This window comes from Choloepus didactylus, chromosome 25, assembly GCF_015220235.1.
Source record: "Choloepus didactylus isolate mChoDid1 chromosome 25, mChoDid1.pri, whole genome shotgun sequence".
Taxonomy (NCBI): domain Eukaryota; kingdom Metazoa; phylum Chordata; class Mammalia; order Pilosa; family Megalonychidae; genus Choloepus; species Choloepus didactylus.
Window position 1 is genome coordinate 943,418 of NC_051331.1, and position 72,089 is coordinate 1,015,506.

Sequence of the window (72,089 nt, forward strand, 5' to 3'; positions counted from 1 at the left end):
TCACTATAGAGTTATGGCAGAGAGAGAGGGGAAGTTGGAGTCAAGAGAGAGAATGAAGATTATTGCTAATAGAAATATAGTTTATGATACACAATGCATTAATACATATTCATATTATCAATTGATTTGTTATTTTATTAATATAACTATTCAAACTACATTTGAAATTATTATGTTTATGTGTGTGTGCATGTGTATGTTCTCTATAAGTGATATGTAATGTGTCTGGATTTACACAGAATGTAATGTGTCTGGATTTAGACAGAAATTAGAAATTACCTTAATTATATATTTTTTCTTTCAAATTCTCTAAGGATTAAATGAGCATTTTTTGTTCTCTACCCCATATTTATGTTTCTATTTACTCTTTTTATTCATCTGCCACATGGATCTGTTATTAACTTTCCTGATGAATAATGACATATGGCTTTCATCTCCTTCCAACTGTAGTTTTATATTAAGTTCCTCATTCTCTTCTTAATGTAGGGAATCTCAATATGACAAAACTCTAGTGTGTTTCATGTCGTGAATATAAATCTTTGTCTCGGCCAAAAATGAATGAAACCATGTCTTCCTTTTATTTATACAGGGAAATGCATCCATATGGACCCCACTCCTTCATAAATGTTCATCCTATCACTGCCTAGGGTTACCATTTACCATTCTAAGAAACAGACATGGGGATATAATTGATTGAATTCTATTTCACCAGATATTGCCTTGCAGACCTATAAATATAAACTAAGATGTCAGTGTTACTATCAGATTTGGAAACATGGAGTATTCAATTGAAAAATTTGACAGAAGTCATCATGTTTATATTGAGGGGCTTCACAGATAATATTGAGTTAAACATCTCCCTGTTTTTCCTATTTCTATCAATCTATCTTTTTACTCTGATAGGAAATTTGGGACTGGTTTTATTGTTCATTGGGGATTCCCAGCTCCACAAGCCCATGTACTATTTTCTGAGTGTGTTGTCATTCTTGGATGCCTGCTATTCTTCAGTTGGCACTCCCAAAATGTTGATAAATATACTGGCAGAGAATAAAGCCATTTCATTTCTTGGATGTGCAACACAAATGTTTCTGGCTGTTACTTTTGGGACAACAGAATGTTTTCTCTTGGCTGCAATGGCCTATGATCATTATGTACCAATCTACAATCCCCTTCTGTATTCAGTTAGCATATCATCCCAAGTTTATGTGCCACTCATCATTGCTTCCTATGTTGGTGGCATTTTGCATGCTACATTGCAAACAGTGGCCACTTTCAGCCTATCTTTCTGTGCACCCAATGAAATTAAATGTGTCTTTTGTGATATTCCTCCACTCCTCACTATTTCTTGTTCTGACATTCACATCAACCAGCTTCTAGTCTTCTATGTTGTTGGCTTTATTGAGATAACTACTATGTTGATAGTACTAATATCTTACAGTTTTATTCTTTTGGCCATTCTGAGGATTCATTCTACTGAAGGGAGGCAAAAAGTCTTTTCCACCTGTGGCTCTCACCTAACTGGAGTGTCAATTTACCATGGGACCATCGTTTTCATATATGTGAGGCCAAGTTCCAGCTATGCTTTGGACCATGATATGATAGTGTCTATATTTTACACTATTGTGATTCCCATGCTGAATTCTGTTATCTACAGTTTGAGGAACAAAGATGTAAAAGAGGCAATGAAAAAACTGAGAAAAATTGGTTCATCAATAAAGTACACTTTTGGCATTGAGTCAAACTGAAAAGAATGCTTGGGAGTCAGTCCATATCTTTATGGCCAGAAACTAGGGAAAAACAATGGTTTATTTTTTGCTAATATTCTATAGAATGTTTCCAAATAAATAATTAGTTACACCTCCTGTACAACATTCTATAAATGTAGATAAAATATGTCATTTATATGCCTATGACACAGTCAAATTAAACATTCAATGATGCACATATGTTGCTGTTTGTAGTCATTGTGTAACTTGATTTTCACTTGTTATAATTAGAGTTGGTGTATTCAGGTTTTGATGGCTTCATGTTATTTACTCTTCTGAAATCCCTGGAAGGACTTCTGTGTGTTGGACTCACTTGCTCCATGTGCTCTTCCACATCCAGATCCACCCAGGTCTCTAGACACACCTTTTGCACTCTTTGGTCCAACAACATAGAATTTTACTCTATTGTTAAATTCTTTCCTTTCTACTTTCCAATTTCAAGTATTGGTTAGATCTATTCTTAATCTCCAAAAAGTATACTGAGAATACATGATAATATTTGTATAGAGAAAACATAAGGATCAGGAAAGACAAACATAATTATAGCTTATGAAGAACCTACAACTGACTACAGGATGTAGATGCTCCACAATCTGAAAAGGTAGTCCTTATTTGAGGATTCCCAGGATGCTGGGATATTGGGCTCAGTCTCTGTCTCTTCATTTACCCTTTATTACCATTTATTCATAATAATAATAATTATTATTATTATTCCTCAACATTGCTCCTAATGAGCAAGGCACAAAGTGGAAAGATTCTCCTTTCAAGGCATCCTTGCTTCTTCCATATTTATTCTGCTGTATTTTCTTTGGTTCCAAGTTTTGTTCATTAGATGTAGAAACTCCCCTGGAGCCAGCACCAGATCGGAGTACACAAAGGGGATGTATTAAATTTCCCTTGAGTTACAATTTAAGAACTTGATATGACTAATTGCTGAAGATTGAGTGTTGACTAACTTGGGAGGTAAAAGTCACCTAGAGACCCAGGTCCCTAGGGGTCCCCCACAATAACTTAAGTTTTACTTCAATGACTCCCAACAGGTTCCACAGAAAAATTCCTTTGTGTCTCTCCCAGGAGGAAGAGAAAAGTAGCCATGTAAAATATTCCCAAAGCATTATTTTCTTCTTAATGAACACCCGCTCTTAAACAATACTATTTTACCAGAGTCTAACTTACCTGGGGGAAGACAGACACCCAACTTCAGGTGCCTCTGGTCCTCCTGTATCACTAGGGGGTGAAAAAAAGTTGATAAGCATTCATGAAGGTCACAGTCCAGGGACACAGGCTCACTAGAAGACTTAGGATTATAGAACATTTACCTCCCCTCACATCTTACTAACACCTTAATAGGGTTATTGTATATAAGAAGGAGTGACATTCTTGACCAAAAGGGGGATGTGAAAGGAAATGAAATAAGCTTCAGTGGCAGAGAGATTCCAAAATGAGCCGAGAGATCACTCTGGTGGACACTCTTACGCACACTTTAGACAACCCTTTTTAGGTTCTAAAGAATTGGGGTAGCTGGTGGTGGATACCTGGAACTATTAAACTACAACCCAGAACCCATGAATCTCGAAGACAGTTGTATAAAAATGTAGCTTATGAGGGGTGACAGTGGGATTGGGAAAGCCATAAGGACCACACTCCACTTTGTCTAGTTTATGGATGGATGAGTAGAAAAATAGGGGAAGGAAACAAACAGACAAAGTTACCCAGTGTTCTTTTTTACTTCAATTGCTCTTTTTCACTCTAATTATTATTCTTGTTATTTTTGTGTGTGTGCTAATGAAGGTGTCAGGGATTGATTTAGGTGATGATTGTACAACTATGTAATGGTACTGTAAACAATTGAAAGTACGATTTGTTTTGTATGACTGCGTGGTATGTTAATATATCTCAATAAAATGATGATAAAAAAAAAAAAAAAAAAGAAGGAGTGACAATTGTTAAGAATTGAGAGGCTCAGACTGAATTTAAAAAGGAATCACTAAAGAAAACCAAAGACACCATAAGAGATAAAACAAGGACTCCAGGAAAATTTAATCACTGAAACTCACAGCCAAGGAAACAATAAACACAGTCTAATTTTGAGCAAGTTGAACATAAGAGCTCACTCTAAAAGTCTGTTTACCTCAGTTTCCATTATCAGAAACATCATGTTTGGCTTTCAACATTATGTCACAGGCAAGCTAAAAGGAAAAGAACAAACAAACAAACAAACAAAGTCTGAAGATCAAGGAAACATCAGAACCAGACTCAAAGTTGGCAGACATGTTGGAATTATCAGAGGAATAATTTAAAATAACTGTGATTAATATGCTAACAGCTCTAAAGGAAAAAAATGGACAACATGCAGAAACTGTGGGATAGGAGGTAACATGAGCAAGACTGTGAAGTAAGACACACCTAGCACACAGGACCCTGAGACATAATGAAAAATCTTGTCATTAAAATTCTGGCAGAATTTTTCAGAATTAACTTTCCCCAAACTCTGGAAGACAATCAAGGCTAGACAATGACTCAACAAGTAACCAATGCTATTTTCTGAAATCAGGAAAAAAAATTAAGAAACTTAGGACAGACCCAAGGCAAGTTTGTTCATCCCAGGCCCTCCTTCCCCTCCCTCAGTTCTGCACAGTTGTTCCCATGACCCACAGTGGTGGCCCAGTCACATTCAAGTGAGGGACCCTGGGGCCTGATTATTGCTGCACCTTAATGACGATATTAGGTGTTTTTGTACATCAGCCCCTACCAGCTCTGTGGAAGACTCACTCAGATGATGTCTGGGTCCTTTAGCCTGGGATTTACTTGAGACTGAGAAATGGCATAGAAAACTACATACCAATTTCCTTATGAGTATATATGCAAAATCATCAACAATTTCTAGCAAATTGAATCCGGCAGCACATTAAAAGGATTACACACCATGGCCAACTGAGAATTATTCAAGGAATATAAGGGCAGTTAACATAAGAAAAAAATCAATGTAATACACCATATGAATATATAAAGAAAAATTACATTATCATATGAATTGTTGTAGACTAGGAACTTCACAAAATCCACAATTTCATAACAAAATAACTTGGTAAAATAGGGACAGAAGGGTACTTCCTCAAAATGATAAAAGGCACATACAAAAAGTCCACAGCTCTCATTACATTTAGTAGTGAAAGATTGAAAGCCTCCCCTGAGGTCAAGAACAAGACAGACATGTCTGCTTTCCCCACTGCTACAAGAATGAAGTTCTTATACACACTATAATACTGTATGGATGAACATGAGTGAAATAAATCAGACACAAAAAACAAATGTCGTATAATCTCACTTTTATGAAATATGTAGAACAAGTAAATTAAAAGAGACAGTAGATGACAAGTTACCAGGGGCTGGGTTGTGAGGGAAATGGAGAGTTATTGCTTAATCAATGTTTGAGGTAATAAAAAATTTTGGGTTGAATGACCGGTGCAGGTGCCTTCAGCTCAGGAGGAGGAGGAGAGGCCGGATCCAGCCAGATGGTGTGTAGACTCATGTTTTCCTCCATGCGGACTTGAATACAAAGAATAAGATGCAAAACGAAATAGCACTCGCTACTTCCAGACCCACCCCCACCCCCTACCCAACAATTTGCACCAGCTCCAACAATACGGTGCTTTCCGCCAACATGAGCGCTAGGAAGAAGGTACACCGGGCAATGTTTCTGAGAAGTGGCAGCAGCAGTGGCATCGCCTCTGCCCTCATCTCAGCACTGATGTTGGGAGTCAGGCCACATTTGCCAAGGAGCCAGTGCACCCTGCAGCATCTTCCACATCTGGACCACAGCTTCCGCCTCCACAAAGCCTGAACTTCCTTTCGCAGGCTCAGCTGCAGGCACAGCCCTTTGCTCCACGTGAAACGCAGATGGAAAAGAAAAGTGGCTTCCGATAATTAGCATTACTCCGACCCAGATCACTGACAGCATCAGCCTGAACAACAGTATAGTAAAGGACACTGAGAGCTACGATCATCTGGATGAATCTTACACAGAGGATGTCTTTCTCTGAGATCCTTGACTTATCACTTTCCCGGGCTACTGACTTAGGGGAACCTGGATGCAGGGTCTCAGAGGAGATTGTGAATAATTTCCAGGAAGCCTAGACATCTGGGGTCCTCTTTCCCAACTACTGACCCTTGCCCCCCATCTCATCTGCCTCACTTTCCAGCACAGAATGTTGTGATCAGTGGCAATGCACACCCCCACCACCCACATCACCACCACCAGAGTCATGGGCACCACCTCTACCATGGGCACCACCATCCCAACCACAATGGATTGGCTGGTTCATCCATTCCTGAAGGGTCACACTCCAGCCCAGTGTCCAGAAAATTCTCTACAAGTGGAAGCTCAGAAACTGTTATGCCAGCTGCACCAACTTCTGCTGTATCATCATGTGGCTCACCTGCATCTGTAATGATTCCTGGCAGTCAAGGTATATATTGTGTTCCTGGCACTAACAGGGTGAATAATGTTACCCTTCCTGCCCTGGATGATTTTAATCCTCATGTGGCCAGAAGCATGCTTGGGAATGCTAACATAAATACAAACAATATTCCTAGTTCTGCTAGAGTGTGTGCCCAGAGCTAGCATTAATGTGAATATCTTGAGTGCCATGTGCAATGGGACTCCTCCTCCCCTCCTGGTAATGGCCCTAACACAGCTGCCAAGAAGACTGTGGGACCACTTACAAGCCAGCAACCAACCAACCTACATTTAAAATGCTACATGACAAAAAACAATGCCTAAAGAAATTTTAAGAATTTGGCATAGTTAGTCTCTCTCTGTAATCTTCAGTTTTCTAGCTGCTGAAAATTGTGAAGTAAATCTCTGTTTATCAAAGTGTTTTCATTGAGCCAGTTGAATACTTTGAAAACTGAACAGTACTAGTTAATAAGATGACTTTCCCAGTGGGGGGGTTCTGCCTATTTCCTGGATAGTAGTTATATGTGTATGTTTCTATGCATGTACTCTACACAGTTGTAAGGTGTCACTGTGTTTAACCATTGCACATGCCAGCTTTCAATAAAGCATATAAAAGGTTTTCGTTTTTTAAGTATAGTCTGGAGAAGCTTAGAGAGACATTTTGAAGATGGCCATTGAAAGCGGACACTGACATTTTGGAGAACGCCATTTTGAAACACAGCCTGGGAGCAAACACCACCCATGTGCCTTCCCAGGTAACAGAGGTTTTCCAGATGCCAATGACCTTTCTCCAGTGAAGGTACCCTATTGTTGATGTCTTACCTTGGACACTTTATGGCCTTAAGACTGTAACTTTGTAACCAAATAAACCCCCTTTATAAAAGCCAATCCATTTCTGTTTTTTATTATTTTTGTTTTTTTTTTTTTTTTGCAAAATGGCAGAATTAGCAAACCAGAACAGATGGGTTGTTGAGCCCCACAGGCATCTGACACTTATGGAGAACTTACTTTGTACCAGGCTGTGAGGTACAGTGGTGAACAGGATGAATCAATATCCCTACCCTGGTGCAGCCCCTCACAAAGTGAAATTCAGGATTGTTTTATGACCCAGCAATTCCATTCCTAGCTATGTACCCCAAATAATTAAGAAGAGAGACTCAAACAAACACTTGTACACCAATGTTCATAGCAGCATTATTCATAATAGTCAAAAAGTGGAAACAACACAATTGTCCATCAACAGATAAATGGGGAAACAAAATGTGGTCTATCCATACAAGAAAATATCATTAAGCCATAAAAAGGAATGAAGTTCTGATGAATGCAACAACAAGGATGGACCTTGAAGATATCATATTGAATGAAATAAGCCAGACACAAATGGACAGATACTATATAATCTCACTTCTATGAAATATCTTGAGTGAGCAAATTCACAGAGAAAGAAAGTAGATTAGACGTTACAAGGGGATGGTGTAGGGGGAGTGGGGAGTTATTGCTTAATAGGTACAAAGTTTTTGTTTTGTCAGTGGGTAGTGGTGAAAGTTATACCACATTATGAAAGCAATTAAGGCCACTGAATTGTACCCTTAAAAATGTTTAAAATGGAAAAGTGTAGGCTACTGCATGTAACTACAATGAAAACAAAATTTAAAAATCCCTGCTCAAAAAAAAGAGAGAAAAAGTATAGTCTTTATTTTTTAGTAATAAGCATTTCAGATTTGTTACCAAGTATTCAATTTCATGGTTCCCAAGTGATGAACACTTTTGGTCCAATATGAACAGGTGTTGCAATTTAACCCTGAAATAGGCCTGTTCCATGAAATGGAATTAACTTTGAAAATAAAATATATATACTAGGTTTTCAAATATTCCCTTTGTCATGTTGAAGAAGTTTCCTTCTATTCCTATTCTTTGAAGTGATGCAATGCACTACATAAATTAAGATGATTATTTGATTTCACCCTTTGATTTATTGAGGTGATGCATTACATTAGTTGATTTTCCTACACTTGCCAAAAAAAAAAAAGTTTGGGTAATGGATTAATGTGATGGTGGCACACTAATTAATACAATTAATACTACAGAATTTTAAACTTGAAAGTGGTTAAAATGGGAAATTTTGAGTTGGATAAGTGCTACTATAATAAAAGGTCAAAAAAAAAAAACACACACAGAGGTATAATGTCAGCAGAGTGATGGAGATGCTAAGAAAGAATCAAGAGGAAATAAAAAATATCACAAAACACTGTAACAGAAATAAGAATACCTTTGGTGGGATCATCAGATGATTGGACATTGTCAAGGAAAGTATCAGTGAGTTTGAAGATATGTAGAAGAAAGTTCCCAAAGTGAGAATCAAAGAGAAAAAAAAAAGATTTGAGATGAAACAGAACATCCAAGAAATGTGGGGAAGTAACAAAAGTTTTATAGATGTGTAACGGTGAAGATGAGAAGGAGAAAGAAATGACCAGAGGAAATATTAGTATTAATGGCCAAGAATTTTTGAAAATTATTGACAGAGACTGAGCCATAAATCCTGCAAAATCAAATATCAAGAAGGAGCTATAGATATATATATATAAATATATATGTAAATCTATACCTAGGAATATATTATAACTGAAGGAAATCAAAGACACAGAGAAAATCTTGAAAATAGCCAGAATAAAAAACAGCTTTTGAATAGAGGGAAAATGTTGAGCATTGTATCAGACTTCCCCCCAAACCATGCAGGCAAGCAGAGAATGGAATGGAATATTTTAAGGAATTGAAAGAACAGAATTACTAAGAATTTTATGTTCAGCAAAATTCTCTTTCAAAAGTGAAGGAGAAATAAAGACTTTCCCAGACAAATGAAAATTGAGGAAATTTATCACCAACTAGACTTGCTTTTCAAGAAATTTTAATAGAAGTGCTTCATACAGATTGAAAATTATATAGACAAAAATTCAGGTCTATGTATAGGAAGGAAGAACATGGGAGAAGGAATAAATGAAAGTAAAATATTAAATTTTTCTTATATTTAACTGATCTAACAGATAAAAGTTTGTTTGAAATAATAATGGTAGCAATGCCATTGATTGTTATAGCTTAAGTATAAATGAAATGTTTGACAGCAGTATAATAAGCAATGGGAGGAGGGAATTGGGACCACAAGCACTACCTCTGAAGAATTATAGTGCTATTTGAAAATGGACTTGTATTTATTGTAAATGTATATTACCAATATTAAGGCCACTCTTTTAGTTTCCTCAGTGCTAAAACAAATACCATATATTGGGTTTGTTTAACAACAGGAATTTCTTGGCTCACAATTTCAGAGGCTACAAGGCTTGCTTCATCCTGAGGTCAGTGTCTTCTAGCTCGCTAGCAATCTTTGGGTATCCTTGGCTTTTACATCACACCACAAAGCACAAGAAGGCATCCTCTCCTTTTTCTTCCAAGTTCGGTTGACTTCCAGCTGCTGACTGCTCCCTGTGGCTTCTCTCTCCATCTGGCTTTCACTTTCCTTATAAGGACTCCAGTTACCTGGATTAAAGCCCAACCTGATTCTTTCAGCCACAGCTTAACTCTCTTGAAGAAATTTTATTCACAAATGTGTCCTCATCCATGGGACCAGGGTTGAGACATGAACATGCCTTTTGTGAAGTCAGGATTCAACACCAAACAGCAACAGCCAAAAAATAAAAAAATAAAAAAATAAGTATAATTGATATGCTGAGAGAAGAGAGAAAATGAAGTCATGTGAAATGCTCAGTTAAAACCAGAGAAGAAAGAAAAAGAGCAGGAGACAAAAAATTGATCAAGAACAGGGCCAAGGAATAGAAAATGGCTGCAAATATGATAGATAGTAATCCAACTATATCAATAGGCATTTTAAATGAGAACAGAATGGTCTGAAGGCACTAATTAAAATATAGAGACTATCACTATAGGCTGTCTATAAAAATATTTTAAATTTAAAAACACTGGTAAGTTAAAAGTAAAAGGATGTCAAAAGATACACCACACTAAAATTAATCAAGAAATGGAATAGCTTTATTAATTTCAGGTAAAGCAGATTTCAGAATAAAGAAAATTATGGAGGATAAAGTGGGGCATTGTGTAATGACAACAGGATCAGTTCTCCAAGAGCATGTAATAATCCTGAATGTATATACACCTATCAACAGAAGGTCAGAATATGGGAGGCAAAAGCAGAACTGCATGGAGAAACTGATGAATACACTATTACAGTTGAGATTTCATTACTCTTCTATCAATTATTGACAGATCCAAGAGGCAGAAAATCATTAAGGATATAGTGCAACTTAACTATCAACTGGATGTAGTTGGTGTTTATACAATACTTCATCCTAAACAAGCAGACAACACACACTTCTCAAGCTCATACGGAACATGTGCCGTGATAGACCACATCATGGGCCATAAAGCACACCTTAACAAAGTGAAAAGAAAAAAAATTTATCCAAAGTACCACAATGGAATCAACCAAGTAATAATAGAAAGCCAACTAGAAAATCTCAAATATTGGGCAAAAATCAAGAACTCCTTCAACAAGTGAATATACTGTGATAAATTGATACAATGGTGTATTTATTATTCAGCTATAAAAAGAAATGAACTATCAAGCTACAATAAGTCAAAAAGGAACCTTCATGTGTACTGCAGAGGGAAACATTATGAAGAGGAAAAGTAAAGACAGAGTAAAAGTGTAAGTGGTTGTCAGGGACCCAGGTGTAACAGGGTGGGGTGAATGGCTGGTGCCCAGGGAATCCTTAGATCAATGAGACTGACTATTCTGTATGATATTGTTAAGGTTGATATGAGATATTTAGCATCTTTAGAAACCAATAGAATTGTACAATTGAACACTGACATAACTGCACTTTAGTTAATAATAATGTATCAATGTAGTTTCACCAACTGTAACAAATGTACCACACTGATTTAAAATATTAATAATATGAGGAACTGTTGGAGGATAGAGGGGATATATGAAAACACTGCATAATTTTTGTAAAATATTCCTTGACCAAAATTCTGCTTTTAAAAATAGTCTATAAAAAAGGTTTAAATTAAAGAAAAAGTCTAGAATCATGACACTGACCATAATGCAGACAACACTTTGTCATATAATGAAATCAAGTTATTTACCTTACTATTATGAATTTTTGAGGTGGCTTTTCTAGAAAAAGGAATGAACTATTTCAAAACTGTTTCTAAATAGGCATCTAATAAAATTTACTATTCTTGCAGCATTCCAGTATCATTTTGGCTGCTTCTACAGTTCAAATCAAGGTTTCAAAATTGTCATGGTGAAGTTTCAGTGAATCTCTTCCTCGATTTACTGGCTTAGTTGCTCTTCCAAATTGACAAAAGGAAACTTTCATTGGGAAAAAACAGGTGAGCTTTAGGAACAAGGATGTACTCACTTATGCCCAAAAATATCTGGTCAATAATTGATTTGACAAATAAGACAAATATGGATGTCCAGTTAACATGTTGGAAATTCCACTACCCCCCACAACCTTTTTTATTTCCTAAAAGTAGAAACAAAATGATGAGAATAAGGAGAATAAGTTGTACTCCTCTATTTGCTATTTGTTCAGATAAATATGGAATAATGTATTTAACTCTCAAGTTAACAAGTCTTCAATCCTCATACCTCAGCTCAGTTTTGTTTTCCTCAAAGAAGAATTACATGACTTCCAGTTCACACAGTTAATATTTGTTGTGATATTTAATTACTTTGTAGATCTACCACTATACAGATGATGTAACTTGCATAAAGGCAGACATTATATCTATTTGCCCTCACAACTGTATCACTAGTGCAAAACATAGTTTCTGGAAGATGTAGTTTACTTAGAGAATACTTATTGAATGTATAGTACCACAAAGAAAGAGTAAAAGTAAATAGCAGCAATTATTGTCATGTCTAGGTTCATGTGTCAACTTGACCATGTGATGGTGCCCAGGTGTCTGGTTGAGCAAGGGCACCATTACTGCAAGGACATTTGTAGCTGGTTAATAAGCCAGAAGGCTGGTTTATTAAATCATCAGTCAAGTGACTGCATCTGTGGCTGATTATATCAATGAAGGGAGTGTCTTTGGCAATGAGAGAACTCAATCAGCTGGATTTAATACAATCAGTTGAAGAATTGTAAGGGAGAAGAGAGAGAACTTTCACTTCCTCTTCAGCCAGCCAGTCTCTCCTGGGAAGTTCACTGAAGACCTTCATTGGCATTGCCAGCTTGCTGTCTGCCCTATGAAATTTGGAATTTTGTATCCTCCCAGTTGTGTGAGACACTTTTATAAAATCATATTTACTGATATCTCCTGATGGTTCTGTTTCCCCAGAGAACCCTATACTAATACAGTTGCTATTAGCTTATTAGGTACTGGACAATTATATAAATTTGTACGTACATTAACTCAGGTAATCCCTATAGCAACCATTGAAAAGAGAAAAGACACATTACCAATATAAGGAATGAAAGAAGGGGTATTACAATAGTCCCTGCAACCATAAAAGGGAAGTAAGAAAATATTATAAAAAAAATTTGTTGATAAATTTGATTCTTTAGATGAAATGTATAATTTATTATTTTTCTGCAGAGAAAATATTTGCTAGTTTCCACCAACTAGCTCCAACAATAATCAACATTCTGCCAATTACATTTAGTTTGTTTTTTTAACTTTTTAAATTCAATTTTATTGAGATATATTCACATACCATAGAATTATCCGAAGTGTACAATCGGTTGTTCACAGTACCATCATATAGTTGTTCATTTATACCTGAATCTATTTTTGAAAATTTTCCTTGTACCAGAAAAAGTGAAAATAAAAATAAAAGTAAAAAAGAACACACAAATCATCCCCAACTCCCATGCTATTTTTCATTTAGCTTTTGTCCCCATTTTTCTACTCATCCATCCATACACTGGATAAAGGGGGTGTGATCCATAAGGCTTTCACAATCACACTGTCACCTCTTGTGAGCTACATTGTTATAAAGTCATCTTCAAGAGTCAAGGCTACTAGGTTGCAATTTAATAGCTTCAGGTATTTACTTTGTAACTATTGCAATGCATTAAAACCTAAAAAAGGGCTATATATAGTGCATAAGAATGCCTACCAGAGTGACTTCTTGATTTCATTTGGAATCTCTCAGCCACTGAAACTTTATTTTGTTTCATTTTTCGTCCCCTTTTTGTTCAAGAAGATGCTCTCAATCTCAAGATGTCAGTTCCAGATTCATCCCTGGGAGTCATATCTCACATCGCCAGGGATATTTACAACCCTGGGAATCATTTTCCATGTAGAGGGGATGGCAGTGAGTTCACCTGCTGAGTTGGATTAGCTAGAGAAAAAGGGCCACATCTGAGCAACAAAGAGGCACTCAGGGGGAGACTCTTAGGCACAATTACAAGCAGATTTATCCTCTCCTTTGCAGTAACAAGCTTCATAAGGGCAAGTCTGAGTTAGAGGGCTTGGCACATCAAACCTCAAAGTTCGTAAGAACATCAGCAACAATCCAGGTGAGGAAGCCCAACACCTCTGCATTTTCCCCCAGCTCATCAAGGGGGTCCTGAAGATATATTTTTATTCTCTGTCCAAATTAATTTGGGATGTGTCACTATTTCACACTAACCTATGAAAACCTACCAGGTCTCACTTCCTATTAAAAGTTCCATGTAATTATGGTGTTTGAACAAACTGTATGAGTTAAATAATTTAGGAAATGTAGATCTTTCACCAACTAAACATCTCTTCCCTTGGTCTCCCATGGAATTTGAAGTTTGAAAATGCAGTCAGTATTGTTCTTTACCGTTCATCCTGATTTGCCCTAGTCCTAACTACATCTGCTTCATTCATATCTCTAGTTGAAGTCTGGACTCTTTTTCAGCTTTTTTAAACACTTGCTATGTGTGCTAATACTGACATTCATATCTGCCAAATTCTAGCTGACTTTCAGGTGTCACACAGATACCCAAACTTCCAGGAATCAATTTATACACAAAGAGATCAGCATCTTGGAATCTGGAGACAGCCATTACAATTCAGGAATAGATGTGACTGCTGTAAGAGCTTACAATCTAGGGACCATTACAATAAGCATTCCCCTGATAAGCTGTGCTCTAAGGTTCAATTCTGAGTTAACACATTGTAGTTTGTCCATATTGGTGAGTCATTACAGTGTTTGACTCTTTTTCAGGGTAGTTCAATCAAAATGCTGCCTACAGCTTCCATTCAACTCATTGCATCTCTCACAGCTGCTCTCCTGGCAGTTGCTCAATATTTCTCTGTGTGCACACACAACAGTTCTCCATTCTGTTCCTCAGTCGATGTACCCATAGGACACCTCCATCCATTGCAAATCATGCACACTCTCTTCAAAAACATCAGTGTGCAAATGTCCATTCATATCCCTGCTCTCAGATCCTCCAAGTAAATGACCCCTAATAAAGTTTCAAGACCTTCTGGAACCCACATACTTAGCTCTGTGTGGCACCACCCCACTGTCCTCCAAAAAAGCTACAACATTCTGCTTCCTAACCAACAGTAAATAGGTACCTCCCTCTCTCCATGTTTCCTCCAGCACCTTTATCCTTATTCATATTTTTCCATACAATTTTATAAAGCTCTATTCATATACCATATAATTATCCACAGTGTACAATCAGTCATTTCTGGTATCATCATATGATTGTGTATTTATCACCACAGTCACCACTTGAACATACTGATTACTACAAAATAATACTTTGTTAATGAATAATGAAAAAGATAGTATAAAGAAAAATAAAATGTCATACAATGCAATATAATACTAGGGTCATAAAACAATACCTCTATCAAGAATCTCATATCCCTCCCTTATACCCCCCTCTCATACACATTTAGCTTTGGTATATTCCCTTTGTTGCATTTAATGTAATCATACCACAATGTTACTGTTGACCATAGACTCCAGTTTGCTTTGATAATATTTTTCCCCAATACCAACCCTGTTTCAACACTCTGCATGGTTGGTATTCATTTGTTCTCCCACATGCAAAGCAGGTTTATATTTGTACATTTAGTCACAATCATTGACTACTCTGATTTTACTAAGTTAAAGAGTCCCAGTCTTATCTTCTTTCTTTAATTCAGGTGTCATTCATGCCCCTAGCCACCTCTTTCAGATTTACTCATGGACATCTTTTCTCAGTGTACTTACAATGTTGTGCTACCATCACACAATATTAGGCTATCTATTTCTGGATTTATACAGTCAATCCTGCTGAACACTCTGTATTCCTTCAGCATCAAATGCCCAATCTCTACCCTCTATTTCCCGGTAGTCTGTGTTATCAGCTTTTAACTCTCAAAGTTTGCTCATTAATGTTTGTTCATATTAGTGAGACCATGTAGTATTTGTCCTTTTGTTTCTGGCTAACTTCGCTCAACATAGTGTCATCAACGTTCATTCACATTACTATATGTTCTGTGTCTTCTGTCTTACAGCTGCATAATATTCCTTCATGTGTATGTACCACAGTTTGTTTATCCACTCATCCATGGATGGACATTTGGGCTGTTTCCATCTCTTGACTATTGTGAATAATGCAGTGATAAGCGTCAGTTTACAAATGTCCATTGATGTCTTAACTTTCAGTTCCTCTGAGTATATAACTAGTAATGGAAGAGCTGAGTCATTTGTTAAATCTATACTTAGCTTCCTGAGGAACTGCCACACTGTCTTCCAGAGTGGTTACTCCATTCTACATTCCCAACACCAGTGAACAAGTGTGCCTCTTTCTCCACATCCTCTCCAGCACCTGTAATTTTCTGTGTTTTGGATAATGGCCATTTTGGTAGGTGTGAGATGATAGAGCATTGTGGTTTTGAATTGTATTTCCCTAATAGCCAGTGATGTTTATCATTTTTTCAAATGTTTTTGAGCCATTTGTATTTACTCTTCAGAAATGTGTCTGCCCATATGTTTTGCCCATTTTCTAATTGAGTTGTTTGTCTTTCTGTTATTGAGTTTGGGATTGCTTTATATATTTGAGATATTAAACCCTTATCTGATACATATTTTCCAAATATTGTTTCTCATTGTGTAGGCTGCCTTTTTACCTTTCTGACAAATTCCTTTGATGCACAAAAGTGTTTAATCTTGAGGAGATCCCATTTGTCTATTTGTTCTTTGGTTGCTCGTGCTTTGGGTGTAAGTTCTAGGAAATCACCTCCTGTCACAGGATCTTTAAGAAGTTGCCCTACATTTTCTTCAAAAAGTCTTGTGGTCTTATTGTTAATGTTTAGGTCTTTGATCCATTTTGTGTTAATTTTTGTGTAAGATGTGATATAGGGATTATCTTTCATTCTTTAGAAAGTGGATATCCAGTTCTCCAAACACCATTTATTGAAGAGGCTTATCAAAAATGAGTTGTCTGTAGATGTGAGAGTCTATTTCTGGACACTCAATTTGATTCATTGGTTGGTATATATATCCCTATGCCAGTACCATGCTGTTTTGAGCTCTGTAGTTTTGTACTACGCTTCAAAGTCAGGTAGTGTGAGACCTCCCACTTTGTTCCTCTTTCTCAAGATATTTGTGGCTATTCAGGGCACTTTGCCCTTCCAAATAAATTTGATTATTGTTTTTTCTATTTCTGCAAATATGCTGTGATTTTAATTGTATTTCATTGAATCTGTAAATCAGTTTAGGTACAATTGATACCTCAATTATACTTAATCTTCCAATCCATGACAATGTATGTTCTTCCATTTATTTTGCATCCTGCTCAATTTCTTTTAGCAATTTCTTTCAGTTTTCTTTGTATTGGTCTTTTGTTGCCTTCATTAAGTTTATTCATAAACACTTGACTCTTTGGTTGCTATTGTAAATGGATTTTTTTCTCCATATCTGACTTTGTTGCACATTACTTGTGTATAAGAACATGACAGATTTTTACATGTTGATCTTGTAACCTGCCACTTTGTTGTATTCATTGATTAGTTCTAATAGTTTGCTGTAGATTTTTCTGAATTTCTTACATATAGATTCATGTCATCTGCAAAGAGTGAAAGTTTTACTCCTCCCTTTACAATTTGGAAGCATTTCATTTCTTATTCTTGCCTAATTGCTCTAGCTAGCACTTCCAGCACAATGTTGAATAACAAAGGTGACATTGGTCATCCCTCTCTTGTTCCTGATTTTAGAGGGAAAGCTGTCATTCTCTCCCCATTGAGTGTGATGTTAGCTATGGGTTTTTCATATATTGCCTTTATCATATTGAGAAAATTCCCTTCTATTCCTTTGAAGTGTTTTCATCAAGAAAGGATGTTGAATTTTATCAAATGCCTTTTCTGCATCGATCAAGATGATCACAGAGTTCTTTTGCTTTGATTTATTGATGTGGTGTATTACATTAATTGATTTTCTTGTGTTGAAACAACCTTGCATACCTGGAATAAACCACACTTAATCATGGTGTATAATTCTGTAATGGGCTACTTAGAATAGTTATTTTTTAAAGAGAAAAGCATTAAAAAAAGAAAAAAAAAAAAAAAAAGGAAAAGAAGGGCCCAGTGTAGACTATTTAATGAAAAGCATTTTAATTCTGTCCTTGCAGTTCTGATGGCCTACTGAACTACAAAAAGACAAGAAGTTGGAGAGCAATTGAGGAGCAAACAAGAAACCAGAAAAAAACTTTTCAGAGAAGGGCCCCTGGCTTTGCATATGTGCCTGATTCTGTTTTACACTAGCCCTTATCCATATTATATTCACCCCCCACTCCAATAGTCTCTGTTTTTGTTTTTGTTTTTTGCTGTTTTTGCTAGCCCTATCTCTTCTCTGCCTGGCTGACTGCTCCCAGATTCTCCAGTGTCTGATCTCAGTTTATCTCTGGTTGGAGTTTTCATTCAGCAGTCTGAGTTTGTTAATCAGTCCTTCAACTGCAGTTCTCCCTCCTGGTTCCCAGCACTGAAGGCCCATTCTCCCTCAGGAAACCAGCCACAAAACAGTCTATTGTGCCTGGCAGGGAGGGTTGTGGACCCCCTGACCATAAGAACTTGCAGATTTTGCTGATGTTAGCTACTCCACATGCTTGTGACTGTTGTATGATGCATGTCCAAATTCAGATTCCTCCGCAGGTGTCTGTTCCACACAGTTCCTGGCTATCTATCAGGTACCCCAGAAAGGTAACTAAAATCCACACGTCACCTTCCACCATCTTCTCCTATGCTCTGTTTTTCTTTAACTTTTACCTTTGAAATAATTTCAAACTTACAGAATAGCTGCAAAAATAATACAAACCCTTACAGATATCTCCAATATACTCATCCGCAGATACCCAGATGCACCAATTTTAATATTTGCCCCCATTTGCCATTTCTCTCTCTGCCTTTCTCTGCCTCTCTCTGCCTTTCTCTCTCTCTGTGTCTCTTTCTCTCTCTCTCTCTCCCCCCCTCTGTCTCTGCTCTTTATCCTCCTCCTTACCTAATTATCCTCTATCTACATATGTTTACATCTACCTATTTCCATCCATCATCTGTCTATCTACCTATTTTCATTTAATTTGACATTGACATAATGGTATATTCTGATTCTTTCTTATATCCCAATAATATACAGTTGGGCCTTTGCTCTGCCATTATTAGATCCAATCCTGGATCATAGGTTGCATTTGATTGTCATTGTCACTTTAGTTCTTCTTTTTAAAAAATGGGTACATTACAAATTTTCCCTTTTCAAACACTCCAAAGCATACCATTCAGTGGGATTAATCACATTCACAATGTCATGCTCCCCTCATCATCATGTGTTACCAGAACTCTTCCATCACCCTAAACAAAAGCCCTGCATCCATTATTCAAAAATTTCCTATTCCCCTCCCCAATTCTTGTGACCTGTACTCTAATTTCTTTCTCTATGGGTTTGCAAATTCCGGCTATTTCATATAAGTGAAATCATGCAATAACTGTCTCTTTGTGTCTGTTTTATTTCACTAAACATGATGTCTTCAAGATTCACTCATGTAGTGGCATGTATCAGAACATCACTCCAGTTAATGGCTGAGTAATATTCAGTTGCAATTTTTAATACATTTTTATTGGAAAATTTAGCATGTATGCATAACAATGATAATTTCAAGGTAAAATATAACAAGTAATTAGAAAGCAAATTTCAAAGAATGTTATGAGTTAAACTTTCAGAATTTTAGCTATTTCCTTATTATGAAATAAAACATATATACAGAAAGTTGATAAGTTTCAAAGTGCAATTTAACAAGTAGTTATATAGGCATTTCAAAGAATGTTATGGGTTATAGTTCCACACTTTCAGTTTTTTCCTTATTGTGAATATAAGATATATACAGAAAGTTGTTAACTTTCAAAGTACAATTTAATGAGTGCCTATAGAGCAAATTTCAAAGAATATTATGGGTTACAGTTCCACCCTTTGTTTCCTTCTAGCTATTCTAATGCCCTAACATCTAAAAAAATAAAAATATGAAGGCCCAATATTCATAATCTTTGTCAAATCCCATCTTGTCTATCACTACCCCTTCCTCTCATTCAATCACTTTCTTGATCTTTAGGGGTGTCTAGGCAGTGACCAACCTGACTTGTTCGTATTGAAAAGGGGTGTCAACATTAAGAAATTTATAATTTCTTAAAATTGGTCACACCAGAAGAAATAGGTAACCTGAATAGCTCTATATCTATGTAAAAATTGAATTAATCCTTAAAAACTTTCCACATGAGCAAGCACTCTCCATATTCCTTCACTCCTGCAGTAGAGGAGAACATATTAGGAGACAACAGATCAACACCGTAGAATAAACCTGGGCCCTAAGATAACCTTGTGGAAAAGACCCATCAAGAAATTCTGGTCAGCTAAATTCTGCATGGTTACATCAAAGGATGAAACTTGTCCCTTTGTTAAGCTACCCTGTTTCTGAATTCCTTTTGTACTCCATCTAATATAGGTTCTCTTGCAGCACAATCACACCACTGATAAGTTGTTCTTTCCTTTACAGATTCTTTTTTTCTTTTTTCTGTTAGTTGGACAGTACCTCTATGTTTGAGAAAATTTAGCTGGTATCCTTAGGCATGGTGGACACAGGAAATTCCCAAGAGAATGGAAATTCACTGCTGATGAATGCTTCAAAAAAAGCTAGCTGTTCAGTGCAACAAAATGTTAGGAGATATTTTTATCTACAACAAAATTTACTATTATTTTGGGTCCCAGAGTTATATACCAAGGTCAGTAAAAGCCAGGTTTTTGAGGAAAATGTGCATGTTTTTTTGTAGCCTGGAGTCCATCTTGATGGGCATGGTCATGCCTAAGTTGCCCACCACCTAGATCACATAGATGATGAGGAATAACACAAATAATGGAGCCTGTAGGTCAGGGCAGTCTGTGATACCTGTTAGTATAGTTTCATTCAGCACTGTTAAATTATACTTTTCCACCCAGGTCTATCAGGAACTATTCTGACAGAGACGAGCATAACCAATAGCTTTCATGTAGTTTCACCTGATAGATTTTGAAGAAAGAAAATCAATATGAATAATATGACTACAAATTTTCTAATTTAGGATTTTGGAAACAAACACACATCCTACAAATATCACACACACAAATACACAAGCATATACACTCACAAACATATATACACATTCATAAGTATTCACTGATATGCATGCATGTACATAAATATGTAAATAATTGACAGATTGATAGATGGGTAGTGTGCCAATTTGCATGCATTGCATTCCCCAGAAAAAGCCATACTCTTTAATGCAATCTTGTGGGGACAGATGTATTATTGTTGATTAGGTTGTAACCTATTAGTTCAGTGTTTCCATGGAGATGTGACTCAATCAACTGTGGGTGAGAACTTTCATTGGATTATTTCCATGGAGATGTTGCCCATCCATTCAGGGTGGGTCTTTATTGGATCACTGGAGTACTTTAAAAAGAGCCCCACAGGCCCAACTGCTGCTGCAGCCTGGAGAGGAATGTCCTGGGAGAAAGCCCTTTTGAAACCAGAACTAGAGAGCAGATGCCAGCCACGTGCCTTTCCAGCTAACAGAGTTTTGCAGACACCATTGGCTATCTTCTAGTGAAGGTACCTGATTGTTGATGCCTCACCTTAGACACTTTATGGCCCTAAGACTGTAACTGTGTAACCAAATAACCCCCCTTTTATAAAAGCCAATCCATTTCTGGTGTTTTGCATTCTGGCAGCATTAGCAAACCAGAACAGGTAGGTAGATAGACAGACAGACAAAAAATAGACTTTTGTTTTTTGTTTTTAAATGGAATTTTATTGAGTATATACACATACCATAATTTCATCTAAATTGTACAATTTTTCATCATATTGCTGTGCTTTCATCACCATACTCAATTTTTTGAATATTCTCATTACTCAAAGAAATAAAAAGTAAGAATAAAAATAAAAGTAAAAAAGAACAACCAAAATTTCTCATACTCTTCTCCCTCTCCATTATTCTTTGATATTTGTCCCCTTTTTTTCTACTCATCCATCCATACACTGGATAAAGGGAGTGTGAGCCACAAAGTTTTCACAATCACACAGTCACATCACAGAAGCTATATAATTTTATCCAAGCAATTTCAAGAATCAAGTATACTGGATTTCAGGTCAACAATTTCAGGTATTTCATTCTAGCTATTCTAATACATTAAAAACTAAAAAGGGGTATCCAATAACACATAAGAATAACCTTATGAATGACTCTCCACTCCATTTGAAATCTCTCAGCCACTGAAGCTTTATTTTGTTTAATTTCTCTTCCCCTTTTTAGTCAAGAAGGCATTCCCAATTGAATGATGCCAGATCCAGGTTCATCCCTGGGAGGCATGTCCCATGTTGTCAGGGAGATTTACACCCCTGAGAGTCATGTCCCTCATAGGAAGCTGAGCAGTGAGTTTACCTGCTATGTTGGCTTATATATGTGAAAGAGGCCATATATAAGCAATGAAAGAGGTTCTCTGGGGATGACTCATAGGCACAATTTTAAGAAGGCTTAGCCTCTCTTTTGCAGTAATAAGCTTTACAAGTGCAAGCCCCAAGATCCAGGGCTTGGCCTCCTACAATGGTAATCCCCAATGCTTGCAAGAATATCAGGAATTCCCCAGGTGGGGAAGTTTAATATTTCCAAATTTTTCCCCAGTCCCTCAAGGAGGTTTTGAAAATACTTTTTATTCTCTGCCCAAACTACTCTTGGATGTATCAGAGTTTCATGATAATCTGTTCAATCTCACCTCCTGTTCAAGGTTTCACGTAATTATGGTGTTTGAATAAAGTTACCAGACAAGTTAAATTATATAGCGTGCTACAGAAAACATAGATTTCCCAGCAAATAAACATCTCTTCCTTTGGTCTCACACAGAAGTCAAAGTTTTAAAACACAGTTAATAACATCTTTTTCCCTTTTTTCTGGTTTGTCTTAGTCCTAATCAAGTCCATTTTGTTCATATCTCTAATTAAAGCCTGATCTCTTTTTCAGCTTCTTAAACATTTGCTGTATGGATAATGCTGACATTCATAGCTGCCAAACTCTGCCTCTGAGTCTCAGGAGTTGTACAAACATCCAAATTTCCAGGGACTGACCAGATTATACACAAACAGCTCATCATCTCAGAATTCAGAAATAATCTTTACAATTCATGAATAGTTTTGACTGCTGTAAGAGCTTACAATCTAGGAAACTTTACCATAAGCCTTCCCCTGATAACCTATGATCTCAGATTCAATTCTCAGAGTTTGCACATTACAAAGAGTCCATATGGGTGAGGTGTTACAATGATTGTCTTTTGATTGTGGCTTATTTCACTCAACATACTGTCCTCAAGGTCCATTCACCTAGTTGCATACCTCCCAACTTCATTTCTTCTCACCACCACTCAATATTCCATTGTAGGCATACAGAGCAGTTCACCATTCCATTTATCAGTCTACATACCCTTACAATAGAAATTTTATCTTTACTTCTGCCAGGAAATTTCCCCTCACAAATATATCAGAACCATCATCAGAGTTCCCAACTTAATAAATAATTCTCTATCCTCTCTTTTTTCCTCTTCCTCCTCCTCCTCCTCCTCCTTCTCCTTCTTCTTCCTCTCCCTCCACCCACCTCTCTCTATCATCCTATACCTGTCAAGAGTGTTAACTGTTTAAGCCTGAACCACCTGCAGGCCTATTGACTATTGACTTTTGTGAAACTATGTTTGAAATGGGGTTCCAAATGTTTCAGTATATTTTGCATTAATATGTATATAACAAAATGTTTTATGAATAGTACAATTACCATCTAGATACCTAACAGTGAGGGTTTTAAAGATATTTTTCATCTTTTCTTCCTCCATCTTCTATCTATCATCTATCTATCTATCACCATATATCATCCATTTCTGCATTTATCTATATATCTATACATCTATCATGTTTTATGTATATGTGAATGTGTATAATTCTAGAAATATGTATGTACAATTTCATTTGTGAGTGCACATGCTTGTGTCTTTGCATGTGTTTTATTTGGGAAAATGTTTAATCTCTCATCATGTGGGATGTCAGCTGTAGGTTTTCTAATAATGCCCATTTCAACTTGAGGAAATACCATTAAAATATTAGTTTGCTGAAACTTTTTATCTTTAATGAATATTGGATATTGTTAAATGATTTTTCTGTATGACTTGAAATGGTCTTGTGTTATCTTTTTTAAGCTTGTTAATAACAAGAATGTCGCTAATTGATGTTTGAATGGTAAACTAAATTTGTATTCCAGAAGCAAACCCATCTTGTTCATGAAGTATTATCAGTTTCACATATTAGATTGAATTTGGCAAAATATTTTTCAATTTTTTGTATCTATTTTCATGAGGTTATTTGTTGTTTTGCTTTCTTGTACAATGTCTTCAAATACTTTAGCTACCAGAGTAAAGATATTACAATAAACTATATTGGGAAATATTCTCTCCTACTCAGTTCTGTGGAAGAGTTCTGTAAAATTGAAATTATTTTCCTTATAAATCTCAAGTAATTTTGTATTGTAATAAGCTGTGCCTTGAGAATGTGTTTTAAATGCAATTTCTGTTTCTTTCGTTAGATACAGAGCTATTGTATCTCTATATATGTAAGACCCATAATGACAGGAATTGTGATTGTTTCATTTTAACAACATACATTTATATGTTTTCTTTTGCAAGCTTTGATGGTAAGTTTCTTTCAAGGATATACACATTTCATCTAAGGTGCTATATTTACTGGCATAAAGTTGTTTATATTATTGATATTATTTTCATATTTATAAAATCTGTAGTGAAGCTACTCTTGTCTTTCTTGATATTAGCAATTTTTTTTTCTGATCTGTTTGGCTAGAGATTATCAATTTTATTGATCTCAAAGATCTTCATTTGTTTGCATTGATTGCCTTTTTTGGGTTTTATGTTCATTTTTTAATCATGTCTCATCATTATTGCTTCCTTTCTCCTGTTTAATTTGAGTATCATTTGATCTTTAATTTTGGGGTGTAAGCTCAGAGATTGATTTCAGACCCTTCTGATTGTAATATATATATTTATGCTCCCATCTTTTTTCTTTACTGCATTAGTGACATACCACAACTTTTATACACTGTTTAATCTTCATACAGATAAATAAAAGTTCTAATTTCCCTATTGATTTTTTTTCTTTTTTTGACACATTGGTTATTTTAAGTGTGTTATTTGGTTCATAAATGTTTGGATATTTTCCAGAAATCTTTGGAAATGATTTCTAATCTAATTCCACTGTAGAAAAAAATAATATTTCTAAAACATAAAACCTATTATATTTAATGAGGCTTGTTTTATGTACTAGAATTTGGGATACTTCAATATATTTTTCATGTGCACTTACAAATCGAGTATGCATTCTGCTCTTGTTGAGTAGAGTTCTATAAATATCAATTAGGTCAAGATGGTTAATAATACTGAGTAATTCTACAAAAAAAATTGTTTTCTCTCTATTATCAAGAGATGGATAGTGGAATTCTTATTTGTAATTTTGGATGCCTATTTATCCTTACATGTCAGTCAGTTTTTTAATTCATGTTTTTGGAAGCTCTGTTGTTAGAAGCATAGACACTCAGTATTATTATGTGTGCTTCATCAATATAACACTTCATTATTATAAAGTTTCCTTTTTTATCACCTATAATATTCTTTCCCTGAAATCAAATAGTCTGACATTAATATAACTATTCCAGCTTTCTGTTGACTAGCATTAGCATGGTATATAGTCTCTACTCTTAAAAACCTATTTGTGTCCATGTACTTAAATTGTGTATTGTTGGCAGCATATAGTTGGGTCTTAAGTTTTTTTTATATCTGATTTGACAGTCTTTCCTCTTTTTCTGGCTATGTGGACCATTTGTATTTAATATGGTTGTTGATAGAATTAAGTTTAAGTCTGCAATTATCATCTTCTGTTTACTTTCCATATGCCACATGGATTTTTTTAATCCTTTTTCTCATTTTCTATTTTCCTTTTGGTTAACTGATTATTTGTTTTATGACTGCATGATTTCTTTTTATTATTTCTTTAAAAATCATATTTTTGTATTGTTATTTTAGTGTTTGCCTTAGGATTCATGGTATAAGTTCTATAGATCTTTTACTTTGTCACAGTCCATATTCAATTGTAATTATTCCAATTCACATGCAATTTTGTTATATTTTTTTTATTATTGAAGCAGTTAATTATCTTCCAAAAAGTTATAGTGAATTAAAAGATCTATAGTTTAGCTATCATTTCTGGTTTTCTTCAGTCTTTTGTCTCAATCAATATTTTTATCTGGTATAAATTACTTATACCTGAAGGACAATTGCTTCAATGTATCTTATATTGCAGGTCTGCAAGTGATGGATTCTTTTATTGTTTGTTTGTCTAAAATGTAATTATTTTGCATTCCTTTGTGAGATGTATCTTCTCTGGGTACAGAATTCTAGATTCACAGTTTGATTGTTTTCTCAGTACTTTAATACTGTTGCTCCACATTCTTCACAAGTGCTTTGCCTCTGACAAGAAATCTTATGTCATCCTTATCTTTGTTCCTAGGCATACAGAGTGTCTTTTACTCTTTTGCTATCTAAGCTTTTGTTAATTTTTTTCCCAATGACTTTGGACAATTTGATTAAGATATACTTTTTGGAGGGGGGCAAGATGGCAGCATAGAGAGGAGTGGAAGCTAAGTAGTCCCCCTGGAACAACTACAAAAAACCAGAAACAACTAGTAAATAATCCAGAATAACTGTGGGGGGACAAACGAGACCATCCACTCATCATACACCAACCTGAATTGGGAGGAATGCCCGAGAACACAGCATAAAATCTGTAAGTAAAACCTGCGGATCCAAGTTGTGAGGCCCCCTCCCCCATAGCCCGAGCTGCAAAGCCTGGTGGTGTCAGAGAGAAGCTCTCTCCCAGCAAGCAAATATAGCTCAGCTGAGCTCCAACTGGGGTTTTAAGTAGCAAGTGTGAACTGCTCACTACAGGTACGCAGCCCCAAAAAACAGAGGCTTTGGGTGACGACTGACCTTGGAGAGCTGGAGCATCGCCTTGGACTGGGTCTGAAGGGGACTATCTGTTTCTTTTTCAGCTCAGTGGAGAAAGCCCCAGTCATTTTCAGTTTCCAGGGCTGTGACTTGGGGAAGGGTGGAGACAGCACAAGGAGAGAGTGAGACCATTGAAATGCTAATGACCTCCACCTGGGGGGTCTGTCTTCTCTAGGAGGAAAGGGGTGGGGCCCTTTCCATTCAGAACCAGACCCCAGAGCCTGGGGGAACATGGCCATACCTCCTCACACCAGTCAAGAATTATAGGCTAACAGGCATCACCTGCTGGGCAGAAAAGCACAGTGACCTGAGCAATTTTCTAAGACACACCCACAGGGAAACCAGATACTGAATATTTCTTCCCTCTGGGACCTGAGCCTGTTCTGGTCTGGGAAAACCTGATTTGGATAACCAAGGAAACCATGCCTAGACAACAGAAAATTACAACCTACACTAAGAAAAACAAAGTTATGGCCCAGTCAAAGGAATAAACATACACTTCAATTGAGATACAGGAATTTAAACCAATGCTAAATCAAATAAAAAAGTTTAGAGAAGATATTGCAAAAGAGATAGAGTCTGCAAAGGAAACACTGGGCATATATATGGCAGAAATCAAAAGTTCAAAAAAACAACTAGTAGAATCTACGGAAATGGAAGGCACAACACAAGAGATGAAAGACACAATGGAAACATACAACAGCAGATCTGAAGAGGCAGAAGAAAACACTCAAGAACTGGAGAACAAAACACTTGAAAGCCTACCCGCAAAGGAGCAGATGGAGAAAATAATGAAAAAGTATGAGCAACGTCTCTGGGAACTCAAGGATGAAACAAAGTACAATAATGTATGTATCATTGGTGTCCCAGAAGGAGAAGAGAAGGGAAAGGGGGCAGAAGCAATAATAGAGGAAATAATCAATGAAAATTTCCCATCTCTTATGAAAGACATAAAATTACAGATCCAAGAAGCGCAGCGTACTCCAAACAGAAGAGATATGAATAGGCCTATGCCAAGACACTTAATTATCAGATTATCAAATGTCAAAGACAAAGAGAGAATCCTGAAAGCAGCAAGAGAAAAGCAATCTGTTACATACAAAGGAAGCTTAATAAGACTATGTGTGGATCTCTCAGCAGAAACCATGGAGGCAAGAAGGAAGTGGTGTGATATATTTAAGACACTGAAAGAGAAAAACCGCCAACCAAGAATCCTATATCCAGCAAAGCTGTCCTTCAAATATGAGGGAGAGCTCAAAATATTTTCTGACAAACAGGCAATGAGAGACTTTGTGAACAAGACACCTGCCCTACAGGAAATACTAAAGGGAGCACTACAGGTGATAGAAGACAGGAGTGCATGATTTGGAACACAATTTTGGGAGATGGTAGCACAACAATGTAAGTACACTGAACAAAGATAACTATGAACATGGATGAGAGAGGAAGGTGGGGAGCATGTGAGACACCACAAGAAAGGAGGAAAGATAAAGACTGGGACTGTGTAACTTGGTGAAATCTAGAGTATTCAACAATTGTGATAAAATGTACAAATATGTTGTTCTATGAGGGAGAACAAGCAAATGTCAACCTTGCAAGGTGTTAAAAATGGGGAGGCATTGGGGGAGGGATGCAATCAGCATAAACTAGAGACTGTAACTAATAGAATCATTGTATTATGCTTCCTTTAATGTAACAAAGGTGATATACCAAGGTGAATGCAGATAAGAGGGGGGGATAGGGGAGGCATGTTAGACACTTGACATTGGTGGTATTGTCTGATTCTTTATTCTACTTTGATTTAAGGTTATTTTTCCTTTTGCTGCTTCCTAGCTGTCATTTTTTTTTCTCTTTCTTTTGCCTCTCTACCTTCTTTGACTCTCCCTCCTGCCTTGTGGAAAAAATGTAGATGCCCTTATATAGATAGTGGTGAAGGTGGTGAACACATAAATGTATGACCATGCAGAGAACCATCAATTATTTACTTGGGATGGAATGTATGGTGAGTAAACAAAACCATATTAAAAAAAAAAATGGGTTGATGACAAAACCTTGAGGGCAATATACTGAGTGAAATAAGCCAGACACATAAGGACAATTATGGCAGGGTCTCACTGATAGGAATTAATTATAATATGTAAACTCATAGACATGAAATATAAGGTGCCAAGATATAGGATGAGGTTTAAGAATGGGGAGTGGTTGCTTAGTATGAGCAGAATATTCAACTAGGATGAACTTAAATGTTTGGAAATGAACAGGGGTGTGAGAATAACTAACAGCACCAAATGGTGTGTGAATGAGGTGGAAAGGGGAAGCTCAGAGTCATATATGTCACCAGAAGGAAAGTTGGATGTCAAAAGATGGGAATGTATAAAACTGAATCCTATGGTGGGCAATGTCCATGATCAACTGTACAAATACTAGAAATCACTTCCATGAACCAGAACAAATGTATGACAATACAATTAGAAGTTAATAATAGAGGGGCATATAGGGAAGAACTACATACCTATTACAAACTATACACTACAGTTAGTAGTATTTCAACATTTTTTCATAGACAGTAACAAATGTACTGTAGCAATACTAGGAGTCAACAATTGAGGGGGGTTGGTTAGGGATAGGGGAGGATTAGTTTCCTTTTCTTTTTTTCTTTTTTCATCTTTCACTTTATTTCTTGTCTGGAGTAATGAAAATTTTCTAAAAATTGAACAAAAATTAAGTGTGATGGATGCACAGCTGTATGAGGGTACCCAGGGGCAAGTGATTGTACACTTTGGATCTTTGGATAATTGTATGGTACCTGAACAATCTCAATAAAAATGAAAAAAAATATATACTTTTTGGTAGGTTTTATATATGATTCATGTTTCTGAAGTTTGTTAATCTTATATTTTATATCACATTTGGAAAACTTCCAGCTATCGTTTCTTTGAATAGTTTAAAGCCTCTTCATTTAGGAACTTCATTTACAAATACATGTGGCTGCTTGAAAATTGCCCAAAAGCCCATTATTGCTATTTTCATTATTTTGATTCTTCTTCCTGACTGTGTTTCTTTTTGAATTGTTTCTTTTTTTTTAAATCTACAAATTCAATAAACTTCTGGAGTGACTAGTCAAACTCAGGGATCTGTTTGGCTTCAATTGTGTTCTCCCTTTTGCAGTGTTGTCTGGAAAATATCTTAAGGTACTAAATTTGTTCTGTCATACAGCTCAACTCATTTATTTTCCATAAACCACGGAAACTTTTCTTCAATTCCTGATGTCAGTGACATGGCATGAATATCAATTTTTCAAATATTTAGTGTTAGTTTTCTTTTTATTGTTTCAAGTGGGAGGTTAAATAGGGTTCCTAATATTTCATATTAATTGGAAGTGGGAATGAGAATTCACATCTCAAGATGAGTTCTGAATTTAGTATTTCCATTATTTTCTATTAAGCTAATTTTAATAAATGCTTACATTCCATTGTAATGCAAATATATACTATTGATATTATCTTTAAAGAAAATCATGTATTATAACCTGACTGCTTCCATTATTGCCAAAGTATCCATATTTTCATAGAAGTATAACAACCCTTCAGAATTTTCCGTTTTCCAATCTTAGTCACCTGCAACCTATAACATACACAACAGCCATAGCAGTCCTGTAACTGATGATACATATCTCTCCTCAACTAAAATTCCTGCCATGTTTGCATTTTCCAATCAAATAAATAGAAAATTATACAACAGCCTGTATAGCCCTACAGGGTGGGTCATGCATTAAAATCTATCATTATCGCCAAGTTTATCCTTCATGTCCTCAGCTCGAAGCACCTTCAACATTACAGTGGTACTATCACTTAAGATCTCCTGAACTATCATAATTCTCTCAATGAATATTCACATGGCTCACTTGTTCAATTCCTCAAATGTTTGGTGAAATGTTATTTTCTCAGAGAGCTCTCCTGGCTACCTTAATTAAAAATGTATCTCCCATTATGACTATTTTTCTATTTCCTTTTCATATAACTCATTATGTTCAATCAACTGTATAATCCATTTCTCATTTTGCCTGTATTCTACATCTTTCTAAGAAAATGTAAGACTTAAAAAGGTAGGAATTATGATTGTTTCATTTTAATGACATATATTTATTGTCTAAGATGGATCAATTTTCATAAACATTCCAGGAATTATTTTGTAACTTTTAACTGTGGTAGGAACTTCAGATTAAATAGTGAATGGACTATACAGAGTCCCTAATTCCATTAAGTCCATTGTTTAGTGGGAAAGACATGAAAATAGACCCTATGTGGGAAATGTAAGAATGGAACCTAACCTGGACTTAAATCTAAATACAAACTCACATCTGAAGTATGAGCAGAAGTTAGTCTCCTCTGAGTAGTGAAGTTTGGCTTGAAAAGGAATTTCTATATTTCTATACCTCTTATGATGGATTCTTGCTCATATGAGGGCAAAGATTACAAGGCTAAAGAAATGTCAGACATAGTATTCATGGCCAATAACATAATTTATTGTTACCATATCCAACAGTGAATTTTAAATAGAAAATTTTCATATATTTTCCAGGTTTTCTTTATGGTCTTTTTCACTTCTATGTTTCCTCAAACTTTAGATCATGGGATTCAGCATGGATATCACCAAGGTATAAAATGCAGAGGTCATTTTATCAGTATGACTGGATTTGGGCTGCACATACATAAAGAGTAAAGTTCTGTAGAAGACAGCCACCACTGTCAGTGAGATCCACATGTGGAGAAGGCCCTGTGCCTGCCCTCTGCAGAGTTCATCCTCAGGATGGCCATGAGGATCAACATGTAGGACACGAGGACTATCAGAAGAGATGACACCAAATTAAAAGGTGAAAAGATCAGTACTATCAATTTAATTTCATGTGTGTTTGAGTAGAGCAAATATATCAAGGACAGAGTATCACAGCAGAAATGTATGATGACATTATAGCCACAAAATGAGTATAAGAAAAATTTTATGATGATCAGCAAAGACACAAAACACTAGAGAGATAAATTATCACCAGCAGCAGGTGACATGCTCTTTGTGACATGATGACTGTGTAGAGTAGTGGATTGCAGATGATCACATAGTGGTCATAGGCCATTGCTGATAAAATCAAAATTTCACTAGCTATAAACACACTGAAGAAAATGAATTGTATAGCACACCAATTACATAGGATTATATGTTGATCTGCAAGAAAATTAAATAGCACTTTGGTCCCACAACTGTTGAATAACCAAGATCAGTGGAGGTCAGGTATATGAGGAAAAACTACATGGGTGTTTGTAGCTTAGTGTCTACCATGGTGAGGATGATCAAGCCCAGGTCACCCACCACTGAGGCCATGTAAACAATGAGGAAGATCCCAAATAATGGGGTCTGCAGCTCAGGGCAATCTGTGATTCCCATTATGATGAATTCATTCAGAATTTTTGGATTATTTTTGTACATCCAGACCACACAACAGGAAACTATATTGGAAATAATTATAAGAAGAATCAATAACTTTGAGGAAATGTGATTGAAAAACATATTTATATAATTTGAATAAGATAAATCCATAGCAACAATTTCAGAGTGTTCACTATTATTTTATAAATTGACATCAGTACCCAGAGCAATTATTCCAAAAAAAATTGAAGTGTTGTGCATCATCAGTAGGATAAAGATATTGTTCACTTCATTCAATCATTTTATTGTTACTTGAGGAAAACTGTTTATAAGATGATATTCTTACTGTGCTAATGATTTATCCAACATAATGTTAATCACAAAATGATCACTACATGTTTGAAGAGCTCTTGGCATTAAAACTTCCCAAAGTTGATATTCTTGAAGTTTATCATTAATATGATCATTATTTGGAAATCTTCTAAAGAAAGCCTAAATTGATTTATTGATTGGATAGAAAGAGAAAGAAAAATAGAAGGAAGTCAGGAAGGAAGAAAAGAAAGGAAAGGAAAGGAAAGAAAGAAAAAGAAAGGAAGAAAGAAAGAAGAAAGAGTTATAGGGTATACAATACATATATCCTGAGTCATAGGGTATATACATATATACATATATATACACCTATACACATACACATACATGTACATATACATATACATATACATATACCCCAAGTCATACATATTCTGCATTAGTAAACACTGCCAAACGCTTTTCCAAAGTGATTATTCCAATGTACACTCACATGAACAGTGCATGGTAGCAATGTGTGCTCAGTATCCTTGTCATCATTTAATATTTTCTATAATTTCTTAGCCTTTCTCAATGATGTGTATGGGTAGCATTGTGGTTTTCATTTGTCTTACACTGATGCTAAATGAAATTGAGAGCTTTTTCATATATTTAACAGCCATTGAGATATTTTCTTTTGAAAAGTGCTCATTCAAGTCTTTTTTCCATCTTTTCATTGTGTTTCACTTCAACTTTTTATTGATTTGTAAGAGTTCTGTTTTATATTCACATAGGAGTCTTTCATCACAAACTTCTGGTTATGTATGTCTGATATAAATACTATTTATTTTGATGACTAGAATTTCCTAAAACAGTCCAATTAATCTTTTATATTGTTAAATGAATAGTATTTTGTGTGTTCTGTTCTGAAAAGTATAAATGTTCTAATAACACAATTATATTTACCTATATTTTTCTCTAAAATGTTTATTGTTTGAATGTCATATTTAGATATTTAATCCATCTGGAATTAAATCTGTATAGGATATGAAGATGTGTCCCATTTCTTCTTTTTTTCAAAATAAATACAAAAATTGCCTAGCACTATTTATTGTAACGATAATCCTTTATTGTTTGGGAAACAGCAATGCCTCTTTTATAAAACAGGTGACTGTGTAAATGTGGATCTGCCTTTTGAACTCACTGTTCTGTTTTATAGGTCAGTCAGTGTATCCTTTGAAAAATACCACGGATATATTAATTACTATAGCTTTATAAATGCTATCTGATACTGTGGCTCCCACAACTTTGATATCTATTTTTTCTTTCTGGCATGAGGTAGTGATCCAATTTCTTTTTTTTTTTTTTCCCAAATGGATATCCAGTTTTCACAGGATCATTTGCTAAAGAGATTCTTTCCCCATTGAATGGACTTGGCATCATTGTTGAAAAATACTCAGAAAAAGAAGTGTGGGTTTATTTTTGGGCTCTCAGATCTATTCCATTGAACTGTATGTCTATATGTAATACACTGGTTACTGTAGCTTTGCAGTGAGTTTTGAAATCAGGAAGTATGAGTCCTCCAATTTTGTTCTTGTTTCCATATTGCCTTGGGTATTTACGGCAATTGGCATTTCCATATATATTAGAGGATTGGCTTTTCCATTTATCCCAAAAGGATGCTGTAATTTTGAGAGGGACTGCACTAAGTAATGCAGTCACTGTGAATGGTATTGCCATCCATTTTAGTCTGCCAGGTTGCTGTGACAAATGTCACATAATGGGTAGGCTTAAAAATTTAGGGTCCCACATTTTCAGCAGTTAGAAGTTTTACTTCTTCTCAGGGTCAGTAGCATATTGGTGCTAGTCCACTGGCAATCCTTGGGGTTCCTTGGCTTTCCCACTACAGGGCATTGCCCTTCCCTTTTTCTTCTGAGTTCCAACTGACTTCCTGCTTGTGGCTCTTCATTGTAGTTTTATCTTTATAAAGCCTACTGTAATCCAGATTAAAACCCATCCTCTCTCAATTAGGCCACAGCTTAACCAGAAGTGAAATCTTCAAGAGGTCCTCTTTACAATGGTTTCACAAACACAGGGATATGGGTTAAGCTTAAGAACATATATAAATCTATATTGGGGTGCATAATTCGACCCATCACAGCTTCTTAACAATACTAAGTCTTTCAATCCATGAACATGGGGTGTTTTTCCATTTATTTAGACCTTTATGTTTTTCAGCTATATTTTGTAGTTCTCAGTAGGCAATTCATTCACATTCTTGGTATGTTTACTCCTATATAGTTTGTTCTTTTAGATACTATTGTAAATGGAATTTTGTTCTTTTTTCATATTGTTAATTGCTTATATTTAGGAACACTGCTGATTTTTTATTTTTGATCTTGTACCCCACATATTCACTGTATTCATTCAATAGCTCTGGAAGTTGTGTTGTGGATTTTGGGGGGATTCTCTATATAGAGTAACATGTCACATACAATTAGAAATAGTTTTACTTCTTTCTTTCTAGTCTGAATGTATTTTAGCTCTCTTTCTTGTCTAATTGCTCTGTCTAGAACTTCCAGTATAATGCCATATAGCAGTGCTGAAAGTAGTCATCCTTATCTTGTTCTGGACTTGAGAGGAATGATTTCACTCTTTCACAATTGAATGTGATTAGTTTTGAATTTTCATACATGCTGTTTATCATGTTTAGGAATTTCCCTCCTATTCCTAGTTTTGAGTGAATTGTTTTCATTAATGAGTGTTCGGGTTTGTCAAATGAGATAACCAAGTGTGTGTGTGTGTGTGTGTGTGTCTGTGTGTCTGTGTGTGTGTCTGTGTGTCTGTGTGTGTTTCCTTTTGTTCTCTTAATGTGATGCATTACACTGATAGATTTTCTTATATTGAACCACCCTTGCATTTCTATGATAATTCTCATTTCATTATATATATTATATGTTGAAGATAATTGTATTTACATAGTATATTGGGATTTCTTTACCTAACTTTGATATAAATGTTCTACATTTCATTTTGTGGCTGTTGTTGTTGAAGAGTTTGACAGGATTGGTGTCAGTTCTTTGAATGTTCAGTAGGATTCACTAGTGAAGTACATAGAAATTGTCAGTCCTTTTCTGGGAGGTTTTTAAATTACTGCTTCTATCTCTTGATATTGATCAGTTGAAAGCTTCTTTTTTTTTGAGTCAGAGTAGTTAGGTTGTACATTTCTAGAAATTTGAGCATTTCATCTAGATTGTCTAATTAGTTGGTATACAGCAAGCTTAAATAGTATTATCCTATAACCATTTTTAAAATTGTTTCTGTAAGGTCAGTAGTAATCTCCCCATTTTCACTTCACTGTTACTGTACTTTTCAGCTGCAAAAGTTCTGTTTGGTTCTTTCTTATAATTTCTACCTCTATCTCTATTGAAATTCTAATTTTAATCATGTATTATTTTCTTGATTCCTGTTGTTCTCTGTGCATGTTTTCTTTAGCTCTGAGCAAATTTAAGGCACTTATTTTAAAGTCTTTTTCTGTAAGTAAAATGTCTAAGATTTATCAGGGATGTTTTCTGTCACTTTATTTCTTCCTTTGAGATAGGTAATTGTTTCTTGTTTCTTTGAATGTTTTGTGATTTTTTTTTTTTTGAAATTTGAACATTTTAATATTTTAATGTTTTAGCTCTGGAATTTGGATTTTCTCCCCTTCCAAAAGTTTGCTTTATTTTTTAATTATTGAAGGGAGTAGTAGTATATTTGTTCAGTTATTTTTCCAACCTATTTTTAAAAAGTCTCCTCCTTGCTGCTTGTAATCATTTGTGTTTCTGGTTCTTTAGCTTGTATTCAGCTAATGTTATGTAAGTAATCCCTTGAATTCCAAGAGCTGAATGAACAACAAAATACAATAAAATACACCTCCTTCAGTTTTAACAGATTAGCTTTGTACTGAGTCATCCCTTTCAAGCCTATTCAGTCTTCCCTTTAGGGCCAATATCAGTGAGGAAGATTCTAATGTTTCACTATTACGTTAGAAGTTTAATGTAACAATTTTATAGACATCATTTATTAGATTGATGTTTCCATCTTTTCTGCTAGAAAGTTTATTATAAATTGATGTTGAATTTTTTCATATGCTCTTTTTAGTTTTTCTTTTAAATTATAATGATTTTAGTTACATAGCTTGGTTTTCATACATGAAATCAGCCTTGAATTCTTTTATATATGCAGTATTCATTTAGCTGTATCACATATTTTTTAAAAATATATATATATAACTTTGACAAATTGCCTAAATCTTGTGAGTCCAGCTCTATATGTCTTAGTATAGTATACAACAGTGTAAGTTTTTGGGGGGCATGAGGTTTCTTGCACTTACTCTCATGCCTATGATATCCATCCTTCTTCTCTTTCTCTTTCTCCTTCTCTTTTCAATTGTGGTATAAAATCCATTTTATGAATACCTTAGTTTGCTATGGCTATAGTAAAAAAAGTACAATAGACTAGTTTTCTTAAATAAAATAAATTTATTGTTTAACAATTTTAGAGGCTAGAAGTCTGAATTAAGGTTTTGACAGGATCACACTTCCTCTGACATGTACAAATTTCTGGCAGTGGGTGGCATTCCATGAGGTTCCATGACTTGTGGTACAATTCTATCTCTGGCTACATCATATAGCTGTCCTGTTCCTCTCTTATTGTGTCCAAATTTCCTCTGATTACACATATACCATTCATATTTGATAAGGATCCACCTAACATAGTTGGCCTCATTTAAACTAATCACATCTTAAAAACACTGTTTCTAAATAAGTTCACATTCACTGGACCAGGGATAAGAATTGAACTTACCTTTTTGGAGGGCACAACTCATGTCCTTCCCACAAACAAAGTATGTTTACCCCATCTAAATATCCCAAAAGACTTGAGCCATTTTGGTAACAGCCATATGTCAAAAATGTATCTAAATCCACTTTGATATGGTCTATCTTGATTTAAAACTCAACTCCATCTGCAGACCTGTGAAATCTATAAAAAAAAAAAGTCTGCTTCCAAACTACAATGCTGTGACAGAGCATTTTATAGGCATTCCCATCCCAGGAAAGAGAAATCAGAATGAAAAAAGGGTCATGATGGGTCACAAGGTTTCAACCAAGTCTGCAACCAAGCAAGGCAACTACTATTATATTTCAAGGATTTGGTACAATCTGGATCTTGATGCTTTGTCCTCTTGGGTTGCTGGAGTGACACCTCAACAATCTCTGACTATCAGTATGACAATCCCATTCTCTCCAAACACCTGGGTGCTGTCCATGTCGCTGGAAAGAATATCCTACCCTCTCAGTATATGAGGGTAGGCCTGTCTCTTGGACCTAGGGGATCCCTCTGGCCCAGACATCCTTGTTCATGATTCTGTCCTTGGGGTAAATCTCCCTTTATTTCATCCCCTGTCTATCCCTTTCCATCCAAGCTGTCAGTCTTTCTGTTGATATAACATTCTCAAGAAGCTTCTTGGTTTCTGCAATCCACAGGAGTCTAAACCATTGGACAGGAGGATCCTTCACAGATCTTTCCTAATTTACACAGGTTTATTGCTGACTTTTTCTGTTTTCTTACATATTAGTGTTTTCTAAAAACTTATTAACATATGGCAAACTGTCCTAATGGCCTAATTTATTGTATTCATATTCTACATTAAACTGAAATAAGGAGTTTTCACAGATATTTCCAGATCCTGTGTAGGGTGAGTTTTACCTCTTTGTTTCTCAAGCTCTAGATCATGGGATTTAACATAGGTATTACCATGGTATAAAACACAGGGGCCATTTTATCAATATCAAAGGAGTGACTGGACTTGGGCTGCACATACATAAAAAATAAAGTTCCATATAACACAACTACCACTGTCAGGTGAGATCCACATATGGAGAAGGCCTTTTGCCTGCCCTCTGAAGAATTCATCCTGAGGATGGCCCTAAGGATCAGCATGTAAGACAAGAGGATGATAAGAAGAGAAGACACCAGATTAAAAGCTGAAAAGATCAGTTTTATAAACTCAATGTCATGGGTGCTTGAGCACAGCAAAGACAACAAGGGAAGACTGTCACAGTAGAAATAACTAATGACATTAGAGCCACAGAAGGGTGAAATAAAAATCTTTATGGTGGTTAGCAGAGACACAAAAGCACTGAAGAGATAGGGGATTGTCACCAGCACCCAGCATACTTTTTGGGACATCATGACTGTGTAGAGCAGAGGGTTACAGATGGCCACATAGTGGTCATAGGCCATTGCTGAAAGAACAAAAAGCTCACTAATGATGAATGTGATGAAGAAATCTAGCTGTGTAGCACAACAAATATAGGAGATTGTATTTTGATTTAATATGAAATTTACTGTTTTGGGTCCCACAGCTGTTGAGTAACCAAGATCAATAAAAGCCAAGTGTCTGAGGAAAAAATACATGGGTAAGTTTGTAGCCTGGAGTCCATCTTGGTGAGGATGATCGTGCTCAAGTTGCCCACCACTGAGATCATGTAGATGATGAGGAACAGTCCAAAGAGTGGAGACTGTAGCTCAGGGCACTCTGTGATCCTGGTCAGAATGAATTCATTCAGCAATGCTCAATTTTGCACATCCATCTAGGTCATTAGGGAAACTTACTATGGGAAGAATCATCAGAAGAGTCATTGGATATCAGGAGTTGTCTCCTGGTAAAATTTTAGTATACAAAGACACTTTGTGTCTGATAAATCCATTGCAAATTTTTGATGATGTAATTTAAAGTAAGACTTACCTTTACCATTGAAAATAGCACCGTATTTAGAAGCTATCACAGCATAAGGTATATAGTCAAAATTTTATTTGCCTGTCAAACACTGGTCACTACCCTAGGATATATACTATTCCTTCATGGTTCTGTGGCAACAGCACATTTGATAAGTCTGGCCTAATCTGGAAATCCTGATATTGTCTTTTATACTTCTCATTTTAAAAATGCATATAGTTTGTTAAGACTAACCACATTTTTAGAAGAAATTTTAATTAAAAAAATTGTCCTTTGGTCTTTTCCCCACACTTCAGTCTGCATATCCAGAGAAAACCATTATGAACTCATTTAGCAGAGCTTGATTTACTTCCTCTCATTCTTAACTCCACATTTGAAAAGCATTCTCATTCCCCTATGCCTTTGATACTATAAACTGTATTATCATCCCTTTGTCTTTATGAGTTCTAAACAATGTGCATTGCTTTTCTATAATGATAGGTAGGAATTTAGCTCATTTTCAGGTGACTACAACATGCTGAACCTATAGTGCACTTAATTCACTTTAAAATTATGCATCCAAACTTCAGCACTTCTGTGAAACATTCCTGATTTTCTCTGTATTGAATACCAAATAAGTCCTGCATTTACATTTTGTACACCTTGAGCAAAAGCATTAGACATTCCTTCATTAGCTTTGAAAAAGCAATATCTCTGAAAAGAAGGGTTTAATTTTTTAGTTATAATTTTATATCATAATTTAAGATATATAAAATTCTTAAAATGTACTTATTAGTACATTTTTAATGTATCATTTAAGATTATCTAGTAAACCACTAAAATATACTTATCCAATGAAGTGAAGCAAATCTCAAAAATATAGGGTCTATCTCAAATGCTTCAAAAGCCAAAATACAATATCACTGTAGGAAATATCATAGTTTAAGGTAAAGAAAATAATAGGCAATTTGGGGAAGAAGATATTTCATGCCAAATACAAAGTACACAAATATCACTGGTTAAAAAGTACATAGGCAAGACACTGAAAGGAATGAGTATTTTGCTACATTTTAATTTTGAATGTTATTCTTATAGCTTTATTTAATCTTCCATGAAGTGTATATTGAACAATTTGAATTAACAAATTTTAATTTGAGGCTTGTGCCTTCTGTGCCTTTACTTTCCCAATGCTTTTCCCTTATATTTTGGTTCTAAGGCAAGTGTTTCTGAACTTTCAAAGAAGAGATCATCTGTATTTTCACAAACTTTTTTGGATTATACAACATGAAGACTACTCTGCAGCTCACCCAAGAAGTTCAGAAAAACCTTGTTTTTAATAAATTTATGGCCCACCATTTCATTCACATAGTTGCAAAAAACCTGAACAAAATCAATATATCTTTAATATCAACTTTAAATGGTTACCTTTGATTTACATTCTGTCTCTACAAATTTCCTATTCTAGATATTTCATATGGTCTTAAGTGAGATTAATAGGCTCATCAGATTAAGTTTATCATGCTCCCACTTAAAGGAGAGAGGGGACAAAAGAGGGAGAAAAGTAGAAAGAAGGAAGAACCCTGAATGGCTCTAAAAATACATCAGAACTGGGAGTCTTTGGGTGAGTTTGCATCAGTTGAGTTTTGCACACGTATTATTTTAAAATTATAAATCAGAAAGTATGAACACCCATACTCCTCTCATCCAACACAGCTAACAAAGCCATGAGCCCCTCTAAATGTTCCACTCCTTATGCAGAAAAGTACAGTGGGTTATTTCAATAATGAAAAATGAGTTTCATACAGGGATATCAATGAATGATATAAAATCTGTGGATGAATGTTAAATCACTATTATGCAGCTTGTAATGGTCTTTGAGTACATTTTTAGCTGTGCTTCTTCATTGCAATTATATCCCATCATGTCAGTTACACAGATACATGGGCAAAATCTTATGGGCTAAGAGATACAGTTTACATTGTTTCTGCGCCACATAAAGGGGTCTGTGGAGAAATATGGGAAGATTTCATCCTTTTCCCATTCTCAAACATTGTTTTCCCTCTTTTTTGGTGATATGTAAAATCTGTACTTGGATTACAGTTCAGGATGACACTTCCTTTAATGCATTTAGGAATTTATGTAAAGGGAAAGGGAATACCCAAGTTTAGAGCTATGGAACATTTAAGGCATGGCAAGTTAACCAATATTGAAAGCAGAATACACACACTTGACATAATTCATCTAAGGACTGCCCTTCCCTGACCCTTTACTTTTGCTGATTTTAAACTCAGTTTGGTCCTCATTAGAAATATATTCAGAGATACTTCCAAGTCTTGAACCTCACAATCCATATGGAAACAACTGCAAGTTTAATACAAAAATATTAGGGTCCGAGGCATTCTACTATTGGGCTCTGATGAATATATTAGCTTAAGCCTAAGTGTTTAATATTTTATTTTGACTTTGCCATCAATTTACCACTGCAAATATCATGGTTGCAAAAACATCTGTCTCCCCACTCCCTATCATTTTGGGAAACCTCTTATGTGCTCTGCAGCTGTGACTAAGCTGTAGTTTCTTTGACCTACCTTGCGACAAACCTGAGATGATTTCTGCAGGGCATGTCAAAGCATTTCAAGAGATTGAGCCTCCTCTGCTTACAGAGTAACTTCCTGCCTGTTGCATTCTCTGTTAGCTTTTCTTCCATGTCTCAAATTCCTCAATCCCTCATTTATGCTTCCTGATATCACCTACAAATTAAACATCATATATCCAAGTCCTTGTTAAAGGATCTTCTCAAGAGGGAATTTAAAGTCTATCTATTGTATGGAATTGACAAAATGAGCCACAGATATTCATGGCATGAATGAAACTATATGTAATTAACAGGAGACAATAATAATGCCAATATCATATTGCTGATAACTGGCATCTCTCATTGGACACTCAGTATCTGAAACAAACCCTTACTCAGCACAAATAACCTGAGCTGAGCATCACTATCATTGCTAATACCACATTCTGGATAAAGCTTTCAAACAGGGCTTTCACCTTTCCCTTTAAAAATTTCCAGTAGTTAGATTTCCAGCATCAATAGGGAAGTCATAAAAACAGAAACAGATTTCTTACTTTTTACGAGGAGCATAATAATGGTCTTAAAAATACCAAGTTACTCCAGAAAACATTGTTATGAATTGAGAACATTAACATTTATGTTACATTGTGCTGAGTCTGGCATTAGTACTCTTGTCATTTCCATAATTTAAATGGAAGCCAGGAGTCAAGAATTGTCACTGCAGCTAACCTGATAATCATAGAGATTAGAGTCCTCAACTCACCTCAAAGGAGGAATGTGTTATTCCCCCATGTGGTTGCTGACCTCACTGAAGTAAGAGGAATTTATGAGTGTCACCCTCCCCCACTGTGAGACACAACCTTAGCAACTGAATGCAATTTGTTATTTTTCCCAAAGCATCTGAGACCAGGAAATGATGCTACTCAGTCTTTGTTAATTATCCAGTGTACCTTTGATTTCCCTATTGGAAAACATTATTTCATATGCAATTTCCCTGCCTTCTTGTGTTATTTTTGTATTGCATTTGCTCAATATGCACTTTAAATTTCCATAAATTATTTTAATAGTAAGCAGTTTCCACAGTCATTTCCTCTAAGTTTTATATCTGAGGATGAGTGTAGATTTCTTCAATATGTCCCATAGTGTTTTTAGATTTTTCAGAAAGAATATTAATTATGAATATGTGTGATACTCAATTTATTTCTTTCTTTTTATCTCACAACTAAATTGAGTTTATCCTTCCTTACTTCCTTAACCCATAATCTTCATCTCACCTCATTCCCCATTCCACTTCAATTTTCTTTCATGTATAGGTACAACTTTTAAGAATTTTGAAATATGTCCTTACAGAAGTACACATCCTCAGAAAGTAAATGTAATGCATGTTTTAATGAGCATGCATAAGGTTTTACATATCTAGATATAAGGTTGTCACTCAAGTATGTTTTTGAAATCTATTAATTTTACTGCAAATACACCAATTCTTTGTTGCCATCTCTTTTCTTCTAATATTATAGTAATATTATTATATTACTACAATTTGTATCTACTCATATTTAATAAATGCATTTGTTTTCCTTAGAAATGCATATTCAGTTAGTTCCTGACTACTGAGTTCTACCTGTATCACCACAAGTAACAACTTTGTGTGCATCACTCTGCTGATCCATGGTTGAAAATCTCTGTGAAATATATCTATGAGTGGAACCTTGATTCAGGACTAACAAGCACATTTAATTTCTAATGGAACTTTTCAAGATTAATTTTGTCAGTATATATTCTACAGTGTGCAAAGATTTCAAACACCTAACTTGTTACTTATGAATATATGCTGCTTATACATATGGAAAGTATTGTGAATAATTTAATCAGATTAAATTTGATAGAGTTGATTTGTTTTTGTCTTGATACATTATTATATTTTTAATTTTCAAATAATGGTCTGAATTTAAAATGACAACAAAGAAATTCAGAGAATTTAACAGAGGCAAAATTAAAATTTTAATATTTCTTTAATATTTCAGCATTTTGTAATTGTGATAAAATGGAGTAGGGAAATGCTGATAAAGTAGTTGTTGAAGTCATGTAGAATTGATGAACACTATAGAGTAGAGGTGGTTGGTTGATAACCAAAACTTTTTGCCATTTTATTAACCTTTTCAAAGAACCAACTTTTAATTCTATTGATTCTATTGATTTTTGGTTTCCATTTCATTTATTTCCACGTGGATCTTTGTTATTTTTCTCCTTCTGCTTCCTTTGGGATTAGTTTGCTGTTCTTTCTCTCATTTCTCCAGTTGATAAGTTAGGTGTTTAGTTTTAGCTTTTTCTTCCTTTTTATTTAGGTTTTTAGGGCTATAAATTTTCCTCTCAGTACTGCCTTTGCTGCATCCCATATGTTTAAACATGTTTTGTTCCCATTTTCCTTTGTCTCAAGATATTTACTAATTTTTATTTAAGTTTCTTCTTTGACCCAGTGATTATTTAAGAGCATGTTGTTTAACCTCCATATAATCATGAAATTTCCAGTTCTTCAGTTGTTATTGGTTTCCAGCTTCATTGCATTGTGATTGGAGACAGTGTTTTGTATAATTTCAATATTTTAAAATTAATTAACACCTGTTTTGTGCCCCAGCCTGTGGTCTATCCTGGAGAGTGTTCCATGAACACTTGAGAAGGATGGATATCCTGCTGCTTTGGGGTGCAATGCTCTATGATTGTCTGTTAGATCTAGTTCATTTATCATATTATTTAGGTTCTATCTATCCTTATTGTTACTCTGTTTAGATGCTCTATCTATTGTAAAGAGTGATGTGTTGAATTTTACCACTATTGTCATAGATTTGTCTATTGCTTCCTCATGTTTTGCTAGTGTTTTCCTCATGTATTTTGGGACACGTTTGTTAGGTGCATACATATTTTTGATTGTTCTTTATTCTAGACAGATACCCCCTTTTATTAATACATAATATCCTTTTATTTTATTTTATTCATTTTATCCTTTGGCTTTTATTTGTTGGATCTATTATTTTCTCTCTTTGTATCCTTTTATTCATCTTTTCTGATAGTCATCATAATTATACTCTCCTCCAGGCCTCTCTCCTATCTTTTTTTTGTATTTTCTTTGTTAGCATGCAGAACTCCCTTTAGTATTTCTTGCAAGGTTGCTCTCTTAGTAACAAACTCTCTCAACTTCATTTATCTGTGAATAGTTTTAAATTACCCTCATTTTTGAGGGACAAATTTGCTGGATAGAGAAAACGTCATTAGCAATTTTTCTCTTTTAGTATCTTAAATGTATCATATCATTGCCTTCTCGCCTCTATGGTATTTGTTGAGAGTTAACACTTAGTCTTATTTGGCTTCCCTTGCATGTGGTGACTAGCTTTTCTTTTGCTGCATTCAGAATTTTCTCTTTCCCTTTGACAATTGATAGCCTCATTAGTATGTCTTGGAGTGGGTCTATTCAGATTTATTCTGTTTGGTGTATGTTGTGCTTGTTGCATTTGCATATTTATTTATTTATTGAAGTTTGGGAAATTTTCAGTCATTATTTCTTTAAATATTCTTCCTGGCCCTTTCCCTTCTCTTCTCCTTCTGGAACACCCATGATACATATGTTTGTGTGCTTTGTATTGTCAATTATTTCCCTGAGCTTCTGCTAAAATTTTTCCATTTGTTTCACCATTTATTTTTTGCATGTTTGAATTTGTTTGCTCTGTCCTCTAGTTCACTGATCCTTTCTCCTGTCTCTTCATATCTGTTATTGTGTGTCTCTAGTATAATTTTCATTTCATCTGCAGTATTTTTCATTTCTGTGAGATGTTATTTTTCTGTGTATTCCTTCATATCCTTCTTTATGCTTTCCTAGTGTGTTCTTAAAGTGCTTTGTCTCTTTAACCATCTCATTGAAACTATTTAGGACAATTGTTTAAATATCTTTGTTTAGTTGTTACAAATTCCATATTTCCTATAACTTTTTAATTTCATCATTTGTCTTGGCCATGTCTTCTTGTTTCTTAATATGCCTTGTAATTTTTTGCTGGATATCTTGATATGATTATTTTGAAAGTTGGTTTCCCTCTTGACTACAATTTTACTGATGAGTGCGTTCATTTTGAAGGTTTCCTTTGGTGCTTGGTTTGTCAATATTTCACAGCCAACCCAGGGCCATCATCCCACACAGTGTTTGCAGACATATTTCAAGGAGACCGAGGGAAAGTGTGAGCAAAGTAGCTTCTCAGATTGCACTTTCCCAGCCATACCAGCAGATGGCACTCTACTATGATGTTTTCCTCACAGCCCTATAAAGATATGTTATTGTTTTATCCATCTAACCCCTCTGTTTCCATGGCACATGGGTATAATGATCCCACAGTGCTCTGGACACCTGCCCAGAAAAGACCAAGACTGTGGGACTACTCTGTCCTATTTCACTGGCCAAACATTGTGTCAGGATGGCTCCACATCCCTCTGTTTTCCCAAGCAGATGGCCTGTCTCTCCCATACTGCTGTAGCCTGCCAGGCAAGAACCTGGCATGCCCCAAGTGCCAGTTTTGGAGTTGGGGCATAGGTGCCTGGTGCTACAGTGGAGCTCACTCACCACATATTCTCTGTTTGGGTAAATGTTGGATCTGTGAGAGCTGTTGGTTCCTGTGTGGAAAGTCTTAACTGTGGGACCCACAGGATTCTATTCTCTGTTCAGCAGTTGGAACTGAATTGTACTGTGTCCCCCACTTATCAGAATCAGGTGAGAAAGCCAGGAGGAGGGAGAAGGAGGGGTTCAGCCAGGATGAGGGGAGAATGGGAATTTTTACCCTCAACCCAGTCCTAAAGCCTAGCAACAGGTTGACATATAAAACCTCAACATAGCTCAACCAGGTATGGCCCCTCTCTTGGGGCCTGCCCACACTGACCTCTCAAGTGTGTCTTCCTTCTTACCAACCTTTGCTATTCTCCACATGTTCTGGTCTTTTCAAATAAAACTTTACTGCTTGACACTATTCCTCTTGTCCCTAAATTCTTCCTTGAGACAAGAAAAATGAGCCTACAACAGAGCTCTTTACCCATTGTCTACTTATTTCTTTTTCTTCTTTATTAGAGAAGTTGTGGGTTTACAGAACAGTCATGCATAAAATACAGAATTCCCATATACCACCCTATTGTTAAACCTTGTGTTCGTGTGGTACATTTGTTAGAATTGATAATAACACATTTTTTATAATTGCCCTATTAACTATAGTCTGTAGTTAAACTTAGGGTACAATGTTGTATAGCATAGACTTTTAAAAAAATATTTATTCTGTTGTGTTTACAATCTAACATGTCTCCTTTTTAATTACATTCAGATATATATTTCAGTGCTGTTAATTACACTCACAATGTTGTGCTCTGAAACTTACCCTGAAATTAATATCCTCCAATATTCTATAGTTATAGCAAGTAAAAAATGAAAATATTATTCATTTCTTTATTAAAAGGCACATATAGAAAAATGCAGAGAAGCAATTTAATTAGAAAAAGAAATAGATCCCATTGCAAAGATGGTATGGACAGTGAGCATCTATGGAAACCAGATTTAGACCTTGGAACAAGTCATAAGTAAACTTATGAAGACAAATGTGTTCTGAGGATCATGGGAAGGTCATCTTCTATTAAGGTGACATGATGATCACCAGAAAAATTGAATTGTCCAGATTCACCAAGTGAGGTTAAAACTGTGGTAGAAGCAGTTCTGTTTCTCATGTAGGCTGTCTGAATATCTTAGTTTTATTTATGGTTCTGATACTGTCTTATTTTTTTAAACAAATGTTTGTAGAGCACTCAATATTTGCCAGTAATCTCACAGTTGACTGACTTCTTTATGTACATTAACTCTCTTAATAATTACAAAAACATTTAAAGGAGGTAACACTATTACTTATATTTTACAAATGGGAAAATTGAGTCTTAAAAACTGCAGATCTTGCCTAAGTTATCATAAATAAAATACTCAGCCTATAAGAGCTGATCTTATCCTTTCACAAAGCTTAAGCTCTTAATCAAAATGAATGAAGCTGTGAGGTTTTTTGATGTTATTTACAGCAGTATAGATTACCTCTGCCTTCATTGAAATTTCTGATCTGAAGTATGGTTTGTTTAGGACTATATATATATATATTTTTAAATCCCCAGTAAAATTTGTCCAGCTTGTCTTACTGGAGAGAAACATGGAAGGAAGAATTGCAGCTTTTGGAAATCTCTAGAGTTTCAAATTTAGACCCAAGGGACCTAGCAATGAATAAATCACACAAACAAATTCAGAATGATCTCTATGGAGCAAGGGCCATCACTAAGCAGGTGAGTGAAATGGAGTTTGCATATGAAGCTGATCTCCCCATTTCCAGTGTGTCTCCTTGAATTGTGGTATTAAATGGAATCAGACTGCATTCAGAGGTAAAACCTCTAGTATCCTAACTGCATTTCTTGCTTTTTGCTTTAAAAGGAGGATGTCTCTTTACCTTCAAATAATATTTATCAACCCCCAGCTTTCTCTCTATCACCCCCTCCCTCCCCTCCAAACCTCCTTCTCTCCCTCTCTCTCTCTCTTTCAAACACACACATGCACAAACACACAAAAAATCCTTAAAGACACTGCATTGAATAAAACAGATAACCTCATATACTTTACCCTGTTTTCTGCAATAGTACCCAGAAAAGAGAACTTATATTACATGACTCATGGAAGGGGCATTTGGAGGCAGATGAAGTTTCATACCTAAAACTTTCCAAAAAGGGCAGGTCAACAAGAATGACTCTACATCTAAGTGTTTGTAACAGTGTGCTTGTTTGTTTTTTAAATCCATTCTTGGCATCTTGGAAATGCTGTATATAAAGGTAAGTTAAGAATGGACATCTGATGCTAATTTTGAAGCCTGAAACAAGGTAGAAACCCATTGGTATTTCATTTCACTGATATTGCTTCTTTGGAAGAATTTTGACCTTAAGCAGGGATCTAAGACAGCAGACTCAAACCAGTGCTTCCTGAACTTAGTTATGTCATATATGGCTTAACATTTGCCTTGATGTTGGGATACATTGAGGGAGTACCTGATGGCTGAAGAAGTCATTGTGTCTGGGTACCTATCATGCACTGGTGGTACCTGTATGCCTCTGTCATTTGGTTGGTGAGCTCCAGTGAGGAATCCGAGCTTGGGTGGCCCTGGCATAGGGGACACTCCAACTTGGAAAAGCCCTATAGACCCTGTTAGAGAACAAGGCAGGGACTGAATAACACTTGGCTGTGAAAAAATCAGGAAGTATCTTGATGAATAGACAAGTAGATAGGAGAGAGAGGAGCTTGCCCAATGATCAATTTTTCTTCCCTATCATTGAAAACTTTCTCTGTGCAAACAGAGCCATTGTATTAGATGTGAACATAGCAGTAGAAACATCAGAGATGTACCCTCATTTCTACAGGAGCAAGACAAGCTCTTTAAAAGTTAGCATAAAAGGGAGATAATTAATTCATTCTGCAACCACATATTGAGAATCTAAATGGGCAAAATAGAATATACAGAAACTAGGAAAGAACCAAATAGATGAAACTGTTTGTTCTTAAAGATTTAGTCAATTATCAACAAGGTTTAAAAATGAATATTACAAAATAAATAGAAATAGGATAACTGCTCTTTGATTTACTCAAAACTATCCTTGTCCACATAGTCCTGGTGAGCCTTTTGTATGAACAGGATAAGCACACTCTCGTTGAATCCTGCTGGCTGGTGGAGACATGAACTCAAACTAATTCAAACCAAAGTTAGCCAAAGAAAACTCAAAGAGAAATAAATAAATTGTAAAATATGGCTGACAACTCCTTCACATTCCAAACATTGGATTTGTGTTTTAGGCTACCAGCTCTCAAATGTGTCTGTAGGTGAGAATCAACTGGGAAGCCTTAAAAATACTGAAGCCTGGTGGCCCCCTCCTACTTCCTCTCCTCCACATTCAGACCTTTGATGAAATTGCATGGGGGCACACCTGGGCACCAGTTTCTTAAGTCCTTCCTGGGCAATTCCAGTGTGCAGCAGAGTTTGAAGCACAACTTTCTTTAGGCAAGATGTGCTAAAGCAAGAAACATCAATGATTATTGAAGGAATCTGAAGGTAAAATATGTCCATGATTTTAAGGATTTCCCCTCAAATTTGACAGAGATGTGGAAATGATTGAATAAATGATGAGACTTTGGGCTGATGGTTGCTTCAGAAGATCCTAGAGAAATAAATTGCAATCCATGAAAGAAAATTTATTTTAAAAATGTAGAGAATTGACAGACTTGTGTAATAAATGCAGGATGATATATACTATATTTTTATGAGCAATTAAAGAGATTTTCTTAGGTAATTTTATTTCTATATTTTTTTTAGTTTTTTTGATTTTGGAATTTAAACTCCAGTTTAATATTCAACTCCACTGTCAACTTTCTATTCAATAATAACTATTGACCATAATAAATGTTCTATTGATACATTTATCTTCCTATAAGGTTCCCTGAGATTTGGTTTGACATGTGCCTTGGAACCACCACATATCCTGAAGTTGTAAAAGTGTAATGAAGATACCCTAACTTATGGATAGTCTTTGTTATTTTAAGTAAATGACATATTATAAATAAACCTCTTCCCTTGCCAACATCTGTCAGTGAAGATGGTCTACTTTACTTTTTTTTTTTTATCATCATTTTATTGAGATATATTCACATACCACGCAGTCATACAAAACAAATTGTACTTTCGATTGTTTACAGTACCATTACATAGTTGTACATTCATCACCTAAATCAATCCCTGACACCTTCATTAGCACACACACAAAAATAACAAGAATAATAATTAGAGTGAAAAAGAGCAATTGAAGTAAAAAAGAACACTGGGTACCTTTGTCTGTTTGTTTCCTTCCCCTACTTTTCTACACATCCATCCATAAACTAGACAAAGTGGAGTTTGGTCCTTATGGCATTCCCAATCCCACTGTCACCCCTCATAAGCTACATTTTTATACAACTGTCTTTGAGATTCATGGGTTCTGGGTTGTAGTTTAATAGTTTCAGGTATCCACCACCAGCTACCCCAATTCTTTAGAACCTAAAAAAGGTTGTCTAAAGTGTGCATAAGAGTGCCCACCAGAGTGATCTCTCGGCTCGTTTTGGAATCTCTCTGCCACTGAAGCTTATTTCATTTCCTTTCACATCCCCCTTTTGGTCAAGAAGATGTTCTCCATCCCACGATGCCGGGTCTACATTCCTCCCCGGGAGTCATATTCCACGTTGCCAGGGAGATTCACTCCCCTGGGTGTCTGATCCCACGTAGGGGGGAGGGCAGTGATTTCACCTTTCAAGTTGGCTTAGCCAGAGAGAGAGGGCCATATCTGAGCAACAAAGAGGCATTCAGGAGGAGACTCTTAGGCATAAATACAGGGAGGCCTAGCCTCTCCTTTGCAGCAACCGTCTTCCCAAGGGTAAAACTTATGGTAGAGGGCTCAACCCATCAAACCACCAGTCCCCTATGTCTGTGGTCATGTTAGCAACCATGGAGGTGGGGTAGGCGAATACCCCTGCATTCTCCACAGGCTCCTCAAGGGGGCACTACATCTTTTTTTTTTTTTTCCTTGTTTGTCTTTTTTCTTTTTTTTTTTTTTAACTTTCCCTTCTTTTTTAAATCAACTGTATGAAAAAAAAAGTTAAAAAGAAAACAAACATACAATAAAAGAACATTTCAAAGAGACCATAACAAGGGAGTAAGAAAAAGACAACTAACCTAAGATAACTGCTTAACTTCCAACATGTTCCTACTTTACCCCAAGAAAGTTACATAATATAGCAACATTTCAGTGAACTTGTTCCTACTACATCCATCAGAAATTAACAGACCATAGTCATTTCTGGGCATCCCCAGAACGTTAAATAGCTTATCTGTTCTTCTTGGATTATTGTTCCCCCTTCCTTAATTGCTCTCTACTGCTAGTTCCCCTACATTCTACATTATAAACCATTTGTTTTACATTTTTCAAAGTTCACATTAGTGGTAGCATATAATATTTCTCTTTTTGTGCCTGGCTTATTTGGCTCAGCATTATGTCTTCAAGGTTCATCCATGTTGTCATATGTTTCACCAGATCGTTCCTTCTTACTGCCGCGTAGTATTCCATCGTGTGTATATACCACATTTTATTTATCCACTCATCTGTTGAAGGACATTTGGGTTGTTTCCATCTCTTGGCAATTGTGAATAATGCTGCTATGAACATTGGCGTGCAGATATCTGTTCGTGTCACTGCTTTCCGATCTTCCGGGTATATACCGAGAAGTGCAATCGCTGGATCGAATGGTAGCTCTATATCTAGTTTTCTAAGGAACTGCCAGACTGACTTCCAGAGTGGCTGAACCATTATACAGTCCCACCAACAATGAATAAGAGTTCCAATTTCTCCACATCCCCTCCAGCATTTGTAGTTTCCTGTTTGTTTAATGGCAGCCATTCTAACCGGTGTTAGATGGTATCTCATTGTGGTCTTAATTTGCATCTCTCTAATAGCTAGTGAAGCTGAACATTTTTTCATGTGTTTCTTGGCCATTTGTATTTCCTCTTCAGAGAACTGTCTTTTCATATCTTTTGCCCATTTTATAATTGGGCTGTCTGTACTATTGTCATTGAGTTGTAGGATTTCTTTGTATATGCAAGATATCAGTCTTTTGTCAGATACATGGTTTCCAAAAATTTTTTCCCATTAAGTTGGCTGCCTCTTTACCTTTTTGAGAAATTCCTTTGAGGTGCAGAAACTTCTAAGCTTGAGGAGTTCCCATTTATCTATTTTCTCTTTTGTTGCTTGTGCTTTGGGTGTAAAGTCTAGGAAGTGGCCTCCTAATACAAGGTCTTGAAGATGTTTTCCTACATTATCTTCTAGGAGTTTTATGGTACTTTCTTTTATATTGAGATCTTTGGTCCATTTTGAGTTAATTTTTGTGTAGGGGGTGAGGTAGGGGTCCTCTTTCATTCTTTTGGATATGGATATCCAACTCTCCCAGCCCCATTTGTTGAAAAGACCATTATGGCTCAGTTCGGTGACTTTGGGGGCCTTATCAAAGATCAGTTGGCCATAGATCTGAGGGTCTATCTCTGAATTCTCAATTCGATTCCATTGATCTATATGTCTATCTTTGTGCCAGTACCATGCTGTTTTGGCAACTGTGGCTTTATAATAAGCTTCAAAGTCAGGGAGTGTAAGTCCTCCCACTTTGTTTTTCTTTTTTAGAGTGTCTTTAGCAATTCGAGGCATCTTCCCTTTCCAAATAAATTTGATAACTAGCTTTTCCAAGTCTGCAAAGTAGGTTGTTGGAATTTTGATTGGGATTGCATTGAATCTGTAGATGAGTTTGGGTAGAATTGACATCTTAATGACATTTAGCCTTCCTATCCATGAACATGGAATATTTTTCCATCTTTTAAGGTCCCCTTCTATTTCTTTTAGTAGAGTTATGTAGTTTTCTTTGTATAGGTCTTTTACATCTTTGGTTAAGTTTATTCCTAGGTACTTTATTTTTTTAGTTGCTATTGAAAATGGTATCTTTTTCTTGAGTGTCTCTTCAGATTCTTCATTTCTAGCATATAGAAACATTACTGACTTATGTGCATTAATCTTGTATCCCGCTACTTTGCTAAATTTGTTTATTAGCTCTAGTAGGTGTATCGTTGATTTATCAGGGTTTTCTAGATATAAGATCATATCATCTGCAAACAATGACAGTTTTACTTCTTCTTTTCCAATTTGGATGCCTTTTATTTCTTTGTCTTGCCGGATTGCCCTGGCTAGCAGTTCCAGCACAATGTTGAATAACAGTGGTGACAGTGGGCATCCTTGTCTTGTTCCTGATCTTAGAGGGAAGGCTTTCAGTCTCTCACCATTGAGTACTATGCTGGCTGTGGGTTTTTCATATATGCTCTTTATCATGTTGAGGAAGTTTCCTTCAATTCCGACCTTTTGAAGTGTTTTTATCAAAAAGGGATGTTGGATTTTGTCAAATGCTTTTTCAGCATCTATTGAGATGATCAATTGATTTTTCCCTTTTGACTTGTTAATGTGTTGTAATACATTGATTGATTTTCTTATGTTGAACCATCCTTGCATGCCTGGAATGAACCCCACTTGGTCATGGTGTATGATTTTTTTAATGTGTCTTTGGATTCGATTTGCAAGTATTTTGTTGAGGATTTTTGCATCTGTATTCATTACGGAGATTGGCCGGTAGTTTTCCTTTTTTTGTAGCATCTTTGCCTGGTTTTGGTATTAGATTGATGTTAGCTTCATAAAATGAATTAGGTAGTGTTCCATTTTCTTCAGTGTTTTGAAAGAGTTTGAGTAAGATTGGTGTCAGTTCTTTCTGGAAAGTTTGGTAGAATTCCCCTGTGAAGCCATCTGGCCCTGGGCATTTATTTGTGGGAAGATTTTTGATGACTGATTGGATCTCTTTGCTTGTGATGGGTTGGTTGAGGTCTTCTATTTCTTCTCTGGTCAGTCTAGGTTGTTCATATGTTTCCAGGAAATTGTCCATTTCTTCTACATTATCCAGTTTGTTGCCATACAGTTGTTCATAATATCCTCTTATAATTTTTTTAATTTCTTCAGGATCTGCAGTTATGTCACCTTTTTCATTCATTATTTTGTTTATATGGGTCTTCTCTCTTTTTGATTTTGTCAGTCTAGCTAGGGGCTTGTCAATCTTGTTGATCTTCTCAAAGAACCAACTTTTGGTGATATTTATCCTCTCTATTGTTTTTTTGTTCTCTATGTCATTTATTTCTGCTTTAATCCTTGTTATTTCTTTTCTTGTACTTGGTTTAGGATTGGTGTGCTGTTCATTTTCTAGCTTCTTCAGTTGATCCATTAGTTCTTTGATTTTGGCTCTTTCTTCCTTTTTAATACATGCGTTTAGTGCTATAAATTTCCCCCTTAGCACTGCTTTTGCTGCATCCCATAGGTTTTGGTATGTTGTGTTCTCATTTTCATTCGTCTCTATATATTTAGCAATTTCTCTTGCTATTTCTTCTTTAACCCACTGATTGTTTAGGAGTGTGTTGTTTAACCTCCAGGTATTTGTGAATTTTCTAAGTCTCTGATGGTTATTGACTTCTAATTGTATTCCATTGTGGTCAGAGAATGTGCTTTGAATAATTTCAATCTTTTTAAATTTATTGAGGCTTGTTTTATGTCCCAGCATATGATCTATTCTGGAGAAAGTTCCGTGAGCACTAGAAAAGTATGTGTATCCTGGTGATTTGGGATGTAATGTCCTGTAGATGTCTGTTAAATCTAATTCGTTTATCAGATTGTTTAGGTTTTCAATTTCCTTATTGGTCTTCTGTCTGGTTGATCTATCTATAGGAGAGAGTGATGTGTTGAAGTCTCCCACAATTATTGTGGAAACATCAATTGCTTCCTTTAGTTTTGCCAGTGTTTCTCTCATGTATTTTGTGGCACCTTGATTGGGTGCATAGACATTTACGATTGTTATTTCTTCTTGCTGAATTGCCCCTTTTATTAGTATGTAGTGGCCTTCTTTGTCTCTCAAAACATCCCTGCATTTGAAGTCTATTTTATCTGAGATTAATATTGCTACACCTGCTTTCTTTTGGCTGTAGCTTGCATGAAATATTTTTTTCCATCCTTTCACTTTCAGTTTCTTTGTGTCCCTGTGTCTTAGATGAGTCTCTTGTATGCAACATATTGATGGTTCATTTTTTTTGATCCATTCTGCGAATCTATATCTTTTAATTGGGGAGTTTAATCCATTTACATTCAACATTAAAACCGTGAAGGCATTTCGTGAATCAGCCATCTTATCCTTTGGATTATGTTTGCCATATTTTTCCCTCTCTCTATTAATATCCTTTATTGTACCCATACCGAATCTCTTTAGTACTGAACCTTTCTCCAAGTCTCTCTGTCCTGTCTTTGTTTCTCTGTCTGTAGGGCTCCCTTTAGTATCTCCAGTAGGGCAGGTCTCTTGTTAGCAAATTCTCTCAGCATTTCTTTGTCTGTGAAAAATTTAAGCTCTCCCTCAAATTTCAAGGAGAGCTTTGCTGGATAAAGTATTCTTGGCTGGAAATTCCTCTCACTCAGAATTTTAAATATATCGTGCCACTGCCTTCTCGCCTCCATGGTGGCTGCTGAGTAGTCACTACTTAGTCTTATGCTGTTTCCTTTGTATGTGGTGAATTGCTTTTCTCTTGCTGCTTTCAGAACTTGCTCCTTCTCTTCTATGTTTGACAGTGTGATCAGTATATGTCTCGGAGTGGGTTTTTTTGGATTTATTCTATTTGGAGTTCGCTGAGCATTTATGATTTGTGTATTTATGTTGTTTAGAAGATTTGGGAAGTTTTCCCCAACAATTTCTTTGAATACTCTTCCTAGACCTTTACCCTTTTCTTCCCCGTCTGGAACACCAATGAGTCTTATATTCGGACGTTTCATATTATCTATCATATCCCTGAGGTCCATTTCGAGTTTTTCAATTTTTTTCCCCATTCTTTCTTTTATGCTTTCATTTTCCATTCTGTCATCTTCCAGGTCACTGATTCGTTGTTCAACTTCCTCTAGTCTTGTACTATGAGTGTCCAGAATCTTTTTAATTTGGTCAACAGTTTCTTTAATTTCCATAAGATCATCCATTTTTTTATTTAGTCTTGCAATGTCTTCTTTATGCTTTTCTAGGGTCTTCTTGATTTCCTTCATATCCCGTACTATGGTCTCATTGTTCATCTTTAGTTCTTTGAGTAGCTGCTCTAGGTGCTGTGTCTCTTCTGGTCTTTTGATTTGGGTGCTTGGGCTTGGGTTATCCATATCGTCTGGTTTTTTCATATGCTTTATAATTTTCTGTTGTTTTTGGCCTCATGGCATTTGCTGAACTTGATAGGGTTCTTTTAGGGTTTGTAGACCTATTGAAGTCCTTATCTCTAATTTATCAGATCTACAGCTTCGTGGAGTACACTTTCTCTAACTAACCAGCAGGTGGCGTCCACGAGCCACCTGTTCTCCACAAGCCAGTTCTCCCCTGCTTAGCCTTTTTGGTGAGTGGGGGAGTGAGTCTTGTGGGGCCCAATTGGTGTACCAAGCTTGCGTGTGTAGTTGGTGTTGCCTGCCCTGTATGTGGGGCGTGTTTCTGGGCAGTCGGGGAGGAGGGGTGGCCCTAACAATCAAATCTCCCTGATGATCCTAGAGTTTTAAAGCTGCTGCAATAGTCTAATCCTTCAGTTCAGTCCTGCCACAGTTTGCCTCTGCCACTGACCCACAAGTCTTTGGTATTGGCGTATGGCTCCTGAGACTTGCAAGTGGGCCCCTCTTCCAGGCTGTGCACCCCGGGTCCTCTGTTGAGGGATGACTGTGCTATGTCACAGGTGAGTGCTGTCCCCCCAGGGCAGTTCTGGGCTGCTGGGCTGTGTAGGGAGGCTCCCAGTCTGCTCAAATGATGGCTGAATGGGGCTTTGTTAATTCACACTGCTCCACCTTCCCAGCTCTGGGACATTCAGCTGAGGTTGCAGGGAAGGCTAATGTCCACGCCCAGTTTTGTGGTGTGTGCCTGTTATTTGAAGCACTTCCGTCACACTGGGTTGTCTGGGGCAGCTCTGGGCTATGGGGCTGGCGATGGGCAGGAGTGTTTCCTGTCCACCAGGATGGTGGCTGTGAGCGGACACCCCCCTTTTCTTGGGAAGTTGTGTTGTTTAGTGAATTTTCTCAGCCACTGGATTATTGCCTTTTGTCTCAGAGCTCTCTTAGTTCTGCTCTTGACTTGACGTGCCCAAATTGCAATTCTTTGAAGCTTTCTGTATTGGGCTTCTTATTGTAATTGTTTTAGAAAAAGAAAAAAGGATTTAAAAAAAAAAAAAAAAAAAAAGGCCCTCCTCAGAGATCTAATGGGTTATTGAAATGCTAATAGACAAAGCAACCAGGGCCATTAAGGAAAGGTCCACAGGGCAGAGAGATCAGCTTTGCTTCGGGATTTGCATATGCACCTCAAGGCCTGAGCTCCGCCCTTCCCCTTTCTGTGTTCACCAGAACTCCAAAAATCCTCTGCTTTTATTTTGGAGTTTTTCGTGTTGTTTTTTTTCTATGCCTGTCTCCTCTCTGCTGGGCTGGCTGCTCTCAGAGTCTCTGGTGTCTGGTCTCAGTCTATCTATGGTTGGAGTTTGAATCAGTAGAATGAGTTTCCGATAAGAGCAGCCACTGCAGTTCTCCCTTCTCCTTCCCGGAGCTGACAGCCCCTCCTCCCACGGGACTGAGCCTGGCAGGGAGGGGCACGGGTCCCCTGGCCGCAAAAACTTACAGACTTCACTGATCTCAGCAGTTCCACGTTTTCATGAGTGTTGTGTGAAGTATGCCCAAAGACAGATTGCTCTGTGGTGTCCAGTCCACGCAGTTCCTGGCTTTTTACCTACTTTTCTGGAGGAGTAACTAAAACTTACAGCTCACCAGTCTGCCATCTTGCCCCGCCTCTCCTACAGGTTTTTGGTCTACTTTACTTTTGCATAACATGGTAATCTTATAATTATCCTAAACTGGGTTCAAATCATAACTTCATAGCTGGAATTGAAATAAAAGACTGTGAAAAAAAGTTTAGTATATTCAAGCCCATTCACAAGTAAGAGAACAATTAATTCTGAATATTCTCAAATGAAATGATTATTATATTAAAAAGGACAGCATTAGATAATTAATTTTTAAAAATTTCAGGCCACTGCCATTTAATTTGTCAAACTACATGGAAAACTTAGCAATCATTGATAAGTTGACCCTCTTATCACCCAATCTTACTTAACTTTTAAGATAAACTCATGATCTTCCCAGTTTTATGTTATTTTCTGTGTGTGTGCCATATAGGGCAAAAATTGGTCCTTGGGAATGAAAGTAAATCTTACTGCTTTGATGTATAAAGCAGCAATATATTAACAGTCTCTAAACAACTACATATATGTATATGTGTATTTATGTTTATCTTTCTATGTAGAGAGAGACAAATATCTATATATTTAGAGATAGATACAGTTTTCATAGGGGAGCAGTGGTGAATAGGTAAAAATAATGTGTAAAAAGGTCTCTTCTGGGGTAGATTGAAAAAAACAAAAGGTTGGGAAACATTGCCCCAGATAATAATGACTTGCTGTAACTGTACCTCAGCCTACCTCCTTGCAAATTAATAAAAACACTATAATATGAATTCAACTTGTTATTTAAAACCTTTGCAAAGGTCATAGTCAAATAATAATGATATTAATCAAACAAGATGGTACTTAAGATAACATGAAGTGCATCTCTGGACATTTAGCCAGTATGAAAGTAAGCAGAGAAATCATCATGGAAAAATCCACATCCTCCTTCAGTGGCAAAGAACCAGGTATTGCAATGCTATGCTCACTTTTTAAATGGATACACTGGCAATTTTGTAAACAGGTCACTTTGTGAGGTATGTGGTAAAACCATCACTCAAATGTTATTTCATTGAATTAATTACTGCAGTCTGTAAATGAGATCTTTGGACCCATTGACTAAGGTAATAAGAAGGAAGACAGGTTAAATAATCAATGGATTCATAATTATTCTGAATTTTACTTTTTTAAGCTTATAAGTTCAAACTGAATTTTTATAAGAATTGTCAAACAGACAACTATTCATTTAGTGCCAGAACAAACTCATAGAAGATTTATTGGACTTCAGTTCATGATTCCTCTTATTGTCTACTGTATATGTCTCATGATTTACATAAGATGCCAGGTTTGTCACACCCCTTAGTCTAACACAACACAAAGACAGGCAGATTTCCTTTCTATTTTTAATGTCTCTATCAAAATATTAATCAAGAGTTAAAATAATTACTATCCCCAGTTATTCATCCTTGATTGTGAGAAAGTGAGGTAAGGACAGTAAATGAACTTTCCAGATAATTTAACTGAGTACTTATGGTAATAACATTCATTTAAGGAGCAGAACACAACATCCTGTATGGTGGGATCAGGACATCTCAAAGAGAGGCATTTGTAGGTAGACATAAGTGGCTCTGAGGTGCCTCAGATATTGTACTCCTAAAATTCACCTTCACCCTGAGGCTCTCTCATAAGTGTTTGATGCCACTGCTCAGTCTCCCAAAAGAGTCTAGAAGATTGGTCTTCAGCTTAAACAAGGTGGTGTCTTCTTTATATGTAGGCATGTTCAAGTTGAATGGAAAAAAGAAACATAGATAGATAGATAGATAGATAGATAGATAGATAAATTAACTCAAAAGTGGCCAATTAAGTGTTTACAGCATATTTCACAATATTATGCTTATAATTAAAAAGAGTAGTCTTGTTAACTCAGGAGAAATAAGATTATTACATTCCACTCCTTATTTTTCTTCATGAATCAACAAAGAATAAGAATGCTTAATTATTGAGAGTCAGTAGAGTTTAACAGTTACTGGGAAATATTCTGGAACCAGAATTTCTGGGTGGAAATCCCAGCTCCTCTAGTTTCTAGCTGTGTGACTTTGGACAAAGTATCAATCTCTTTGCCTCAGTTCCCTCATTCATAAATGTAGACAATAATAGCAAATCACTCCATGCAAGGGGGTTAATTCAGGTACAACTTTGTAAATATGCATGCTGTCTTGTAAGCACTTATTAAGCGGAAGCTACTATCATTTGGAGACAGAATCAGGTCTAGTTGGGAACAAGATTTAACATCCAAGTGTGAGGTCCTTATGGTCAAGGATTTTGTCTAATCTATAGCTGCAGCCTCAGCAGCACCTAGAACAGTGCTTTCCCAATTGCAGATGGTAAATCATTGTGAATGGAATGAATGTTCTTTTGGGTCTAGTTCCCCTTACAATATGTAAATGTCATTCCACTGAAAATTTATAAATAACTGGACTCTAAGAATAGTCATAATTGGCTACTCATTTTAATAGAGGCATTTATTAATAATCAGCATAAGATTTTCAGGCTTTCATTCCACATTTACTCATAAAAGATTTATTTCTAGATTCTAAAATCAAAAAGTTATCTAATCCTACCTGAGGAAGGAGAGAAGTTTCCCAGAGACATCATGGGCATGGAGAGCCTGAAATGTTTATAACCAAATTACCACATTAGGACCAAATCCCTAAGGTTCAATTATTTCTAGCAGAAAGTCATTCTCACTATGGGCACCCAATAACTTTTATTCTTCTGAGAATCCCAAACACATTGAGGTTATGATTTTTACCTACTCTCCATTATCATCAGGGAATTAAATCTCCTAAGAATGGTGAGGCAATAGGAGTCATTAATTATTTTAATTTACACCTAAACATCTTGATATTCTTTGATGTGGGAAAAATTAAGTACGTTGGTTTATAATATTTAAGAAAGAATATTATACAATATAAGGAGAAAGTTTTGGATTCTGAAAAGTCATTGGCAAATCAATCAATGTTTGGTAAACTTGGACTACCATTTACTGATTCTAAATCTTGGAAAATATCCTTTTAATAGAAATAATTATCCATTGATATATTTCTACATAATTTAAGTGTGTGGTTGATTCTCCCCTAGAACCTCCTAATTCTAGCCCGGATCTAATGTCTATTCTCTCTCTTGCTTTGTGCACCTGTGGTTTAACCCCTATGAGCCACAACAAAAGGGCTATTTGGTGACTGGTTTCCAACTGAGTTTGCCAATGGGAGGCATCAACAGAATGGTGGGAAGGAAAGAGGTGGAATTTAATGTCTTTCTCATTGTCTTCCAGGTTCATTATGAAGTTGCTAGAATGACAGCACCCCTCCAAGGAGAACTCATGCTCAGGTGTATGTTGGGGATGAAGCTGATAAGGGACTTTTCTCCTCATTCCAGCTCCCAGGGGGCTCTAGTGAGGTATCCACTCCCTTTGTGCCTTCAAGCCCATGGGTGGAAATTGCCCTCTGCATTTAACCTCCAGGTGCTTCAACTACTTTGGTTGATTTCCTTAATTTTGCCCCATTATCTATCTTCTCATTAGTTCCTTTTCAGCTAAACCATCTGAGTGGAACTTAGTTCTGTGTCACTGATACTCATAATAGATACTCTAAAAATGGTAGCATTTGCAGCAATAATAATGACTATCATGATGAAAATTATTTTTTTATGGTTTGGGATATTTCTGAGCTCACCATTCTTGAGTTTAAAGGAGCCATTAAGTGATAACCCCACTGGGATCCTGAATTAATTGAAGTTTACACTTAAGAATCACATACTAAAATTACTAGCAGTACTGCAGATAAACTTGAATTTGAGAATGTGACTTAGACATATGCTTTTCTGCTTCTTTCCTTTGATTTGAAATCTCTCAGACATAGTAGAGCAGCTCTACAAACTCTTGCATCCTCCTTCCCTTTCCAGAAGCATGAACAGCCTAGAGGAGAAAAGGACATTTTGGTTCAAGCACAGCAGCTGCTATGACCCTTTCCATGATGTCACCAATCTGTATTCACCCTACGGAGGGAGGGGCAGGGGGGTTGTAGGGAACAGAATCCAAAATGTTTTCAAAAATCTTTCCCTTTAATGTCATTTAAACTTTTCCCTCAATCCTTTCTAACCTGCCTGGTTACCACATGTTGAAACATGTGTGACAGTTTGATATATTATGTCCCCCCAAAAGCCATCTTCTCTAATGCAATGTTGTGGTGGAGACCTATTAGTGTTGATTAAGTTGGAATCTTTTATTGAGTCTTTCTATGGAGATGTGATGCAATCAACTGTGGTGTGAAAAGATTTATTATATCATTTCCATGGACATATGTTTCCTGAATAAGTATGAATGAGGCTGAATAAGTATGAATGTACACAGAATGTATACAGAACAAAGAGCTGAGACATATAGCTCTTCTGAGATGAATGGCCCTCCAGAAGTTTGTGTTCCCAACTTTAAACCAATTTAAAAGAGGTTTCCTTTTGAAGGCAATGATGACAAGTTGATTCAGAATCATCCATTTGCCCTTTTCTTCAAGCATTTCTGTCATGATCTTACTATGGTTTGAAAATCAGGAGCCTAGATTCCATGGCTTATTGAGGATGCTAATGCACTAAATCAAACCCCATATGTGCTAGCAGCATTAAGCTGGGAATTGCAAAACAGCCTGCACAGTATGGTGCATGTACCTCAAAATCTCTTTTTCAATTGTTATTGCCAACCTGGATCTGCACCTCAAACCTTGGTGACATCTATTGTAATTCCTCTATCTCTGAGGGAATTCTTTTAAATTACCTCCTTTCAAAACCAGTGTGATTTAATGCTCACTGATTTTGGCTCCTCTTGAGCTGCATATAATTCACTTATCTTTAAATATCTAGCAAATTCTTCTCTTATTAGAGAATCTGAAGATGAAGGGATTTCCAAAACTCAATGGCACCGAGGCAACTGAGTTTATTCTTCTGGGGTTGGCCAGACAGCCAGAGCTGCAGTCTGTCCTTTGTGTGGTGTTTCTTCTGATTTACCTCATCACCCTGACTGCAAACTTTGGGATGATTTTGCTAAGTCTCACTCCCCAGCTGCAACCCCCCATTTATTTTTTCCTTACCCATTTAGCATGTGTGGATATCTTTTCCTCCATTAACATGTCTCCTCAGATGTTTGTTAACTTCTTCTCTGAGAAGAAAACCATTTCCTATGCTGGGTGTCTGATGCAGTGTTTTGTTTTTGTGACCCTGCTCCTCACTATTACATGCTAGGTGTCATGGCCTATGACTGCTACGTGGCTGTCTGCAGTCCCCTGCAGTGTAGCAATCATATGTCCAGGCCAGTTTTTCTCTTCCTGGTCACCTTCCCCTACCTGTGTGGTTCCATGGTAGGTACACTGCAGGTAATATTGACCTCCCACCTGTCCTTTTGTGGACCCAACACTATCAACCATTTCTACTGTGCTGACCCACCCCTCTTAATGTTGACATGCTCTTATACTTGCATGAAGCAAACCACCTTGTGTCAGTGGGGATCAACCTCACAGTTTCCCTGCTTATCATCCTCATTTCATATGTTTTCATTTTTGTCACCATTTTGAAGATTCACTCCAGTGAGGGACAGCACAAAGTCGTCTCCACCTATGGCTCCCACCTGACAGCTGTCAATATTTTCTATGCGTCCCTATTCTGCATGTATTTGTGACCAGTGAACAAGCAGTCTGTGCAACTAGGGAAAATTGTAGCAGTATTTTTTATTTTTGTGAGTCCCATGCTGAATCCATTTGTCTACAGTCTGAGGAATAAGGATGTGAAACAGGCTTTGAACAGAGTGTTCATGACAAGCCTTGGTAAAATGGAGAAAAGTCCAATTTCTACAGTTTTCCAATTAAAGAAAAGTCTCAAAACCAATAAAAATATCTGCCCCCGCCCCCAGGTTCTGTTTGAAGGCAATTCTCTGGATTACCAACATATGCATAGCTTGGGATGAAGTGAGAGTCAAATAGAAATGATATGTGTGAAATACTGATAGGAACACCATAGCAGAAGTCTTCTGTTTATGATAAAGCAGGGTCATGTTTTTAGTCTTTCTCAAAATTTCAATTCCAGCTCTTTACTTAGCAAGTAAGTCCTGAGTTTCACTCCTTAGGCCGTCATATTGAGTATCTCTGAGCTACTCTTGCCATCAAGGTGAAGAGACTCAAAAATTACTCCTGAATAAGAAAGAAGATTATAATTTATATTCATGTGATATGTTATACTTTTAACTTTAATGAAAGCAGATTAATCATTCAAAAGAAACTACTATTTTTAATTGCAGATTGTTTTCTCATTTCACATTTAATGCATTCTTGATGTGAATTTACTGTAAATTTGAAATTATATGTTTTATTATTTCACACAGAACTTAATGTATTACATGCTTTTATGGTGTGATTTATTTCATCATTTTCCTTTACTCAAAAGAGATTCCCTTCTTAATGGGAGATGTCAATTCCAATTTATATTTTTCTTTTCTCACTGTGGGGGTTTATATTATTGTGTCCCTACAATAATATTAACAATTTTTGTTATTTAATTTTGTTTATAAAATTCAATGCCTGCATTTTTGCCTACCCACATACTATTTTAACATAGTTTCTCTATATGCATGAAAATGTTCTTTTAGTGTTTTATAGTTAAACTGTAACATAAGTATCAGCACATTCTAGATGCTTTATATTCTTTGAAATTAACTTTTTCTTAAGTGAATAATGTAATTTAGTATTGATGTGCTACAGTCTACTATATCAATAAGAGAACATTTTCATGTGTTTGTCTCTCTGAATGAAAATCCTCATACTTATCAGCTATTGCTTCTAATCAGTTACTATACTAAGATAGATTTCCATAATTTCTTTTCTTAATCATTTTATGCTGACTTTTTTGGGGGATGTGTGAAACCACAATGGGTACTCTTGCTTTACATCCTCAACAGTGTTGGCAGTTTTCAATTTCTTGGTAAATGTAGGGATTTAAGAGATATAAATTAACACAGAAATCATCCACAGGTCATATAATCTTTATGGGAACACAAGTTCCATAGGTTTCTTTTCCTCCTAATGCCATTGTATGCTACTGTGATGATGATGTTTAAGGTTGATGGGGAAAAACACTAATTTCCAGGAAATTTCTTTTGAGAAGTACATTTATGAATGAAAATGAGTGTTTGTGTTCCAGATGAAGAGACTATAGGTTTTGACAATATTTCACTCTTGTCCTAAACAGACAAATGAGCAGGAATTTACCCCTGAAGGTTTTCAAATTATTCAGGAGCACATATTTTTAAACAGAGAAAAATCATAGAAGTTTGAATTAGAAGGAACCATCTAATTCAATGCCTTTTATGGAACAGGTTTTTAACTCTTTGTTATTTCCTACTTTCATATTAAGTCCCCAATGTTCATAAATAAAGATCTTTTTATTTTGTATTATGGAATCTGAATTTTCCTGGTAATGCACACTTTTTTTAAGTTTTTGTTGCCTGTAAAACCAATAATTGTTCATTATGGAACATTTCAACATAGAAATAATTTATTCTTTTCCTTAATCCTACTGTTCTACAAAGTTGCTTACAATGTATATATTTTGTACCCTGCTATTTTCATTCTCTTCAGCAGGAAATTCCATAAATAACATTTTACTGACTGTACAGCATTCTAATTAAAATTTTGTCACCCAACATTCACTGAACATTGTAAATGAGACTAATAATTCTTTCCAGTTTGTGAGGATCAAAATAAATAGTATACAAAATTAGATGCTAAACTAAAATTAAATCATCTATAGTGATGTTTATTCAGGTTAGTTTGTGTTTTATCTTGTCTTTACAGAGCTTGTGAGTTGCCTTTCACCCAAAGATTCACACAATGAAAAAAAAAATCATAAATAGAATTAAAAAAATGATAGACTACAAATACTTCCACCATTTGATTAAGGAAAGTTGCCAAGATTTAGCTTAAATTTATCTCCTGAAAGCTACAGTAGTTCTCAAAACAAGAAAATAAAAAGAAGTACACAATTATGTAGGCAAAACACTGAGTTTGTTTCACACTGACTCCAAAATACAGTTTTCAAATGGATTATAAATTTGAGAATTAGATCATTCTGGTTGCTAGGAGTGGAAACACAACTGCTTGCTTCACAAAATGAAAGTTTGTTAAAAAATAAGGGAATATCCTGTGGACTAAAGGATGGTGCCCCCAAAAGGAAATTGATGAAGGAATTATACAACCTGCAGAACCCTCTGAAAATCATTTATAAACTCCTCTGTTGTCCCTCTGCAATGAGATTTTCCTGTTGCTTAACTCTCATAGCCAAACATGTAACAAATACACAAGGAAACAGCTCTGACATTTAAATATTACATTGTAGTCAAACACTTTCTTTTTCAGTTACTATTTCTAAAAGTGGACCTTGATAGGCCCAGCCTTGTTCAATCAGCTTTGACTAAAGGATGGGGACAAATTTTTAAAAATTACTGTTCATCTGAGAGATTTTCTAGAAAATAAATTTGAACACTTTATAGTAAATACAGTAGTGGATTTTGTATGAGCATTTCCATAATCATACTAAGATGCAAAATATTAAAATGCAAAATATGTAAGGCAATTTAAGTAAGATTTAAATATATACTATTCAATATACAGCCATTCAGTTGAGTAACAATGCATAAATTAATGTGCTTGAATTACATATCTCTTCATGTATTCTTCCTAACTATTGTTTTTCTCAATGGAACTTTGATAATTATTGAACCAGCCTTATCTACAAAATTTTGAGTTTGTCAATATTTATTAAAACTGTAGAGTCACGGACTCCTTTATGAACAAAAGGAAACATTAGATCTTTTCCTCCAACACATCTACAAATTTGTGTATGATTTCAGAGCATTATTGTATATGCAAATTCAATTAATAGAACTGTTTGTCTCTTAAAAAATTAACCCAAAGTCAGAGCCTCTATAATTTTATTTATTTAAATGCCTGGAATGCTATTATACTGCATTAATGATTGAATTGGATCCATACTTTTCGGAACTCATAAACAGACGCTGACAATTCATTTTCATAAATTGATATCCATCACACTGATCAAAGGTTAATCAAAATGTCTGTCACATGGGTTTTGGGCAAACCTGGAGAAGCTTAAATCTATGGTTGACCTACATATTTAAATGTTTTTCTGAACAGCCCTGGGGATTAGGCAGGACAGAACTATTGTCCTGTACCACACATTGGAGTAGTAAGTATTTCATCATTAAAATAAAAATTCCAAAATAGTCACCCTGAATGGAACCTCACTAAGGATTTGGAGTCATAAAATTCAGAGGATGTAGATTTTCAATGTGCTCATTATGAGAATTTTTCTAGAAAATTCACAACCAAATAAGTAGAAATATTTAGTTATTATATTGAATTATGGGATATAAACCAATTTATTGTGGGAAGATCCCTGACAAATAAACCATTTTTAATTTGAATATTAAAGTTTTGATTAAAATTATATGGCTTTAAAGTGTTAATTTGAAGTTAAATAAGCTAAAATTGTCATTCAGTTTACATGATAATAAAAAAGAAACACAATCTATGAATAATAGGTTTGTCCTTCAAACATTAAGATTATGTTACCACAGAGCATACTGATTACAAATGAGAAGAGACTTAAATTGCCATTTTGTGGAAGAGATTTCCCTTGACTACTTTCTGCAAGGCATGGATCACATCCTTGTTCCTTAGGCTGTAGATCAATGGGTTCAGCATTGGGCTCAGAAAAGCATAAAAGACTGCAATAATTTTGGACTCCTCTATGGACTTCTCAGTTGGGGGCCTTACATACATGCAGAAGAGAGTTCCATAAAATATGGTAACAGTTGTCAGATGGGAACCACAAGTAGAGAAGGCTTTGTGCCTGCCTTCAGCAGAATGCATCCTCAAGATGGTTGCAAAAATGAAAAGATAGGACAGGAGGATGATGAAGAGAGAACTTGAGAGTGTAAAACCAGCAACTACAAACATTGCCATCTTCTTGATGGAGGTGTCAGAGCAGGCCAACATTAGAAGTGGAGGATCAGCACAGTAGAAATGATTGATTTCAAGGGAACCACAGAAGGATAAGTGAAAAGTCAACAGTGTCTGAGAGAGGCCATTGAAGAAGCCAGAAGCATAAGGGACTGTGACTAAAGACCTGCAAATGTTCTTGGACATTCTGGTACTGTAATGGAGAGGGCTGCAAATGGCCACATAGCGATCCAGTGCCATTGAAGCCAGGATATAAAACTCAGTGATCACCAGAGCAATGAAGAGAAGGCACTGTGAGAAACACCCAGCGTAGGAGATGGTCTTTTTGTCTGAGAGGAAATTGTACAGCATATTTGGAGTGATGTTGGAGGAATAGCAAATGTCTACAAAGGAGAGGTGTCCCAGGAAGAAATACATGGGAGTGTGGAGGCAGGAACTGGTTCTGATCAGCACAATCATGCATAGATTCCCTGCCAATGTGATTAAGTAGATCACCAGAAACACCACAAAGAAGATCTTCTCCAGCACTGGGTCATTGGTGAGCCCTAGCAGAATAAATTCGGTAACTGTGGTATGATTTGGAGAGGACATTTTCTCATCCTTTGAAAACTGAAAATAGGAGGGAATTGTGAGATTTCTGTCTGGTCTTTATTCTTTATTTCTTCCCTCCATTTTATCATTGTCTCCTCAATGTCTTCAGCCATGGATAATCACTTTTCTCTTTTCAACAATCACATTATTGTATCAACATAAATCATTTTCACTCTACATCACTGTTACTCTTCTGCCTCTTTCTTTCCTTCTCTCAAACTCTCTGTCATAGACACACAAACATACATATGCACTTGCACAGATGTACACACAATTGGAAACTCTGCATTTGTTTTTTTGTTGTTGTTTTTTTTTCAAATTTCATGAGAAAAAACTGTCAAAGTGGAAAGAAAATCAGACATGAAAAGCAGCAGGTCCTTGGAATCTTGTAAATGGGCAACTGGAGATTTGGATCTCTCAGGATCCTCCAGCTCTGTCATCCTGTTTCTCACATGCAAATTAACAGATAATTGTGCACTGCAACCTTTTCACTTGAAACCCAACATTCTCTGGCCTTATTTCATCCAAAAAAACACTGAGTTAGCTAAATTTATCGCTGGATACATGGCCATATTGTCTTGTCTTTTTTATAAATTGAGAGAAGAATTTATTAATTTACATTCCAACATCTGATTTCTACTTGTTCTAGGGCCTGGAGTTACAGCAGTGAACAAATTCCATTCCTTGGGAAGCTTGTATTGTAGTAGAGGGAACAGATTATAAACAAATATAAAAGGTTATATGATATAATGTCAGATACAGGCAAGCACTGTGAAGAAAAATGCTGGTAAATATGTGCACCATGAGGATGCTTGAAGAGTCATTCAGAGAAGTCCTTTCTGAGAAGGTGGCATTGGAACAGTAAATAAACCATGCAAGTATCTGCCAAGAATGAAATTTTTGGTTCCCATTTTCTGTACAACTGAACCATTTGTGAACATGCTTGTTTAGGGATGCACAGAAAATGTTCTAGTATAGACCTAGATTCCAGTTCTAGGCACTCATTTTTCACTCAGTCATTGTGAAAATAAGATTGACCTGCAAATAATCTTCAAGTATTGCCCCCTAGGTCATTGTTTATTTAGTTGTCAGATATACAGCATAACAAGTTTGCATATAACAATAGATTTTTTAGAAATGTAAGGAACTATTATTAACATTTGAATAGGAAAGTCAAGTGCAACTTGACTTTGATGAAAATAACCTTCTCCCACATTTGTGGAATAACTACTGCCACTGAAATGAACAAGATGAATTTTAAGTATACAAATGGAGAAAATGACCTACCTGTAAAAGTTGACTTACCAAATTATGCCAGTTGAAGGTGGGAAAGATCTATAATGTATCCTTTAGGTATATTCCCAGAAGTATTTTATGAATAATTGTAAAGAAGCAATTAAAATATTCTATGCTCCTCAAGGGCATAAACTTAATTTGATGTTTTGAGGGGCTAGATTCTCCTTTGAGGCTGAAATCCCTACCCAACATTTGTGGATCCTGCTTGGTACATGGATGCCTGGATCCTTAGCATATTCAAAGAAATTAGGCACTGGTTTCAATAGGATAGAAGGATGAAAATATATTTATTTGGAAGCATTCATTTTTTCTTTGAAAATGTTGAGGTGAGTTCCTCTAAAGAGTGTCATAGGTAGGACCATGTGGTTCATGAGAGATTTGAGGACAATGGTCTGAAGTCATCAATGTTGATAGCAGGAGACTGACATAACCAGTGGAAGGAAGGATGAGTGCTTGTCTGATCTGAAAGTCCTTTGAAGGATGAACTTTATGAATTTATACTGAACCAGACCTACTGAATTAATTTCATCAGCATTCTAGAAATCAAAATCAAGTTTGAGAATGAGATTCAGTCCTAAATTTAATGATTAAAGACACTGAAAGGAGACAAAAAATAATGGAATATTTTCTGGCAATGCATTTTTTAGAGGATAAAGGAAAGCAGGAGACACTTTAACTTGTCTGTATCTTCCTGTATACTCATTGTTCTAGGTCAATAAAATTAATGAGACTAAGTTTAGTCTGTCCCAGCAGGAGAGGTTTCCCTCTCTTTGGCCCCCTCCACATGATAGATTAAGTTGTGAGAAATTAGTGGATATAAAGCTACATTAAATGTTAAATATTTAATCATATCAATATTAAAATGCACATTGTTACAACCAATGAAATTTGACAAGATTTCAGTATTCCCTAGCAGTTTTCTCAAACTGAGGTGGAAAGACTGCCCTCTTTATTTCCTTTCTTATACAAATGAAGGAATAGAATTGAAGAATAATCCAGTCTTCCTGCTTGAAATATTTCTATGGAATGAAAATTACTTGTAGGCTTTTAGAGTTGGCGGCCTTTACTGCGTGACCTCTTAATGTGGAGTTCCTTTGTTTTGCATCACAAGTAAAACTTTTATTATATTCTCCTTTACACAGGATGATACTTTCTGATATGAAGAAAATTCATACTAATTTTTGAAAAATTAATATTTTCTGATGTTCATTAATACATAGACACACCACAATAAATTATGAATTTATAAACTTACTTTCTCAAGAAGACAGGGCTGCCTTAAAAGTAACTGAGTGTTACTTTTAAATAATAGTGCATTAGGTATTTCACATCTGAAGGAGAAGGGTACCCTCAGTTTTAAGTTTCTATCACATGACTGGAAATCATTATAAAAGAAGGTGATGAAAAGACTTCAAAAATATGTAGTCAGTAACATGATGTTTATGTTTATAAAAGATCACCAGCTGGTGTGGGCTAAATAGAAGATTTCAAATGGAGAAAAAAGGGAAAACATTTTAGTCGCTTAGGCAAGAGAGGAGTTTGCCTTAGACCTGACAGGTAGCAAAGTGTTGACAAATGGTTTTCAGATTCACTGTAGAATATTTCAAAGGTGGAAGTGACAAGAATTCCTGATGCTTTGGATTAATCTGGTTTGAAGGAACTGGGAAGGACAGGACACCAAGTGACTGGAAGTGTTTCACTGCTGCTAGATAAGTGAGAAATGACAAAAAGACTGAATGAGGTTGTAGAACAGGGACTGAGA

The 72,089-nt window shown here is 35.9% G+C and overlaps 2 protein-coding genes and 4 pseudogenes across 2 annotated transcripts; 3 read left to right on the forward strand and 3 right to left on the reverse strand.

Annotated features, from left to right (window-relative positions):
- Window positions 1–746: 746 nt before the first annotated feature.
- Window positions 747–1,745, forward strand: LOC119520187 (olfactory receptor 1086-like). Its single transcript, XM_037817896.1, has one exon. It carries the CDS (start codon window positions 747–749, stop codon window positions 1,743–1,745), a length of 999 nt encoding a protein of 332 aa, XP_037673824.1.
- A 3,589-nt stretch (window positions 1,746–5,334) lies between these two features.
- LOC119520188 lies at window positions 5,335–6,390 on the forward strand (annotated as a pseudogene).
- A 25,023-nt stretch (window positions 6,391–31,413) lies between these two features.
- LOC119520189 lies at window positions 31,414–32,341 on the reverse strand (annotated as a pseudogene).
- Window positions 32,342–38,260: 5,919 nt separating this feature from the next.
- On the reverse strand, window positions 38,261–39,207 carry LOC119520190 (annotated as a pseudogene).
- Window positions 39,208–63,305: 24,098 nt separating this feature from the next.
- On the forward strand, window positions 63,306–64,371 carry LOC119520191 (annotated as a pseudogene).
- A 3,712-nt stretch (window positions 64,372–68,083) lies between these two features.
- On the reverse strand, window positions 68,084–69,031 carry LOC119520563 (olfactory receptor 5M10). Its single transcript, XM_037818502.1, has one exon. The coding sequence runs from the start codon at window positions 69,029–69,031 to the stop codon at window positions 68,084–68,086; it is 948 nt and encodes a 315-aa protein (XP_037674430.1).
- Window positions 69,032–72,089: the final 3,058 nt, after the last annotated feature.

Bases quoted from the DNA above. Each gene is read 5' to 3' on its own strand.
- LOC119520187 (XM_037817896.1), top strand. From the start codon at position 747: ATGTCAGTGTTACTATCAGATTTGGAAACATGGAGTATTCAATTGAAA.
- LOC119520563 (XM_037818502.1), bottom strand. From the start codon at position 69,031: ATGTCCTCTCCAAATCATACCACAGTTACCGAATTTATTCTGCTAGGG.